Below are 70051 nucleotides of genomic sequence, written 5' to 3' on the forward strand. Positions count from 1 at the left end.
AATTATTCATGAAGATGAGTAGTGCACCATCTAGCGGCCAGTTGCAGAACCGCTCCCCTTTTGCCAAAGCAAGCTAGCTATTTCGAAGACAGCGTTTGGCCAGGCAAGAAGGAACATTCCATTAGCTAGACATAAATATTTGATTGTCACCGTTGACCTATGTTATGGACTCCAGTCTTAGAAGGCGATTTGTATTGAGTTACACCGACAACTCACCAATTCAAGTGATTAGGCAAATATCTCGGCCTCCACAGTCTCCCTGTCCTCAAGTACCCGACATTACAGAGGCCACTGGACTTGAATGGTTTGAAATAGCGACCTCGACCGGTGAGGGGAAGAAGAAAAAGTATACCCGTTACCCTGGCAAATTATACATTTCAGTCGTAAAGGTTTCTTAATGTTCAAATGCAACAGGACCCTCGAGCTCGGACCAAGGAGTGCCATGCTCCCCGTGCGTGTCAGGATCAATGTCCGGCAGCGTCCAGTGCTCCCCGATCTGCAGTGAGTGGAGTGGGTTTATTCATCGGAATGTTATCCCGTATCGTTAGTGATATTACAAATCGTTGTTATATTACGATATAGTTTTATAATCAAAACTATGGTCTGCGACTGCTGCTCTGACTCTTAGATCACCTTGGCAATGAACCGACTGTTCACGTGTGTTTATATAGCCATTATTTCACCATGTCATGTCAAACATTCGTAGACTTTGCAGTTCCATGTACTCCAGTTCAGAGGTCAGGGAGTATCCTTCTCAGCCAAGAGGAGGATCTCTGGAGGGGGAGTCCTGCTTGCACCATATCCCCTCTGGGTAAAACATGTATCCCACCACCTCAAAACCACACTTAGGCCTACTTTAACATCCTGTGATGGTATTGACCACTTAGTTCAAATAGATTGCATGCAATGTGTAAACTTGTAACTTACACTATAATAAACATGTCCCCAGCTCAAACTGTTCCAGTTCTAGGAAAGAGAAGAGTTTTTGATGAAGCCCATTTGTCAACAAAGAAAGGATCTTCAGACAGCCATCCCAGAGAGGAGGTGATGGTTGACAGAAGAATCAAAGAAAAAAAAGAAGGAAATGAGAGCATGGTAGATCCATCATCCTTTTAACAGACATTGATTGTTCGATATTGTCTTCAATTATCATCTTCTACTCAGTTTTCTCTTTGTATTCCCTTATTGTTCATGATACCTTCTAAAATATTCTAACTTCACATACCTTATCTATGAAGTTATTTTATTCATGTTATAGTAGACTTGTGGAGAAGAATAATTAAACCACCAGATGACACTGTTGTATATTATGTCCAGTGCAGTGCTTCATTACAGCCTTATCATGTCCATTAATGGGTAGAGTGTGTGTGTCTGTGTGCTAGTGTTAGTGATTGAGTTAATGTATTATGTGAGTCATACATCTTCTTAAATTACCCCCCTCACACACACACACATTCTGGGGGTTGTAAGGTTTGAAGCTTGTTGGTGTATGTTGAGAGGGGGTTGGGTATCTGCTGTGGAATGCCTGGACAGAGCAGCAGGCAGAGTTGAGCAGTACTGGTGACTGGAGACAATGGTGCTGGACATCTGTCACACACCACCGCACACCCCTCACCCCATACAATAGGCCTGAAGAAAGGGGGGTAGGGGGAACGGACGAGTTGTCGCTTTCTCTCCTCACTCTACTCCCCTTTCTTTACCCCCTGTTCAGCCTTCCTTGGGGTCCGACCACAACACAAATGACTCTTTGTTCCCATGCCAATGTTTGGCCCTCCACCCCTAACTACTCTCTTAAAACATTTCAGTTTTTTTCTTTGAGAAATAAGAGTTTAATAAGTGGTGCCTGCTGCTTTTCCCTTTTGTGTAATACACCATCACTGGTTGAGTGAGCTAGCAGAATCAGCCCTGTGTGTCCACCACTAAAAAACAGAAGTGGGAAAAGTGACAGGGAATTCCGAGCACGAATGACCCAGCAATTGTGATAGTAGATGTATTTAAAACCACAGAGGTTGTGAAGGTTATGTGTTTTAACCCTGTTGAATGATCGTGGGCTCACACGAGTTAGTACATAGCGATGATTAGCGTTTGAATCAACTTTGGACTGTCTCGTCTATGACCCAGTCATGCTCGGGGTCTCCTGTTTCATAGGTTCGTGCACGGAGATTGCACGTCTTGGTTTGCCAGTGAGTCAGTGACTCCATGACTCAGTGAATCACTACACCAAACCAACTACGGTATTGCAGGAAGCAATATTTAAATACTTCCTGCAATACTTTGATGTTATACTGAGAATTACCAGTATAACATCAAGGTTTATAACAACCTTAAAGTTTGTTTTCCCTTACTCCTTTGTTCCCAGACAACACTAGTATTTCCTTATAACATCAAGAGTTTGCTCACCCTTATCCCCCCGTTATTAGAACACTACCACACCTATGAAGGAGTCTGAACAGGGAATCTTAAACCTTCACGCGTAAACACCAGTTAGACAGGCAATTTCTGCATCTCATCGCTGGTCGCGATTCCCGGAGACTTAGCTACCTTTGTCTCGGCGTGGCGCTGGTGTATCCCTCGGATCCAAAGGAGGGCCACAAGTGAGGACGGACAATGACTGTCTTATATAAAAAGTAAAAATAAAACAATACAAATTAATGAGGTAAGCTTCTAAGTTTCTATATCTAAGTAAAAAATAGAGTACAAGCGACGACCGTTACAAAATACAAGAGTACAAGAGCGTTTCTTCTCTGAGCCATGCCGCCCCAGATGGGGCAGCACTCGAAGTCCTCCTAACTTTGACACACACATCATATTTATATGCTTTCCTTATCTAGGTCATTCAGGGCACCTGTTCCTGTGCACAGGAAACCTAAAGACTACTTCTCAAAATCTGGACAATGGACATTATGCATGTAGCCAACTGTCACGTACAGTGACATATGCAATAAAATGCTTATTAATTACTTAAAAATCATACAATGTGACTTTCTGGATTTTTGTTTTAGATTCCGTCACTCACAGTTGAAGAGTACCTATGATTAAAAAAATTACAGACGTCTACATGCTTTGTAAGTGGGAAAACCAGAGGCGTTGTTAGACATAAAACTCTACTGGGGCACAGGCCCCTATTCATATCCCTTTTTTTATTTTTTATGCATTGTGCTTGCTGCGCACTAGGCTATAGAAACTCCCCTTTCTTAACCCACTATAGTACAACAGTTCAGGGATGCAAGTTTGATATCAGCTTTGGCAGTGACATCAATAGTTAATTGTTTTTATGTTTCAGTCAAAATACGATGATCGGTAGGCCTATCATTTAGAAACTTTCTTTCATTTTGTAATATTTTCTGCGGGCATCGGTTTGTGTTTTCAGTTAAACTGCTTTGATTTTACAATCGTGATTGGGATACTGCATTTATTTTTTCCGGGATTATCAATCTAAATTAATGCACTGACTGATAAAGTAAATTGTTGAAACTCAAACTTTAGATTTTACTGGGGCACAGCAGATATATACTGGGGCACGTGCCCCAGTAAAAAGGGTCTAACGACGCCCCTGGGGAAAACCTGCAAAATCGGCAGTGTATCAAATACTTGTTATCCCCACTGTATACTTCTATGTGGTCAGTCTCTAACATATCCTGTGTTCTAAAAAACCTAGGGCCCCCCGTGTTCTCTCTATGCAAGCCGTTTTCTAACCACATCCTATGTTAGGCCGTATCTTGCGCAAACGGTTTCTAACTGTCATTCAGAGGCCTCGTCTGCAACTTTACGCAAGACGTTGTAACACATCTTATCAAAACAGCACATCAAAAAGCAGTTGCTAATCCAAAACAGAATGGAAAAGAGTTCTAAAAACATATTGCAAGCTATTGCTAATCCATCTTGTCTAAATCAGAGCTGCCAACTCTCACGGTTTCGCCGTGTAACACACGCATTTCAACCATTTCTCATGCTCTCACGCCACACCTTGTATATCTCACGGTGAAAAGGAAACGCCAAAGAAGAAGCCAAGCTAACGTTGTAAACAGTAACGGACGAGGCGCAGGTTAAAGGAGTGAAGTAACATTATCGCTCATACAGCCATGTAAACTTGTGAAGCTCGCGAAAGCTCGCGGAGGGGGGGGGGGGGGGGGGGGGGGGCTACCAAATCTCACGCCAAGGTTTTTGGAAAAGTTGGCAGCCCTGTCTAAATACACATATGGAAGCCATTTTTAACACATCCGATGCAAACACACATTTTATCTAGTAAGCATTCATTATTTCTCCAAGGTGCATTCAAACGAAGGATCCTTTGACAACCCTCCAAGTAACACATACTCCATGCTTAATTGAGGACATGAAGACTGTTGACAGGGGCCACTCTGGGTAGCCCAACCACTGCTACAGCTTACATTTACATTACATTTAGTCATTTAGCAGACGCTCTTATCCAGAGCGACTTACAGTAAGTACAGGGACATTCCCCCCAAGGCAAGTGAAGTGCCTTGCAGCTGGGTAAAGATTGTGTACAAACTATAAAAAAAATTAAAAAAATTAAAAAAAATAAAGTCTAATCAGTCTGGTCCACCACGACACACTGTCAAGACAGATATTGCGCATATCGAGATGTGAGAGTTATAAGTTATGAATCGTGGTTACTTTAGATACGTCTACATCATCATACGTGGTGAGTTCCATGGCAATCTCATGTCCCTCTGTGGAATCTGCTGAATCACCTTGAAGAGAGAATCACCAGGTGCCAATTAAAATAGACAAGCTGGAAAACATTTCATTAAAAGTCCCCAAAGGAAATGTCACTGGTGAAAGATGCATTCAAAACAGACTCAGACTATACCTCTCTGCTTCGTTCTCACAGAGTAGTAGGTGTGAAACCCTACCGCAAGAGGAAATGTGAAAAACAGAAGCACTGCAATATGGGAGTATGCAGGTGGAACCGAATCCTGTTGACCTGCAAAAGACAATTGAAAACATCCATTTGCAACTCACTCCTAATGTGCTAGCTGCCAAATGTATTGCTTTGGTCAATCGTTATTAACATAATGGCTCACCAGACAGGAAGGTGAGCATTTGTTCTGTCTTATTGTGAGTTATGATCTTGCACACATAGACCCCCTCATCACTCTTGGTGAAGTTGGAGAGGAGGACAGACAGGTCTCCAGAAGTGCTGTTGCTGAAGACAGCCCTGTGTCGGTAGACATGACTCCATTCAGATGACAGGGTAGACCACATCTCTATCACACCTAGTCGACTGCCCACAGTCCAGGTCAGCCTGCTGGGTGTCGCCAGAGGATCAGAACAAGAGCAGGGCAAGAGGACAGCCTGGCCAGACGCAGCCCTCAGCTCCAACTGACCTGGACCTGACAGTGAACACCCTACAGAAACACAGTACCCTTGTTAATTATCATCTCATCATACTTCCTGTGACCTTTGTTGAGCTGCCTCCCAGCTGCTTAAAGGTTTCTTGATGTGACCATTTTATCCAAACCAAACCCAGTATTTTCAGTACCGTAACGGAAACACATGAGGCCCCCCCCCTCGACGATAGTTCCCGACTGGACGAACAGGACACCGACGCGATCAACTGGACTTTTTGGAACATTCTGAAGAGCCGTATAATAAATGCAAGATATTGAAACTCAAGCTTTTCTTTCTAGGGAAATGTATTCAATCAGAAAAAACAGAACAAAAAAAAACATAGGCTAGGGCCCATAAAACAGCTCAAACAGAACATATCTTACAACAACATAACAAATATGCCTACATACACCGGTAGGCTACTTTCTACAGGTTTGCAGGTGAATACACATGTGCGCGTCTTTCAGCAAATCTGTGTGCAGTCTTTAACCACGCTCTTTACATCTAAACTGCGCGCACGTTTATTCTCTATGCTAAGGATGGCCAGACCTGACAGCCTTTCTTGTGACATGGAGCTTCTGAGATATGTTTTGATCAGTTTTAGCTTGGAAAATGACCTTAACGGCCCAACAATAACACCAGTCCGTGTAGCAGGATCCGAGCTACCTATTCGCTGCGGGCTTGCCGGTCTGTGTGTTCATCTGACCTATTTCGTCACGTCACTTACCTTGCTAACAAAGAAAGAACAATTAAATATACTTTTCTTTATTTTTATATCAACTCTGGAAACACAGACAAGACAATAAGACCATAGTGTACATCCCATGTAATTAAAATGGGATAAAAAATAAATAAAAAACGCGAGGCCCCCCGTCCCTGCGGGGCACACCCGCGGTGCGGGGTCTGCGGGGGTAATATCTACGGGCCTGGTTATTTTGAATCCTATTTGAAGTGCGTATGTTAAAGAAAGGTTCATCGTTAATCAAAGCCAAAGCAGACAAGAGTACAGTACACTGGAGCCAAACCTTTCACATGAACTCTGATGTGTCGGTAGAGCGAGCCGTTGATCTTGCAGATATAGAGAGCGCTGTCTTCTTCAGTGAGCTGTGAAAGAAGGAGGGATAGGTTCCCTGGAGTGTCAGCACTGTTAAACGTAACCATTCTGTCCTTGTACTCATCGTTCACACTAGACCTCCTAATCCCTAGGATTTCTTTCATGGGAGTTGATTCCACAGTCCATCTGACGTAGCCAGGCTTGTCCTGGAGGTCAGAACAGGAGCAGGGTAGGAGGACAGACTGGCCAGAGTGGACAGTGATCTCTGTTAGCTCAGGCCCAGACAGAGTACAGCCTAAAGAGACAAATAGATGGGCCATCTTCAGTAACTTTGACCTGAAGTTCTACATGGTTAACTGTTGGTAAACATGTAGATTTGCCAACATGCGCACTTACACAAGGCCGTAATCATAATACATATTGGGGGACACACATCCCCCCCAATATTCAAATCTAGTCAAAATGTCCCCCCCAATATATTGATATAAAAATATAAATGTGCTACGCTACAACAGGCAACCACGCACACTGTCCGAAATTATCATTAAAAAATGAATTATCCCCCCCCCCCAATGTTGACTCCATGGCTACGGCCTTGCACTCACATCAGTTTTTGTGATCCTAAGATAACTGTAGATCGACCCCCCCAAAACATTTATATGGAATGCATGGTTCTGCATGGTGATTTTTTGTGCAATATTGTAATGCCTTGAGGCAATAGTCATTGTATTGTTGTGGAGTTCCATCCCTATTTCTATAAAAAATTTGAATTCAAGTGTCAGGAGAGTAGTTAGGACTTACCTGTTGTTTTCTGTTGTATTATGTAGACAAGACACAATACTGACATCCACATGACTGTCCTCTTGCACATTATCAATAAGTGATTTAATGTTGATGAATTAAAAAAAACTGAGAACCTTGACCTAACTAATGTTGAGCTTCCTGTACTGTAGCATTATGAGCTGTCACTGAAGAGAAGTGAAACTTTCATAAGTCTAGTTAGCAGCTTCCCAGCCTCACTCTCATTTGACATAAGGTATATAGTCTTGAGACAAAATCTAGGTAATTGATTTGCAATGTTATTACATTTAATTTAAGATTACTAGCATCATTCCAGGATAATTGTCTCAGTTTTGAGACAGATTTTTTAAAACAAATAAATAAAATCTAGAAATTGGACTTGGTAAGTCTTCAGGTATTATAACCTTGTTTTAAAATAGTAAGACTTCCTGTTTGATGTAGGTAGGCCAGAGTGTTTTGGCTAGACTGAAATGTAAAAGACTACAGAGGCAAAATAAGGATACAATGAGACAAGAAAAACAACTTTGGCATATCTTCATTTCCATGAAACAATCTTCTGTCAAAATAGTCTTTCTGAGGTAGACTAACAGTTCAAGAATAAACATAATTTCTTCTTGACAGACATGTGAAAGGACACGTACAACGTCTTCAAAATGAGGTAGAAAGGGTTACAGAGAATGTTAAAAAAAACTACAACAAAGGAACTACTGTATCAAAGAGAGGTTTAACACTCCACTTTTGTTGGACAAACTTGTCTGCCGCAGAAACCCAAACAATCACAGTTGTTAATCTTGTCCAATAGAGAATACATTCAATGTGATGGAGTAGAAGAGCATATAGTGGTAGCAGGCTAAGCGCTTATGACACACCAGTCCATGTTCTTGGACTAAACTTGCATTGTTTTTGTTCCTTTGACTACCATACTTTTCCAGTTTGACCTGTGCCTTATCATACACCCCTCTGTCAGTAAGGTTAAAGTTCTGCAAGTTAAGCAACATGTCTAACCCTGGAGGTACGGTCCCATTTACCAGCAGCCTTCAATACTATTTATATTCTGTATCATTCAGTGCTGATGAACAAATGAACTAGATCAGGTTTTAGATAGGAACACTGTTCTTATAGTCTTAGTATCTGATTCTCCAAATGACTGTAGCTGCAAAATCTACAGGTTTTCAAACTTAGAGAATATCCTATGGCAGAAGACTCACAATAATGTAATACATGTATCTCCACAGTAAAATACACAGCAATGACTTGTTTTCTTTCATATATTGTATATATGCACAGATGTTTCTAGGGTTAATTAAATTTGAATCAACTTACTCACAATTAGTGGCATTTATGGTATTATGGCGTTCAGAAAATATATGGCACGCCTCACACACAAGTATTAAGTGATAGGGTGAAGTCACATGATGGCTTTGAAGTAAAATAATAATGTTTCTATTTACTGAGTGAATACTTATTTGTATCAGAGAAATATAGAACTCTGCTAGTGATTTAGTATTTTCCATAACTCCATAGGGAAAATCTACAGGTCCAAGATGACCGTGAAAGACTGTAAAGTCTCTGGGTATAATGGGTCTATGTAATCTTAAAATATGTGCTGACAACAGGACATTGATCAGAGAAACACTATGTATATGACAATGAATACTAGGGGAGGGTGGAAAAGTTAGCAACTGGGTCTAGCAAATTAAAAATGGGTCTACTAATTAAGATAATTTTTACTATCAGATAATAACTACTTTCAATGATATGAACTTACATTGATAAGGATATTTACATGCATATTTTGACAAGTAAAGCTTTATAGTTTGTAAGTTTGTCCATCAAAAGTGATTTTTTCTTTTGCTAACTACATAACACTTACTGAAAGTAATTACTCCACCAAAACCAATGAGAGAAATAAAATCTATACACAAAGAACATATGTTTCATATATCTAAAAACAACATTGATGTACATTATGGCATGTATTATCCTTTTGAAAAATATCTGATTTACATTCATCATTTCAGGCCTTGTTAACAATCAAACTTCCTGAATCAGAGCTTGAAGGAAGTGTTTTTTTAAACATTTATAACGCTGTATATGTGCCTGTGTATATGTTTGTGTGTGTGCATGTGTGTGTGCATGTGTGTGTCTAGACACACACATGCACAGAACTGAGAGGATATTTTTGTCAGTGCCTGGTATTTTTTAAAGCTGCTAACTATATATATTTTCGTGTGTGTATGATAGAGAGTGCGAGGGACAGAAACTATGCCTACGTGTAAATAGTCATTGTCTCATAGATGTAGGTGCTGATGTCTTTCTGATTGCATGCATGTCCTGTACTGCACATGTACATATACTGTATTTATCAATGCATATGTGTGTGAGAGCACACATTAATGTTGACAGCCCTTCTGTTTTCCCTGACGAGTGCAGCAAGTTTTCAAATTCTTCAAAGCCTTGACTCCATCTCATTCTCAATAAAGCTCCCTAACCACCCTAAGGTAATACATACATTCTTTTTTTAAATTCTGAGGTAACAATATTTTTCCTGAGTATTCAATAACGACTACATATAATTCTTCTGAGAAGCAAAAAAGACCAAAGAAATATATAAAATGAAAAATACTGGCAGTTTGATTTGAAGATTTAAGAGTAGTTAAGTAAGTGTTCTGCTATTCAACAGTACATCCGAACTAAACTGCATGTTAACTAATGAACTGCAGGAAGTACAGTGTACTGTCATGTAAAATTAACAACCACTCACACATTTTTTACCTCCAAATCTTTGTTCTCAACCTCCAATTCTCTTAGATGTGAATATTGTGAAAAGGTCGCTATGTAGATTGCTGCCTTGGAAAACTGAATGAGGTAGGTATGGAGAAAATAAAGGGGAGCGCATCTAACAGACCTGAGAAAAAATAAAGAGAGTTTACAGATGATCATCAAGAGGTAAAGTAAGGGGAAGGGGGACATTCATGTTGAAGCGTCTCAATTTGTAAAAGAGCTGTCAGTGATTGTGCTGAAGTAACATGATAAAGCACACCAAATAAATTGTCTTCTTTGCATTTTGGTATGGGTAAATATAATGATCATAGTGTGTGATATTCAATATTGCAGTTAAGAGCCCATATCATAGCCACTCACACCAAGAGAGAGCATCTAACATTTGTAAAGCAACAACATTGCAATGCCACTGTCCATAATAGCGGATGTGGAATAAATAGGATCCTGAGAGAGCCAGTCAGCGCATTCTGACTGACAGGTTTAGGACAGTGTTCTTAACTAAACCCTTATACCCTCACACAAACATGACAGGACCAACTTCCTGTAGACTTTTTAAAGAAATATGAATGCTGAAGACTGATGAAGATGAAGAGATAATAAACTTAGTTCTCCTTATGCTTTGTTGTGTCAAATGAATCCTCATTGTAAAGATTCTGCTCTTTTCTTGTTCTGCCTGGTTGTACTGATGCTCCATCACAGTAGCCTCCCAGGACAGCAGCGGGACTCCCTCTGCTGCTTGTCTCAGGTGTTACCGTTAGCGACCTCCAGTAGCATCTTCCGACCGCGCACGTAAAGCAGGCATCTTCATGGACAGCCTCTGCTGCTGAGGGAACCCCCGGTCCCCTGCTGCAGCCTCCCCCACCGGCCCTGGGGGGGGGCTGTACTCCCCTGCCCCGCCATATGGAGGCGACACCAGCGGCTTGCCTGGCTTGTAGGCCTGGCTGTCTGACACACTCAGGTCATAGCCATTGCTATGGCCATTGCCGTGGCTCTTTGGGGGCCCGTTTCCTTGGTCATTGCCATACTTCCTGTAGCGCGCGACCTCCCCCTCTCTCCCCTCTTCCTCCTCCTCCTCTGCCATATCAAAAGCCTTGCGTTTCAGAGCCCCCCCGGAATCTGAGCCGGTGGAGCCCAGGCTATGAGAGGCGTAGCCGTAGCTGCCCCCCACCACTGTGGGCCTGGGGGCCAGGGGTGTCGGAGCACTCAGCCCAGATGGCAGATACGAGGCACTGGGGTGGCTGTAGCCTGAGGCTAGGCTGGTCTGGGGGTGAGGGTAGCATCCTGGAGGGTAGTTGTAGACAGGGCTGGTAGGGTTGTAGCTGGACTGCAGGGAGTGAAGGGGTGCCGGGGGAAGTGCTGGACTGGGCTGAGGGCAGTATCCTGAGGACAGATAGGTGCTGTTGTAGGCAGGGGGGTAGTCCTGAGAGGGAGGGGCGCTGCAGGAGCCCACTCCGCTGTAGCCAGGGTCAGAGGTCACCACTGTGACACCACCTGCGCCTGTGCCCACTTTGGCCCCCGCTGCCAGTGCCTCCAGTCCAGGGTAACACTCCATGCCTTGGCTCAAGGCCCAAGGTTCAGACTCGCTTTTTAGGAAAGTTCCAGGCTCTGAGTAGGCCCCGGTGGCAGGCCGCTCATAGGGTAGCTCCAGTCCTGAATATTTCTCGGCATAGCGTTTGAGCAGGGAGGAAGCAGTGAGGGCCGAGATGTCGTCACTGGCCCAGGGGTAGCCTGAGGGTGAGTAGCCGCGGCGGCCAGGGCCATAGGGGTCGTGTTTGAGGGCAGAGGGTGGCGATGTAGTGGAAGAAACGTCAAGGTGCTGCTCAGGCCATTGGGACAGGGCAGCAGCGTGCTCCGGAGACCAGTGCATCTTCAACAGACCTGGAGAGGGGATGGAAAGAGAGAGGAAGAAAAGTGTTACCTTGTAAATCTAGTGCTACCTAGCAAGATCTAGCTGGTCTAGCAGCCCCCCCCCCATGTCACCCTAACCACCTTACATTTATTCATAATCACAGCTCTGCCTGTCAGACAATGGGGCCTCACACGCTTCTCTATATGGACCTGTTATCCGTGCAGAGAGACCTGTGACTCTGGGCCTTCATGTGGTGCCATGAAAACAGCCTCCAGCTGCGGTCCCCACAGGTTTAAGCCCCTGTCAGACCTCCCTCCCCTCTGCTACTCCACTTCTCTCTCTCACTCACTGGGGCCATTGTTGTCCCCTCTGTGCAGGGCCCTGTTTGAGACCACCCCCTCAACTCCACTCACCACCAAAACCTCCTCCCCACCCCCACAGAGCGTGTGATCTAATTCAGACAAACCTCAGGGGTCTGCTAGACACAGGGGGGAGGAGAGAGATGGAGAGGAGGCAGGGGAAAAGAGAGGGGGTGGGTAGTTTGGGGTAAAAATGAACAGAGTGGCTTTTCATTACACCACTGAGAGAGAAAGAGACTGACCAGAGCAGTCACTGACCACGACCACCACGTTTATTGACTAAACAACAAATATGACTATGAAAATGGGTTACTGTCACATGATCAAGGTCTACTGTGGAAGTGGTAGCCTACATTTACTCAAACACATATTGTAATCCCTGGGCGCAGTGGCTGTTGGGTTTCAATACGCTTTGATTGGCTGCTGCAGTCTTTGACTGGGCATTAGCTTGACATTCCAAACATTGCAGAGTATTATTAAACTGTCCTGACCTCCTTAACAAGGACTAAATAGAGAGAGGAAGACACACACATGCATTTGTCTCACCTACTGTATCTGAGTAGAACCCCCGCCCCCCCATCCTTGTGCTCTAGGGAATTCTTGTCAGTCATGGGACTTTCCTCTTCCCCAGCCCAAAAACAAATACTACACTTCTGGCACAGAGTTGATAAAGCCTTGCTCAAACATTGCATTCCCATCACACAAACACCCAGGAGTGCACGTGCATGCACACACACATAAAGCCACACACCCACACATGCTTATCTCCATGTCTATTCTCCATCAGACCCCCCTTCTGCCAGCTGGCCTGGACGTGAGTCAAACAAAGGGTGAATGGGCATTTCTAGGCTTTGACCTTGTATTTTTCATTTTGACCACAGAAACAAACTGCTTTTGACCATAGAAACTGCCACCAGTGCACACTAACAATACACAGCATAACTTCCCTTCAAATGACACACACAAACACGCATGCACACACAGCTAGCCCTGACTGATACTCACTAATGATGCTCGCCTAGAGTGCAGGCCGGTCTATCAGCTTATCTTCCTTACCTTCCTTCCTTTCTCACCTCAGAAGAAGAAAGCACTTGGTCATCTACTCCAGACATACTGAATTGTACAGTACACTGTAAATCTACTGTCCGCATTGTAACATAATCCATACTAGCAAACTAAGCACAGGAGTCTGCAGGACGAGAGGGATCAGCCAACGATTGGAGGAGGCTGCGAGCACACTGAAGACCAGACCACCCAAACCAGACTAATGATGGATTAAAAGACAGAAAGATTACTTGTGTGTGTGTGGGGGAGGGATATACTAGTGATAATAAAAAGGCAGAGGAATGAGCACCACTCTGTGCAGTCCACCATGGGCGCTTTGCTTACATTCTCATTCTGAAACTCTAGCTAACTAAGATTGGATTTCTGAGATGAATCTAACATGCGGTTAGGTATGAGAGACTTTTCTCTCCCAGGGTCCTAGTGTCTGTCAGGTCTCACTACATGCACTTCCTGGGTCAAACAATGCTCGGAGCATTAAATGGCAAATTAGTGCTGTTGAAAGAAAATGCCAGTGTGGATGAATGTTTATGGTACAAGAATAAGGATGATCCCAAAACACCCCTAACCCTAATCTAGTCTGCTCGCCCTGTGGAAGGGCTCAGACAGAGCTTACTCCCAGACTCAGAATATGATGTCCTAAACATCATGTCTATAAGCAAAGCTAAGATGAGTTTTGCTAAATGGAACCGAAACACAAGGCACCCAGACAGAGTAAGATATCATTTCATGGATCAAAATATAACATTCAACTATCCATGTTCTATTGAGGAAATAATTGAAGAGCTCATAGTGTAATTACAAACAACCCATGGATGTACAAGACATGATTAGAAATAATTGACGTCTCATTTACAACATGAATGTTGTTGTTCTCGGTGGAGCAGGACTGTTGGACAGACAGAATGCTGGTGCAGGATTCTCTCTTTGTAGTTCTCTTTCTTTCTAGAACAGGGGCTTATCTTCCTGCCCCCTAGCATTGACATTGACAAAACTCTGTATCTGAGTCCACATTCAACATAACTGTGTAGATATCCTCTTTGCATAAAACCCCCACAGGTTACTGATGACTTGCGCTACACATTTGAAATGTTCAGCTCATGTAATGAGAGGTGCCAACAGGGGCCAGCAGAGGCCCCTGAAATGTGAGACTAGCAGGAAGTGAGCTGAAGTTACAGCCCCAAAGGGCCCACAACTGCACCCTCTCTCCTCATCTCGGTTCCCCTCGGACCTGGGGCCCTGCGCCAAGCACTGCACTAACTCTACACCCCAGCTTTGTTTTCAATCTTCAGGGACAAAGGCTCTCACATGGAGCCAACATGCCTCCTGGGAACACTGGTGCGTGCGTGCGTGCGTGCGTGTGTGTGTGTGTGTGTGCGTGCGTGCATGTTTGAATGTCTGATTTAGAAACATAGAGCTGGTCACCAAGTGCTTGAATAATTAAATCATGAGATGGCCTGTGTGTGGGTGTGTGTGTGTGTGTGGGTGTGTGTGTGTGTGTGTGCACCAGCTTTCATCACCTTCCACTATGTCGAGCTCCACAGTCCAAACCCCCAGTCTGGAGAGCCTGTGAGAGAGCATTGTTCTCCTGGACCTTCATTCCAAGGCTCAGCAGTGGGATGCAGGAGCAGGATATCTTGCCCTCCTTCTCTCTGTCTCTTTATCTTCCTGCATCCTTATCCAGTCAGGAGATTCATCTAACGTTCAGTGAACAGCACCAGCATCAATCATGAAATAATGTGCTCATGATATGATTGAGCTAGGGATGTGTGGCTGGAAACTGTTAAGCTGGGAGCCAGTGAGCCTTGCGGTGCTGCATGGTCAGCGTGAGTCATTTAGGGTTAATTAGATGTGGACTTCAGGTGGGGGAAGGGTTGGAGATCAGAGGTAGCTGGATAGATTGAAATAAACACACCCTTAGGGTGAACTGATTCACTTGAATTACTCAAGTCACACACTACTTGTGTGTTATCTCTGTAGTGGACACAAACAATGAACACAATAAAGTCATTATAATTTGAGTGTGTAGCACAGTTATTTATTTGATCTTTGTGTGCAGGGAGCACAGACCAGGCAGAGACAGAATCTTGCTCATCGTGAGGATGAGTCAGACCTCTGGAATGTGAAGAATCCAACCTGAAATCTATGTACACAGCGACTAACCTCCCCATACGCTTAGACACAAACCAAGATAGGCACTCAGAGGCTTCTGGCTCCTGATTAAGCACACTATCAGGAGCTCACACATTATTGGGTGATTTGTATTAGTTAGCGTTCATTTATGCCATTGGCCAGATCAATATGGAACACATCAGCTGGTCGATGGGACATTAATATACAGGGACATCCGCAAGGACAGACCGCCGCTTCACTGTCACATGACTCACAGGATTACACCAGAGCTTTATGGGTAAAGAAAAAACACATATAGGCACTTTTATTCCTCATCAACTTGTACCACAATTAGATTTTAGATCATGCACATCAGTTTTTACACTCAACTAGCCTGACAAGCTTATTGGAAAGAGGAGTGGCATGTCACTGGGAAAACCAGATATCCTCGCTTGCCTTCCTTCTTTCAGCCCTCCAGCCATGGCCTCAGGGAGCTCTACTAATACATCAACTAGCATACTGGCTGATTTTAGGACATACACCTTACATGGAATTTCAGCATTGTGTACCAAGAAACAGGCAAACCAGTCAAACGGCCTATCTCAGCTTCTCAGAGCTTTCCTATCAAACCCTTTACATGCAAATCCCTTAGAGAAATGTAGCTGATTCAGAACTCAACAATGCATTAATGCAAGTATGCCTCTACTCTGTTGTTTTGTTAGTTCTCTCTTTTCCTTACATTTTTTTCTTTTTCTGAAAAAAATGTCTGTTCCCCTCTTGTGCCCCTCCCTCTCTCTGGCTGGTAGTTAAGACTGCAGTGTGTGTCCATGCTTGTGTGTGGTCAGACCTCCCCTCCCCCACAACTACTCTCCCTGCCTCTGTTTCTCTGTGTGTGTACGTGTGTGTGTGTGTCTCTCTCTCTCTCACACACACACACACGCGCGCACACACACTATGGCAGAGTTGGAGCGGGGCTCTCTGCTTATTGTGTCCACTCATATATCAGACTGCAGCTGACCGGTCCCTCCTCCTGTTCCAGTCCATCTGCCTCCACTCCCCGCCCTCTCTGCCTCCATGTCTACACAGTGCTGTGGGTTACCTGGGGAAGCCCTCCTCCTCACACCACAACACAGCTCTAAGCCTCTACCACCTAATGAGGACCGCCACTGAACTGGACTACAATTTACTTAACGAGCTGTCATGAACGTGATGGTTTGCTGCTGTGTGTGTATGTTTGTGTTCTGGGGAAGAGGGAGCGAGTGTGAGTCCCACCTCCCCATCCTCATTAGTGCTCGTTGACACCCTGTTACTAACGATTGGCCTCTCATTCACATCAACGCTTCCCCACGGTCAGCAATTGGTGGTCCACAAAAGCTATTTACTATGGCGTTTATATCACACACTCCTAATTATGACTGCCCTGGTGTGTGTGTGTGTTTCACTGTTTGCTAGTAAGTGTGTGTGTATGTGTGTGCGTGTGTGGATGCAAGAACAGATTTCTCTATAGTCAAAAAATCTAACGTGGACATGTAAGTTTTCTCTAGGTAGGAATGTGACAAACGCTCGCAAAGCAAATTCACCTCAGACAAGAAACAGAGCTCATGTGTGCACTCAGACCTCTCTCCTCCTTTTCAAAAGAGACCATTAGAACATTCTAAACCTTAACTTACTAGTACTCTGAATGATCCATTCTACACGGACATAAGAGCCCAGAGCTCAATTCTTGATGCTCCATTCCATTTCTTCTTATCATGGTAAGGCTTCCCGAAATCAATAGCCTTATTAGTATCAACAAATATAGCAGTATCAGTCGACTCCCTTGCAAATATACACTGAACGTGCTTTAGAAAACAGCTTTAGAATTTATTGACTACAGCCATCAAAAGTGGAACACTGGACATTTTTGGAGAAAAGGGTCTTGTTGTTCATGTGAAATTCCTCAATGGGAAGACTCAGCTGTTAAAGACATTATCCCCTCCCCTATATCTCCTGTTCCACCCTCAACCCATGACTCCCCTCTCTCCCTACCACCCCCTCTCTCCCTACCACCCTCCTCTCTCCCTACCACCCCCTCTCTCCCTACCACCCTCCTCTCTCCCTACCACCCCCTCTCTCCCTACCACCCCCTCTCTCTCCCAGCCTCCCCCCCTCTATACCTTACCTCTTTCTACCTCCCTCCCTCTCTCTTTTTTTTAACTCCCCACTTTCACCCTACGTCCCTCCCTATCTCTGTTCCACCACCTCACCCTGCCTGCTCATCTCTGCAGCTTCAGGGAAGATGTCAAGTATGTCAGGACAGAGCTAGATGGCAGAGTTCATGGAAAACCTTGATAGCTGAAGACCCAGACAGACACAGACACACTGATACATACTGTAGGGGGTGACAGGACTGAGCATTCTGCTTCCCTGGCCCCAAGTGAAGAGAACGAGGGGACGGCGTGTCCACTCAGAGGAGCTGAAGACTCAGCATTCTGCTGATCCTGCCTGGACTACTGCGGATGGTTTTCTGGATGCATCTACTACTGTCTGTCCTTCTGCTCCTGTCCATGGCTCATGTCGGTCCTTACCCCGGCTCTCAAACACCAACACCTAGACCGAAGGGGGAGAGTTAGACACAAGGAAATGGAGAGTATATGCACTCATACATTCACTCGATAAATCGGTCACTCACACTTAATCACTCACTCCCTCACCACTCAATCCCTCAGTCAATAAATTATTCACTCACTCATAAAATATATGTATTTTTTGGCCTTATTTATGTTGACAGAGATAATTGGAGAGAGACAGGAAAGCAGGGAGATATGCAGGGAGGGGGGTGATATGCAGGAAATGACCCAGGCCGGAATCGAACTCTGCATTATGGCCTTAGTCTTAAGGGTAAGCACTCTACCCGGTGAGCAATTGTGGTGCCCCTCAAAAAAAAATCTTGTACTTATTGTTATTTCTTCCATCAACGTATCTTACAAGTGCATTTTTATTTAATATATAAACTATATGGTTCAAATTTCAAACTCTCATAAAATATAAATAAATCTATCAGCAATCCAAGATCTTCAGAGCTGAAAAGAGTCAGCTTCAGGTTATGCCAACTGTAAGCTGTGATATGTTGTGTGTGTGTCTAACAGCACATTAAATTCACTGACAGAAAGGGAACCGCTCTGCCCTCTGACCACTGAATGCAAAAAACATGACCATCAGCACAGAAAAGAGTTCTATTCTCTCCACCAACCCACGCGTCCATCTAAGCAAACACCCACACACACACACTTAAAAGGCGATCAGAACTTTGTACATTGTGAAATGTATGTTTCAGAAAGTACAGCACAGAAAAATGAATTTGCGTACATGTAGAGATTATTTACTACTGAAAAAACACAAAAAGAGAGATTAAAGCCTAGGCAACAAAAACCATACAGAGGAAAGGATATCACAACACCAGGGACACAAGAAGAGAGAGAAATGCGAAAAGAAGAGAGGAATAGGAAAAGAAGAGAGACAGATTGGGAAAAGAGAAAGGGAGAGAGAGGAAGAAAGGGGAACAGATAAAACGAGTAGGAATGTGGGGAGAAGAGATAGAGGGCAAAACAGAGGAGCTGAGAATCTATTGGAATTGCTGAACAAAACTGATCTATGTGATTTGAAATATGATGTGAAAACAAGAGTGAGGACCTTAAAACCAGTCTTACCTGCTCATGCCAATACTTCCTTAGTGCTTTATATGTAAAAGGTTTAACAATAATCCACAGAACAGAGCAAGGCGAGCTGGTGCATATGTGTACATACAGCTATCTCTTCTCTCCACTTCTGGGACTCGATCCTTCCCTCACACTCCCTCTTTCACCTAGTGACAACAGTGCAGCACACATGCATCCCCTCCCCCAACCTCTCCACCCCTCCCCCAGTCCCTCTCTCTCTCTCTTTTGTTAAAACTATTTCAGCAGGAAAGGAGAGAGGGAAAAAGTGACCAATCATGCAGTGTCAGAGAGGAGCTTGTGTCCCTGATGTGTGTGTATGTGTACTCATCCTTTTCAGTGCATGTGTCTAAGTGAATAGACATATGTGCAAGCACATACGCACTAACAAACACACACCCCACGCATAGCTTAAAGATGCAGACTGTTCTCCTTCAGTGATCACATGGGAAGTTCAGTGATTGTCAATGACTCTTATTGATTGAGAACATTGATCTAAGTATTGTTGGGTAGGTAGGGTTGAAACAACCATCTCAATGTGACCCTTGATACCCTAAACACAAACAGACACACATGCATTGGCTTTCCTGCATACAAGTTTAACATTTCTACATTTTAAGTTGAACCAAACCATCAGGTTTTTTTTTTCAAAAAAAAATACGTTAAGTGCATTCTCTCTCATGATAGCTGTTGTTCTGTATTTAGCGTTGTGGTATAGGCGGGGCACACATACACTTCTCATGTTACACGGCCGTAAACACGCCACACTCCTGAACGTTCTCTCTGCTCATCTCACATCCCCTAAACGCCCACGTCCTTCTTTACCTGCTAGACTTTAGAGCTATGTCTCTGTTGTGCTGTACAGTATGACCTCTGTCATATGACCAACATGGCTGATGGCTCCTGCTCAGCTCAGCTCTTTCTGTCAGACCTGCTGCGCTGACAGCCCCAAAACCCCTGTGGACGGCTTGTTCTCCCACACAATGGATCTAAACAATCACTAATGTGCCGTAAAAGCAGTTTGGTTCCCGGCCCAGGTAATCCACACAGTTTGATTCCTACTGACTAGGACCTAAAAGCCCCCTAGATCTCATCTGACACACACAAGCAACCAGGTCTGTGGCCTGGTCACTGACACACGGGCCACTCTGTGGTTATGTTATAGGTCATGTGACAGACATAATGGCTGGAGGGATTCACCTCAACATTTCTCTTAAGGTGTAATATAAAACCACATGTACCAAATTCAAATATATGTGTGCACACATTGTTGAAACACACACGCGTCATCCACACATTTCAGATCTGGCTGATATTAGATTGTGTAACCCTAACCCGGGTCTCTCTCCCCCCCTGGGTGGGATTGGTCACATGATGGAACCCCCGAGAGGCTCAGCTGTTTGTCACTCTAATTCTGTCCCCAGCAGCTGAACACTGGCCTGCTGCACATGGCCGCCCCCAAGCCTGCTGGGGGCGGAAAGGAAGAGGAGAGGGAGAGAGAGGAGGGGGAGGAGAGAGGAGAGAGAGAGAGAGGGAGAGAGGAGAGGGAGAGAGAGGAGGGGGAGGAGAGAGGAGGAGAGAGAGAGGGAGAGAGGAGAGGGAGAGAGGGGGAGAGAGAGAGGGGGAGAGAGAGAGGGGGAGAGATGGAGAGAGAGAGGGGGAGGAGAGAGGGGGAGGTTGAAGCACATGTCTCTTGGTGGGGTTATTTGAGGTAATCTGAAACAGCAAGCCAGGGATCGGTCTTAGAATTGATTTGGTCAGCAGGATTGTTTGTGTCCTTGTATGTGTGGATATACAAATATACTAACAAAGAGAATGTGGTCTGTATAGTATGTGCTTTATAGTGTTAATTTGCTCCAGGCATATAACACAATCTTAATAGTTACGTAGATAAACAGCCTTTTTTTTATGCTGAAAAACAGAGACAGGAAATGTATGCAACCAGAACAGGAAAAGTGTGTTGAACAGGGTATTGTCTGGCAAATAACGTCAGCACTCTCATGCTTAAATCACACATACCCACACAAGCACACACAAACATATTTCACTTCTCATATTGTGCTTCTGTTCTCAAGTACAGATGGTCAATAAGCTGGCCTGCAGGCCAGGCTATAGGATTCAAGGTTACAGAGCAGCACCATCTCAGTGGTCTTCAATGACACCATTAGAGAAGGGCAGTGAGAGGCTGGTCATGTCTGGAAAAGCAACGATGGTGTAAGCAAATCTTGATTCTCAAATGTTCTTTCTTCTGGCCATAACAAAGAGTTAATCAAACCTCTTAAAGTGAACACACGCACACACACATCAAACACACGCACACACACATCAAACACACGCACACACACATGAAACACACGCACACAGCCAGCAGCCTGGGGCTCCACGTCTGAGTGGCTTATTGTTCTCTGGTAGAGAACATAATATCCAGGGTCTGGTAATGGAGGTTAGATTAATTGCTGACAAATCTGTATTCAGCAGTTTCCTTTCTCCGGCTCTGACGGAGTTATGACAGAGATTGATGGAGGGGAGGGCCGGATCCAAGAGCTGCCTCTGTTTAGTGGATAAAGGCAGACAACAGTCTAGTGGATGAAAGAAAGAGGGAGAGAGACAGAGAGAAGGATGTACACAGTTGTTTTGGCCTTTCAGCAATGCTGAGGAGAGTGTAGAGTATGTGTTTTGATTCCTTGATTAGAAGTAAGGACAAAAGTGACGCGCTGTCACTGTCATTTCCTTGGCTGCAGTCATTGGCCAGCAGCACTGCCAGCAGCATGTGTTGCCTGGGTGGATCTCCAACACAGGATGAATAGGATGGATAACCTGCCGGCTTTTCTTTACATCAAATTGTACTATACTGCTGATATAGACTTAGACAGAAATAAGGATGTATTACATACAGGTCTATTGAAAACATGGTCCTGATGTTCAGTGGCAGTGTCAATCTACCTCCTCTTCTGACTGAAGCCTTCCCCTTTCCCTCTCTGTCCATGGCCACACCCAGGCCAGCCCTGCCCAGGCTGATGTCAGCGCTCCCTGATGGGCTGGGGTGGAGGCCCACCAGCTGTTTGTAATCAAGAGCGTTCAGGAGTCCGGGCCACATGATGCCCTGAGGTCAACACTGGACATTCTCCCCTGCCCCCAACACACTCACCCACTCAGTGTGCTTTACCAACCCTCACCCACAAGCTTCTGCTATGTTCACAAGTTCAAAGACCACACCGACTACTGGATGTTTTCTGGTCTTGCTTTAAGAACAAATGAATGAATGAATGGATGGAGTTAGTGAGTGTGATCTAAAACTCTGGAAGTGGCGGATGAGCCAGAGGGTCTTGAGGGCTGCTTGCTCAGCCGATCCCCTTCAAGATGCCTGGATAGCAAAAGTGGAACTGGAGAGAAGAGGAGGAGATGGGGGAGGGGGATGCCAAAGTAGAGACGTGAGTGGCTGATATTTCACGGATGTGATTTATAAAAGGCTACTGCTCAGTCAGTCATACGTTGGAATAAGTTGATGAGTATGTGGTGTGTAAATTGTTAAGGTAATCAGGTGCGTAGACGAGGTGGGAGGTGTGGTCTTCGAACCTCAGTCAAGTCAACCTCGATCAACCCCAGATGTGGCTCACCCTCCTCTATGGAGAGAAAGTTCAGGGTGGAGACTGGCTGTCTTAATATAGTCCTGGCCATTGAGTTTGATGGGGTTGAGTTGGGAATCCAGCTGAAGTTTTTTGAGGGGCCGTAGCCAGATGGTGATTAAGAACACTTACCTTAGAGAGATACGCAGCAATAGAGAGAGTCGCAAGTTTCACAAGTCCATTGAAATGATGCGGTCCCGCTCCTCTTGACAGTTTCCTAGTCGCCTATCTATATTCAATCTTAATCTTACCTGGTTGTTGTGGTCGCAATTTAATGTCTTAATAGCAGTTAAGAGTAAATGGTGTTTAAAAAAGAAAAAAGTTGTGAATGGGATCCACTTCTCAGCTATGGTTGAATGCTAACAGTCTCTCTGTCGCCCTCTGGTGCATTTCAATATCCCTCTCAAGCTTTTAACTGACTAAGTTACTGCCACCTAGTGGTAGGATCTTTTCTTACTCATTAATTATACTATTCTGTTGTTTTTACTTTTTACAGTTTTTATACTGTTATTACACATGTATTATGTTGTTATTACAATGTTGTTACACTTATTACGCTATCGTTACACTGTTGTTACACTGTTGTTACACTGTTGCAGAGATGGGAAGTAACAAAGTAACAAATACTTTCTCACTGTACTTAAGTAGATTTTTTTGGTATCAGTGGTATCACTATTTTACCTTTTAATCACTATTTTACCTCAAATTAACCTTTTACTAAAAAGGGTAGTAGTAATGACTACTTTTTACTTAACTATATATGAGACCCCATACTTTACTTTAACGTGAGTGAAAAAGTGTAGTATGTACTTCAACTTTTACCAGTCTTTTATTAAAACATGAGTATCTGTACTTCTACTTGAGTGAAGGATGTGAGTTGGCTACTTTTGCCATCTCTGGATCTGCACAATATATAATATAGTGTCTAATTCTTACAAAAGTACACAACAGCACATAAACCAAGTATACTTTTAAATATGTGTGGTTTATTTCCATATTCAATAATCCAAAATTACATTACATACACATATAAAACATTCATAGTAATTGAGCTATATAGATGGAACATTCAATGGTTAAAGTGGTTATCTTTCTCCATATGGCTCCTTAAGTAGGAGTGTATTAGTAGTATTTCTCTCTCTAATCCCCTTCCTTCCTTCCATCCCTTTCTCTTTCACTCTATCTCTTTCTCTAAGAAGCACAACATCCGTCTTGCAGAAATTATATAGACAGTCTTACACACTGTACACTTTACTGTCAACCAGTCACTACAGGGAGGGCTGAGGAAAGGGAAGGTTAACACTACTGGATGCTTCGGTTTGTGGGCATGGATGTGAACAGTCCTCATGGGAAACAGTCATGGGCATCACTCTGTCAGGAAACCTAGATACCATTGAGAACCTGTAGCACAGATCCTGTAGCTGTTACATTTAACAAATGGAGCGCTGTATAGCATGGTCAACCCAATGCCTTTTTTACATGAACAGTCAATGTGGGAGCCTCTGGGATATGGTCCTCTATGGCCTACCTTGGGCCTCAGTAGTGACCTTGGGCCTCAGTAGTGTTTACCGGTGAACGAGAGTCTGGGGTTGAAGAGGTTACAGCAACACTGACAGAACCACTGTGTACTGGACAAGGTCACAAATTCTTAAACACACACATTCAACAATACACCCTCACACCCTCACACGTACAGTATGCTGCCAGTTCTTATGGAAATCTTACATTGAGCAATGTGTCAATCAACGTCAACAATTACATTGGTCATTACAAAGATTGCTTTGCTAAATTATTCAAATCTTTTCTGAGAGCACATTAACTAGCAGTATTGGGAGTTATTCTGCAGGTTTATCGACTTGGTCCTGTACAGTTAACTTATTTGTTATTTACAGTTCTTATTTGGTTGCAGTATTTTAATATTGTCAAAGCTGCTGTTGTATTTGTTTTGTCTATTGTCTTGTTCTTCAGCTTTTTACCAGGTATCTCAGGCAATACCTTATCAACATTATTCAGTTATAGTAGGGGTCCAAAGACAACAGAACACTTGTATAGAGGTACATCCAAATGCATCACAGGAACAGGGTACCAGACGTTACTGCTCTCAGTCAGAACAAAGTCACTGGTGCCAGTGACTCCTTTAACAGCCATCCTTCTACAGCAGCACTGCTCACCAAGTGTCAAACCACTAGGCTGTTTGTGCGGGGTTCCTTGTAACCAGCCTACCCGGCCCCACATCACACACAGGACAGATGGGGACATGAGGACCATGACAGACATGGAAACATAAGGCAGTCGATCCTGGACTCAGGAAACATTGGAGGGATTCATGTGATGGTTTCATTCACATTTGGGTAACTATTGTGTACCAAGTGTTCTGCTAGCACTACTTTGTTACAATATATACAGTCCAGAAAGGAAAGTGACAGTGATATTCATATCTAAAATAAATCATCAGAACTTATTGTAAAACAGCAATATATTCTCTTACTACATTTTGTATAAAAAAACACTGATCTTATATGTATATATACTTCTATGTGTATATATATATATATATATATATATATGTACTGTATCTACACAAAGTGCAACTACAACGTAAAGGCTTGTTATTCTAGAAGATTGTGCCGGAAGGACTCCTGTCTGGGCACTATCTGGGCTGACACCAGCTGAGACACCTCGCAGCTCACAGGTAAGAGGAATCTCCTTGCAGACGTAGGAGGTTAACCTATGACGGTAGCACGTGTCTAACGAAATGATCTGTCACAACGCAAAAGATGAACCTCAACATCCAAAAAATCTTTTTTGTTCTGTGATCTGGGGTCAGTTATTGCTAATGTTAAGCCTGTTTGCTTTTAGGATATATCACTCTCACACACACACAAACACACACGCACACAAACACACACACTCAAAGACACACACACACAAAGACAAGGTTGTAGGTTTTACGAGTGTAGTGATCCTCTGGGCTTCCCTGACCTTGTACAACAGCTACAGTAGTATCAATACATTCACATACATCCCATACATTCTGAAGATGAGCAACTCATTACATGACCACAGATCATAAAGTATAATTCTTATAGAAATATTGTGATGGCACTCATTCAAGGTAGGTCATTATAGGTCTCTTTCATATTGCACAGAATGAACACAGACATTGTGCACAAAGATAGATCTCTATATTAGTGATCCAGTAATATTCATTCAAATCTAAAAATAATTTTACAAGACCACCACTGAGACCACAGTTATGGCACAGAAAAAAAGGTTATAATATATTAAAATAAGTGACTAACAGTGCTACTGGAAAATCCTGGATTGGAATACAAGGAGTATTCATTATACAGAACTAACTAATGGGTTGGTGTGAGAAATTATTTTGCTCTAGAAGAGGGAGGATTTGTGTGTGAGGTTGTGCTGGGCAGGATGTGCAAGAGCAGCAACAGTGAGGTGTGCTGTGTTCGGAACTCGTAAAGTAGTAAGTGGGTTCAGGAGGGAGTGTGCAGTACCACCGCTGGAACAGAAGGGGGCAGTGGTTTGAGTGTGTGGGTCACAGCCTCAGGAAGTGGGTGGGTCACAGCAGCCTTAGAGAACAGCTTCCACACTCACTGGTCTATGAACTCCAGATCGTCAATCCTGAAACACACACACAGGACGAGAGAGAGAGAGAGATGGACACAAACACACCAAATCAACATTGAGTTGAGAAGAGCACGACAGCCCAGGAGAGGGGACAGAGGGTTCGAAGCGGCAGGGGGGAGCTGTGAGGAGGGCCACACGTCACAACATGGAAGGAGGAGGGCCTTGCCTTTTTAGCGGCCCCTGTGCGTGCGTCCTTTTGGTTGGAGCTGAGGGATTTCCACACGGTGGTTTTAGACATCTCATCAGAAATGTTTATATCAGAGGGGTCACACCTGGGGAGGGGAGGGGCAGAAGGAGAAGGTATGGAAAAGGAGGGGGGGGGGGGGGGTCTGGGATGTTAGTACTCAACAAGCAGTGCTCTTTAGAACCCACCAGGAAGAAACAACACAGACAGACTGACAGACTGACTGACAGACTGACAGACAGACAGACAGACAGACAGACTGACAGACTGACAGACTGACAGACAGACAGACAGACAGACTGACAGACAGACAGACAGACAGACAGACAGACTGACAGACTGACAGACAGACAGACAGACAGACAGACTGACAGACAGACTGACAGACAGACAGACAGACAGACTGACTGACAGACAGACAGACAGACTGACAGACAGACAGACAGACAGACAGACAGACAGACTGACAGACAGACTGACAGGATGACGCTACTTTGCTCTCAGTCTTACCTGCCATCATATTACCAATGAATTAATGTCAGTATATCGTGTGTGCATGCTGTGTGTGTGTGTATTTACCTGGGGTCATGTGTCTTGGGAGATTGCAGGAGCTTGCTTTCCTCCATGGGGATCTGAATTACGGTCTTATCTTCTCCTGCCGGACCCAAGATCTCCTCTGACTCCTATATGAGACACACACATACACACACACACACTCTCAAATTACATGTGTTGCTGGGTACCCCTTGCATGGTGAACACATTTCTAATTGCCGTAAGTGAAGCACCTCCACAACGCTCTTGCAGGCATCATCCAGCCTCTTCTTCTTGCTCTCTGGCATGATATCATCCAGGTAGCTTAGCTCCCTCTTGGAGAAACACAGATCCAGCAGCTTGCGGATAAACACTAAAGCCAGCACCTACATGGACAAGGACAAGGATTATTCAACAAAGCATGGCTTCCCATTGGAAGAATGGCATTTCCTGCCATGTCTTTCAGCCAGACCACTCCCTAGGTACAATGTTGACACTATGTTGCCTAGCTGCAGTGGAGCGTGACACTGCTGCTCAGTGTTGGTGATATCATGACCACACGGGGAAGTGAGTGCGCGTCAGAGGGCCGTACCATCATGGGGAAGACGATGGCGGCGGGGGAGGTCTTGATGACCCACAGCAGCACCAGGCATGTGAGCTGGGTCACAGTGAAGAGGTGCACCTTCCTCAGAGGGACGTGGCGCAGGTAGATGAAGTCTGGCTGGTGCTTGGGCGGCATGCCGAACAACAGGAGGCGGTCATATAGCTAAGGGAAACAAAAGAGGGAAGGAGAGAGACAGATGAAGACACGACGGCTCATCCCATGGGAGATTTTGCACGTTTGAAAAACGAGTGTAATGACATTGAGAAAGACACGGGCAAGAGAGAACATTTCTATTTCTTTTTTATGTAATAAGGAGAAAGTGAGAGGTGATCCAAATGTAATAAAGAGAAGGTGAGAGTGAGAGTAAGGAGACAGCAGATAGCAGGGGACTTGGCCCACTTGAGCTTCTCCCCATAGAGGTTATAACCAGCTTGTAAGTAGGCCAGGAGACCCGAGACCTTAACCCTCACACTGACAGACTAACTACACACCAGAGATCAACTGAAGTTTCCTTTTGACTGTAAACCAGAGAGTCCTAGGACACTAAAAAGTTGTGTGTTGGTGTGTAGTACATGGTACAGTATCCTCATGTGGGTGTGTGTTGGTGTGTAGTACATGGTACAGTATCTGCATGTGGGTGTGTGTTGGTGTGTAGTACCTGGATGCCCTTCAGTGAAGACGCTCCCATGTAAAGGAATACTCCATACAGGACTGGCATTGGGATGAACTGCAACACATGAAAGACACGCCCAGACTCAAACACACACCAAGACTGGCACAGAGTGCGTGTTTGTAGAAATGCTGCACACCTGGGAACACCCGTGAGCAGTACATATGTCTGTGTATGAATCCGGATGGCGTGACAGAGTTTGTGAGTACGTCCCACGAGCAGTGGGGATTGTTCTCAGTGAGGTTAGCGTAGATGTCTGAGCTGAGCCCAGCTTTCAGACGCACCTGCAGAGCCCCGGTCATGAACACGGAGCAGCCCATGAGCAGGAAGATCATGAGGCCGGTGAAGCGCTGCTCTCGGATCCCCAGGAAGCGGGGCTGCTCGCCGGGGGCGGAGCTCTCCGACTCCAGCTTCAGGCTGTTGACGTGGGAGATGGAGAGGACGGTGGCCGCCACGAACCAGGGCAGGCCCATGATGGAGCACACAGCCAGCATCACAGCCACCATCAACAGGTCCAGGTGGTAGCCACAGCCCTTCTGCAGGGGTGGGGACACACACACACTCACATCTGAGACACACAGGCTCCAAAGAGGAGGAGTACAGTATCTGTCTCTCACTCAGAGAGAGGGGGCTGGTCAGGGTTCGACAAGCAAATGAGACTGAATAATCAAATAGCCGAGCTCCTGTAACCAACCACATACAATATTTGAAATTGTACAGTATGAACGTTCTAGGTGAACATGACAGGCTGTGGTCCAGATGTCAGCAGCTAGCAGCTCACCAGCAGTTTGTGCTCCTTGCGGTTGATGATGACAGCAGTGATCTGCTGGTCCATGAAGATGAGGATGGTGCAGAGCAGGGCAGGGATGGCAGCAGCCAGGACCGTCCACCAGGGGTTGTCTCCGATGGGGCTGATCAGCCAGCCACGGTCGTTTCGCGTTGGCTGGTAGAACACACAAACACACACACATGCAGCACACATGGGGGAGAAGTTGAACGGACTATAATATGTCGATAATCATATTGTGGTGCACATATGATTCACAAAGTTCCCATTTTAGTTTTCCATCTTCTCAAAATGAAATATTACAGTAACGTAGGTGTTATACTGTATGTGCACTATTGGAGTCCCAGTAATGCTTCATCAGAGGATATATTACAGTTGCATTGAATGTAAATAAAGATATCCTACCTGAAACTTGCTGGGCACCTGGAGCTTCTGAGTGGGCACTCCAATGCAGTAGTCCAGCAGGACCATGATCACAATGGTCAGGAAGACTGCAAAGTCACTGATCATCGACCTCACCTGAACAAAACAAAACAAATCTATGATATCAATAAATGATATTGCAGGGAAATATTGACTTTCTGACTAGTTGATATTGACAGTCATACTTTGGTTGGGAAGTAGCGGCTGGTCTTGAACTGCTTGAGGAAGCCGGACATCAAGAAGGTGGCAAAAAACAAAATGGCCGACCAGAAGAGCACGTCAGGGGTGTAGGGGCCGTGGTGGCCACACGCTGTGCCCACAAACTGGCCCTGCATGCTCATACACTCCTACATCAAACAAAGAAAGGACATTGATACGTCAAATCCTTAGAAAAAAAAACGAAAAAAGTGTACATACTGTGTGTTCATAACGCTACATAAGATGATGTAATACTGTACTAATATTTCGATGTAATAATGTAACGTGAGACTCTTGTTTCTGTGTTAGTGTGAGTGTGTGTGGTTACCTTGACAGTGAGGTTAGCCCAGGGCACAGTGGAGGCTGTTATGTTCCTCTTACTCCAAAGCTCCAGAGTGGCATTACTGGGCTCTCCAGGCTCTGCACACCGACAGCTACACACACACATGAACGTACGCACACACACACACGCACACACACACACACACACAAAGAAAGAAAGCCCAGGTACATCACAGAGTATTCAATGTGACAGAATCCCACACTGGCATAACCACAGGTATCAGGGCAGTAAGAGCAGCAAGTTCGGTACAGCTGTGGAATTGATGTCAGGATGAAGAGGACACAGAGACATAATCCCAGAGGGAAGCCTCATCTTTGAAGCACAGGCCAGTAAAAAGAGAGCTCTCAGGAGGATGGGGCATTGTAGTGGGAAGTTGTGAAGGATGGAGGGAGGCACGCAGTTGTGTCTGGGCAAGCCTGAGCTTTATTTTTGCACACTTAATGATCTCCGCCCCTCATATAATTGGGGACAATCAACTTCAAGGGGCCGAGGTGGTGCTCACTAGGCCAGTGTGAGCTGGTCCAGGTTGCTGTGTGAGTTGATGGGGTAGAGCTCTCCCAGGTGGATCAGCTTCTCCAGCGCCTCGTAGATGAAGATGAGGCAGATGAGCGAGGCGAAGGCCTCCTCCGTGAAGCGCGTGATGTAGCACACCAGCGAGCTGGCGTCCGTGGCGACCAGGACCAGGCACAGGAAGGCCGTCCACAGGCCGATACACGTCCTCAGAGACAGGTAGGACAGGCCGTAGTCCCTGACACGGAGAAAGGGGGGAGAGAGACAGGCGAGACAGGGGGGAGAGAGACAGGCGAGACAGGGGGGAGAGAGACAGGCGAGACAGGGGGGAGAAGAGCAGTCTTTCATATGTTTCAGGAACAAAGGAATTTGATCCTACAAATCCAAGGCGTGAAGAACTACTATTGCAAAGTTCTGGATATCATGTGGAGTATGGGAATGCAGGAAGCACTGACTTGCAGAACTTGTAGAGGATCTTCTCAAAGACCAGCACAGGGCCTGTGCTCCCCAGGATGGTGAGGGGCTGACCAGCGAACAGGGAGTAGGCTACCCCTGTCATAGAAGCACCCAGCAGAGACTCGATGGCACTCTACAAACACACAGCAGGACAGATCCAGTATTATGTGTTGTACACATTCACAGTATCATAGTGTGTGTGTGTGTATGAGTGTGTGTGTGTGCTCACAATGCACCCATCGGTGGCCTCTCCGAGCAGTCCTCCGAAGGTGATGACCGGGGACATGCAGGCGCAGTAGAGGAACAGGAAGGAGGCGACACACTGCAGGTTAATGCCGTCTCTATAGTCACTCAGGTAGAACGGAGCCTTCCTCTTGATGTCCAGAATCAGACCTCCAAACAACCTAACCAGGAGGAGCGGCAGGGGTCATGACAGCCACAGGGTGTGTGTGGAGGAGAGAGCAGCAGAGGGTGTGTAGAGGAGAGAGCATCAGGGTGTGTAGAGGAGAGAGCAGCAGAGTGTGTGTAGAGGAGAGAGCAGCAGAGTGTGTGTAGAGGAGAGAGCATCAGGGTGTGTAGAGGAGAGAGCAGCAGAGTGTGTAGAGGAGAGAGCAGCAGAGTGTGTGTAGAGGAGAGAGGAGCAGGGTGTGTAGAGAGAGCAGCAGAGTGTGTGTAGAGGAGAGAGCAGCAGAGTGTGTGTAGAGGAGAGAGGAGCAGGGTGTGTAGAGGAGAGAGCAGCAGAGTGTGTGTAGAGGAGAGAGCAGCAGAGTGTGTAGAGGAGAGAGCAGCAGAGTGTGTGTAGAGGAGAGAGCAGCAGGGTGTGTAGAGGAGAGAGCATCAGAGTGTGTAGAGGAGAGAGCAGCAGAGTGTGTGTAGAGGAGAGAGCAGCAGGGTGTGTAGAGGAGAGAGCAGCAGAGTGTGTGTAGAGGAGAGAGCAGCAGGGTGTGTAGAGGAGAGAGCAGCAGAGTGTGTGTAGAGGAGAGAGCAGCAGTAAGCACCAGTTGAAAGTGAGCCTGTAAGGTCTGTGGTGATGCAGAGCGGCCGTCTTACCTTCCTGTTCTCTGCAGCTCAGGACCGTGATCCTCAGCATGGAGCTCCTCCTCCACCAGGCAGGTGGTGCCGTTGGGAACACCCGGCATTTTCCTCTTCTCCTACACATGCACACACAAACACGCAGACAAATCATTACATTACTACCTCTTTCAAATGCAACTGAAAGCAATGTATGAAGTCTGTATAACCTTTTTACACACTGTATTGTCAAGTCACATTTCAATCGGTGAGAGCAGTGAGTGTTCAGGACTCTGACATGTCATACAATGCCCAAGCTGTCAACGTCACCTGGGAGGGGACGTTCTTGGGGGGCTCGATGCGTATGGAGGGGTCCCACTCCCCAGGGGGCAGCACGGTCACCTGGTCCAGGAACTCGTCTATCCCAGCCAGCAGGTCCTCTCGGTCCTTGGCCTTGTAGGCCACGTCATGGAAGATCTACCATGGAAGCACAGCACTGCTTAGGAGAAGATCTGGTGGGACGGGGGAAATATGGACGGTGGGACTGAAGTCATGAGGGAGGGGCCCTTGCCTCGTCTGTCATGATGGTTGCCATGGAGCGGCCAATCTCGTGGTATTGCTGAGCTTTTCCATCCTGGCCCAGGAGGATGAACAGGAACCTTTCAGTATGGTCAGAATGACTAGAATCATACTCTGTAACTCCTCGTAATAACTATAATCAGCATTATGATGCATCAGGTAAAAGAACAGATTACATAAATCCATAAGCATGTACTATAGCGACTCACACGCCCCTTTGTTTCAGATTCCCCTCCCCCCGAGACACACACACAATCCGGTCTCTCTTCCTCCCTCCTGTACCTGGTAGGTATGGGGACCTCAGTGAGGCCAGTGAGCAGCACAGCGGGAGACAGGCGGACGAAGGCCACAATGGGTCTCTCCAGGAAGTCCAGCTCTCCCACCAGCACATTAGAGGCCTCCGCTCCTGTGGGGATCTTCTTCATGAAGTGCATGTCCACCTGGCGAGAGAGGAAGGCTGACTTCCACTCACTGGGAACTCTTTCTAACACCACAGGATCCATGCGTGTTTTGCCAGATGTTTATTTCACACTCTGTCTGTTTCTGGTGGTGTGTGTGCATTGGTCTGTGTGTGTGTCAGTTATTTTGACTTTTATTTCCCTCAAAATCATAATGTTTCTATACTGTCTCAGGTCTGGGACCAGATGCACCCTCTGGAGCTGCAGACTCAGCTATCTGATCTGGATGCAACCACAACCACCCACAAAAAAGTATTCATTCATAATTATTTCAACTTCCATGTTCATTTCCCCTGCTGGACCCTAGGCGGTGATGAGTGACCCAGATGGTCTTTGGGTGGCGCTGCAGATGTGTTAGCCCTTCAGGCCCTTCAGGCCCTCACCCCCTTCCCCCTCACACTGACACACACACAGTAGCCTGTCATGCTGTTGAAACGGACACACCAAGACCAGCACTAGTCTAGTGGATCATATGAAGGCTGCTCCATGCAGGGTACACATGGAGAGAAGTGTGTGTGAGGCCTGAGTAGGTTACCTTGCTAAGGTCTACCTGGGCACTGTCTGGGTTGGCCCCATTCTTCACCTCTACGCTGGTGGGAGGAGGCTGGGGAGAGACAGCAGGACCTGTGGATGAGGGGAGGGTGTGTATGTGTGTGGGTGTAGGGGAGGGTGTGTACATGTATGAGTGTGTGTGTGTGTGTGTGTGTGTGTGTAGGGGAGGGTGTGTATGTGTGTGAGTGTGTTGGGGAGGGTGTGTATGTGTATGAGTGTGTGTGTTTGTGTAGGGGAGGGTGGGTATGTGTGTGTGTAGGGGAGGGGTTGGGAGGGTGGTTGGGGTGAGTACAGCAGACTCAGTACATTTCCTCTGCACAGTTGGTCCACTGCCAAGAGACTGAAACAATCCATAAAATGCTGCAATCTTTATTCTGTCAATACAGTCCATCTGGTGGGAACAATTAAATAGATTTGAGGTTGACGGGCAAGCTACAGTGCCCATGTGACATTTCTGTTAGGTGTTCTCTGATCCTCTGTCTGTCACCCTTTAGGGTCTACCTGTCTCTATCTCTGTCACACCTATTCCCGATCCTGTCAGCTGGGTTAAGGTTAAGGTTAGGTTCACCCCCCCTCCCCCACATCTCTCTACCTACCAGCCTTGTCCATGTTGTGGGGCTCTGACTGCTTGCGGCCGGCATCGGCGAAGGAGCGCACCATGGGGATCAGGTTGTTCCTCTTCTTCTCGTTCTGGTGGTGGTGCCTCTTCAGGAGCGCCTCGCGCACCTTCACACGCACGCTGTCGTCCAGCTCGTGGGACGCCTCCTGGTGGTCCAACACCATGTCTGCAGCACCAGGACATGCCACTCATCAAGTCTCATGCTCCACCATTCAGTAGAAACTGTCCCCGGGCGGGCACGTCACCCTCCTGTTCAAACTGGCAAATCTCTAACAAGGGCTACTACTCTACTCAGTAACTCAATCGTATGTCATGTGGTAAGACAGCGGAATGTGTCAATACACCTTGGGAAGCGTGCCGAAGGAAATGCCTCCACAGATGTTGTGTGTCCTTGGTGAACTGCAGGATGCTTGTGTGTGTGTGTGAATATGTGCATGTGTTTGAGTGTGTGTGATTTAACCAAAGACATTTTCTGTGATAAAAATCCCTCCATATTTCTTCTGCATCCACTCCCCGCCTTTCCGTCCTCCTGTCTTCCCAAGGCTGAACCTGCTGAGTCAGGAGTGAATCACTGCTCCTCGCTCCCTTTCTCATGCCCCATCTCTCCATCATTCCTCCTTAATCAATAACACTCCCTTTCACCTTGGCCGTAATATACACACACACACACACATACTATGGGGCTGGCTGTAATTCTGAGCACACCTGAAGGCCATTGAGTACATTTCCAATTCCAGTCTCAACTGCTCTGCTAACATAAGCAAGGACACAGACAGGAAGATGAAGTGAAGCAGTCCTCCGCAGTGTCTCATCCCCTTCGAATGGAAAAGTCATACCTACTTCAACTTTACATCTGCTCGTCATTGCCTCGTTTGTCTCTTATTTGATTCGATCTCAACTTTTGCTTCTCTCTCTCTCTACCTCCTTGTCTATCCCCTTGTCTAGGCCTCGGCCTCTCTCTAATCCCTCGTGAAGAGAGTGGACGTGACAGGTGCGGGTGGCAGGTGTCACATGGAGAGGAGGAAGAGAGGAGAGGGATGAGGGAGGAGAGTCTGCCCTTCAGTCTGTGCACCTGTCTGTCACCTTTAGTCCACCTGTTTAACCATCAGGAAGGTCAGACTGACTGACAGGCGGAACTGTGTGTGTGTGTGTGTTAGAGACAGCAACAGTTTACTTCTCCAGTCCACCAGGGAGTTTGTGTATTGTCTTCTGAAGATGCTTTGAAAAGCTACAGTAGCAGTGAGTCACCATAGAGTAACACACCTGATGCAGGTAGTGGGGTACTGATTTTCTGAAAGCTTGTGGGTTTAGATTAGGTATTGTACTAGTTGGTATGTCTTATCTTGTAATAAGATGTGCTGGATGAATCTTGTTAGCGGCGGTAGTTTTAGTTGCTGTGGTCATTTGAATTTCCCTCCATTTTCTAAACCGAAGTTTTTAATAATTTAAAGGGCTTTTGGGCTGTGGCAGAGTATTACAATTTTCACATGGGCATATAACATAGCTCCACATTTTCCAATAATGTATAACACTATGATTATTGATGATATATGATTATGATTTGAACATTTCCAGTGTATGTTAAGTGTGCACTCAGTGTGTGTGCGACTGACCTGCGATCTCCTCGATGCTGTTGGCGTGCATGTCCAGCAACACACTCCCGTTGATGAGACAGCTCCTCAGCTCAAACAGGCTGTGAAGGGAGAGGGTGGCCACATAGGGCTTACTCCAGCGCTCCCCCCCGTCCTCCACATCCTCCTCAAACTTCAGCCACCTGGAGGGGGGCAGGGGACGGGGCAGGGGACGAGGCAGGGGACAGGGGACGGGGCAGGGGATGGAGCAGGGGACGGGGCAGGGGATGGGGCGGGGCAGGGGACGAGGCAGGGGACAGGGGACGGGGCAGGGGATGGAGCAGGGGACGGGGCAGGGGATGGGGCGGGGCAGGGGACGAGGCAGGGGGCAGGGGACGGGGCAGGGGATGGAGCAGGGGACGGGGCAGGGGATGGGGCGGGGCAGGGGACGAGGCAGGGGACAGGGGACGGGGCAGGGGATGGAGCAGGGGACGGGGCAGGGGATGGGGCGGGGCAGGGGACGAGGCAGGCGGATGGGGCAGGGGATGGGGCAGGGGATGGGGCGGGGCAGGGGACGGGGCATGGGGACGGTAGTGAGAGATGAGCACCAAGATTCACAAATAACCAAGAATGAATGTCCTACAGTTTCAGAAGCAAAAAGAAGAACGGGGATGCATGACACGGTATTTCAGAGATGCAGATGTTAAACCCTCACTCCAGGGTGCTGGATGCATGAGCGCCCAGCTGGGAGAGCCAGCAGTGTCTGACCTGGCTGTCTCCTTCCACTCGGCATCTTTGCCCTCCTTCACACAGATCTCATCCAGCTCTGTGAACAGCTCGTGGGTCACATGCTCTGCGTCCTCCTCTGTCCCCAGGATGAACTGCACCCTCTGAGAGGGCGTGTCTGGGGAGAGATGGAGGAGAAGGAGAGGCCGGTGGGAGGGAAGGAAAGAGGAGAATGGCAGGGAGGTTATGTTGTGGGAGAACGAGAATCATTGTATAAATATCAATAAAGTCTTACAGGTTTTTACTGACTTGTTTGATGGAAAAAGTATTGATCGTTAGCTTCACTGTTGTTGATTGGCTGGTGACAGACGGTGTACTTACAATTTTTTTCCCATTGACAAATCTCGGTCATACACACACACACACACACAAACAGTCATTCATACTGTGTGTTTGAGTGACTTCCTGCTCTGGGAGGCTAATTAGCGGGGTTGTCAATTGAAGCCTGCAGGGCTGGCTGCATGTGTGTGTGAGTGTGAAATGGATGGATGGATTCGAGCCACTGCCCTGGCCTGAGGCTGCATCGACACAGTGCACAACCACTGCCCTCTATCATAACTGAAACATGGACTTACAGTTTAGGCTAGCCTGCACATACGCATGACCAAACACAGTTTTCTAGAAATGTTCAAGACATAAAATGCAGTCCTTCAATAGTCCCTTTCACAGAGTGATTCATTGTGCTATTGTATTTCTGAGTTCTATGTTCTACCATGAGAAGACGAGAGTGCTTCTCCCTCCGCCTCCTGCGGCTGGCTGGGAGTGCTGCTGGTCCGCCTCTCTTTCTTGCGGTGGCGCGAGCTGTGGGGCCGGTGGTGGCGGTGACTCTGCCTGCCCATGGGCATATGCACCCCCACAAACAGAGTCCTGTGGCCTGGGCCAGAATAAAGTAGAAAGGGAAGAGAGGAGAACTTCTACTGATGAAGTATTCTAAAAAACATGTTTACCTTGAGCACATATCCGTTTCTTTTTTTATTCATGGAGAGTGAGAGAGAGAGAGAGAGAGAGAGAGAGAGAGAGAGAGAGAGAGAGAGAGAGAGAGAGAGAGAGAGAGAGGTGAGAGAGGGGGGGAAGGATGGAGGGAGAAATAAAGCATGGGATTAAGGCATAGGAATAGGAGGAAGGAGCAGAGCAGTGTGGAACGTGAGGGGTTTATGGGTCTAGTCCTTACATCAGCACATCACAGTGAGGGAGCAGTAGAGAGGGAGGACAGAGCAATGGCCAAGAAAAAGCATTTAGGATCCTGTATGTCTGATACATTTAGATATAGCACCGAGAGAAAACAGCACGTGTACAAATAACATTTACAGTTCAAAAATACAACCACCAGTAAAGCAGCCGACCCTGTTACAGTAATCTAGCCAATATCTGTTAGGCAAACATTTATGAATTAAACATATTGCACCAGGGCTTCGGCAGACACGTGTTGCAAAGTTGTGTGTGTGTGTGTGTGTGTGTGGTATGTGTCTGTGTGAGAAAGTGTTTGTGTGTGAATGAAAGTGGTGTGCCTGTGTGTGAATTAGGAAGTGTTCACTGAATTACAGTGACCAGACAGCTGCTGACAATAACAAAAGCAGACCAAATCTTCTGACAGTATATTTGGGCTGGGGAGAAACCAGAACTACTGTGCTGGATGCACACCAGCCAGACCATTCATCTATGGGTAGTGGGAATATGTGCTACTAGTGTGTGTGTGTGTGTGTGCTCTCCCTCAGCGATGACAGATTAGGCCCCCACTGGTATTCTCAAGTGTACCTGGAAGATGCATTATTAATCAAATACTCCATGAATGACATGGGCACTTTCTAGATCACAAAGGTGGTCTTGAATGCTGTATAGCCTCATGAAAGATGCAACAACACAAACATGAGCTCGCCTGTCTGGCTGGACACACACTCACAGAGAGAGAAAGAGAGAGAGACAGAGGGAGAGAGATTTATTAACTTATTAAGGAGACAAAGCTGGTCTGTGAGGTCAGGTTTCTGGTACTCACCCTCCAGCTCTTCCTTCTCATAGTGGATGTTGAGGACTGAGCTGGTCCCCCCCTGGTCTACCACCACCTCCTCATCAGGTCTCTGAAGAAGCCACACACACAGACAGGAAAGAAATGACTCAAACCCAACCGTGAAAATACGGATATTATATGGATATATATATATATATGCGTGTATTACATGTTGTTTTACAGTCCTCCTCACAAACACGCACACACATACGGCAGGAACAGCCAGCCATGATGAAGAGCTATGTTCTGTAGAAGGTCATTATGACCAGAGAAAACCACTCTAGGAAGTTATTAAGAGCCTGGAACCAGAAACCCATAATTGAGATCCTATTATGGAAAGGCATCAAAGCCTTCATACTGGGCAGCTCTGAGAAAGAGAGACACACACAGAAAGTGCAAATCAGAGATAATGCAAATCTAGGCTAGTCTATGGCTACAATTCCTACCAGTGAGAGATGGACTTATTACAGACAGACTAGTCTCAGACACCAAGGGAATCATAAGAAAAAAACACACTCTAGAGTGGCAATCAAGTTGATGTTTTCCGTACTTCTCTTTAAGAGTGTAACTAATAGAATGAGTGAGAGAGACAGAGCGAGAATAAGACAGAGACAGAGTATAGTTCAGCTCTAGAGGAGTCATGGGTATTCTGACGTTTCCCCCCATGATGACGTACACAGTACAGTAGGCTGTGGGTGTGGGCGGTCTGCGCGGCACACAGGAGACTAACAAACACATCTGTCTCCCAGGAGTTGCACTGATCTCTATCTAGTCATTACGATTCCTGTTCTATCCATTTTATAGCACCCTTTATTTTTCCAATAATGTATTCAATCCAGTCTACAGTAGCAAATTGCACTAGATATTATTGATATTTTAATCACCATGATTCAGTGCTCTGCCATCAAGTGTTCAACCTCATGTAGAGGGGTTTATGTAATAATCTGGTTTGCTACGATGCACTATTAGCTCAGTTGCAATAGCTGGGTGGTGAATTGTGTAGGTGCGGGTCTGTCATGACTATGCTTTCATACTACCCGCTCCTCTCCCATAGTAATGCAACCTTTGACAGACCTGTGGCAGTACACACACACACTGAGGTGTAAATAAAGCTCTCATGAATATGGATGCTTCCTCCTACTCTACATGGAGACAAGTGTGTGAACATGCGCTCAGGGCTAGCATTCAGAGGACCAAGGGGGGCAGTATGTATACCATGTGTCTGTGTGTGTGATAAGAGACACAAACAAGACATAAGTGTGTTAGTAAGGAGAAGTGTGTGTAAAGTGAGTACTATGTTGGAACTATGGGTTTGGGTCAGGAATCAAGGTTACGTAGTCTATTTAAGTTATATTTGCAGAAAATATTTAGGTTGAGCCAACTCTTTTTGACTGGCCAGCCAGTGAAATGACCCCATCCGGTTATTATTGGACAATCCCATGTCAATACTATTGACCGAGACCAAAGCACTATGAACAACACACACAAGCACAAAAGGCCACAATAAGCTACAATCAGATAAGAGTCATGCAGTGGCGGCTGGTGAAAATTATTCTAGGTGGGGCTGTGAAATATTCCGTCAATTCAGTAACCATCCTAATACAAATGAACACAAACTGCAGGATACAAGTGCTCTGAGAAATAGTAATTATTTAAATAATGCACACAGCTATAGGCAAATGTCCACATTTGTGGACAATAAATATCATTACACTCAGTTCAGAAATATTGAAAACCAGACTTCTGGACACTTGAGCCACTCTCCCTGGTATTATTAGGAAACACAACACAACTATTACTGTAAGACTAAATATTAAGGATGTATAGATTCATTTAACACAATCAATTATCTTTGATAGAACGTGCCTGTTCTTATCCATTCTTCGTTGTGTTTCCTCACCCCAATCCGGTGACCTTCGTCCAGTTGTGTAGCGATATTGTCTCTGCCTAGCATGGCTAGCTTGATTGTATTCTCCATGTGTGCCTTTGTACATTTGTGTCTTTTTATTTCATCAGATAAATGTTTCATGTCCTTAACTCCTGTAACAGTCCATGCTGTATCTGTTCCAAACATTTTAAAAAGCAAGCACGGGAAGCAAAATAAGGCATTGACATGACTGCATCCAGCTAGCCAGGCCTTTCTGTTGTACCATTTGCCGAAGAAACCTCTCGTGTATGATTTAGCTCTACCCTTTTCGCTCGCCTGTTGAGTAATTTTGATGTCAGTTTGATCTGGGCCAAGCTCTTTTATTATTATTTTCTCCACTAAAGTTCTCCTCTCAAAAGGACTTTGGAGAATATATCTGACAGAATTTGAGAACGGCTGAAGTTTGGTGTATTGAGTGATTCATTTTCAATAATGTAAAGTAGGCCTACAGTTGCATAATCATGTGTGTGTGCGAGTGTGTGTGTGTGATCTCCGGAGGCACCTTAGATCCTAAATCATGGACATAACCTAATCAGGATCTCTCTGACAGCCTTGATGGATCACAGTAACTCTGCAGCCAGGCCAGCCTTTCAGCATCTGGCATGGCATACAGTATGTTTGTGCTTCCTCTTTAAATGTGTCTGCGTGTGTGGACCCAATTCAACAACTCCCTACACCAGTGCTTGCGCAAACACTGGCTTTTTACTGTAATTGGCAATCTAAATATCAAGTCAGCACACAGTATTTTGAACTACTACTCTGAGTTGAGAGATGAAGCTTAAGATGGAGATCCTCTTTCTTAACCCACGTTATTTGTTATTGTAGCTCTTGTAGCTTCACAGGTGTGTATTTCAGCGTGCGTATCTGTGTGTGCATATCCACAATGTGTATTGTATCGGAATACAGGATTCTCATAGATTTTGCTAGTTTCACGGGCTGGCCCGATAAACATCAGTAATGTACAGTCATTTGACTCGCTAGGAAAAGGACTTCAGAATAAATCCTGTACCACACATCTTTTTTGAGTTATGAACTGGGATGAAAGGGAACTTTGTATGACGAAGAGCAAATGAATGCAGAAAAAATCTTTTTTGGGTGACCCGATATTGCATTCAAATTCAGACCTCAGTAAATCCTCATGCGGGGGTGCTGCATTTTCCTCACACTTTGAACGGTCTGTCACAAAACTCTCTCTCTGCCCTTGTACTTCCACCTCAGGCAGCCTGCATGCAGCAGTGGTTTGGTGAATTATGGCTGCTGTTCAATCTGTGGCCTGGGTTGTATGCTGGATAATCAGCTGCACTAGGACTGGATCCTGTGCTGGACAGCAACACACAGACGCACACACCCAGAGAACAAGCTACTAAAAGCTTTTAGTCACAGAAAAAAAGGCCATTAGATCTCATCAATTTCTTCGATTCTGTTGAGTGCAAATGAAGGGGAAGAGTATGAGAATGGATCAGTGTCCTTTTAGGGTGGCAGGGGACCAGGGAGGGAACCAGGAAGCTGGGTACAGGATACATATTAGAGACTAGGACGACACAATATTGACATTACAGAACCTCAATGGTGCACTCATAAATGAACACAGATATCAGACCTAGTTTGACAAGTGTGGGTTTGGCCACAGCTCATTAACGTTACTGGCTAAACAGCATGCTCACTGTATTTGCTGTCATTCAGTTATTTGCTAAGAGGGTAATGGGTTAACCTCTAGTGTCCTTTTATGAGGCCAAACTAATTAAAGAAAAGCCCAAAGGGAATCTGAGGTGCAACTTGCTTACTTGCATCACCTAGGTGCTGAATGCATGTGATTGAAATGTTTTTCAAATGCACAGAAATCTTTCATGGCTTCCTGTAGTAAACAGATTACAATCCAGTATTCAGATTTTCTTCAGGAATGTCCTAAATGACAAAAAACAAAAGTATTTTTCCGAACATGTTATGTACATCAGAAGCAAACATTACCATCTGACCAGACAGTCTAGTCTAGGTTATCTCAAAGACAAATCTCCTTAAATCTACTGTCATTTACAGAGCCATTACTGAATGGAATTCTTTTCCAGATCACATTATTAAAACAAATGCCAGTGCCATTTTCAAGAAAACAATCCCAAAAATAAGTTATGGAATTAAATGACTGACAAAACAGTGGATGATTCATCTTGTTTCCTGATGTATTTATTTTTATAAATTTTTCTTTTGGGTTTTATTTTTGGATCTTTGTCAAGCATATGTCGACTGAATGAATAATTGTATATATTTGGAAGTTAAAGGTATGTTTTTTGTATTGGACCCCAGGAAGACAGTCAGCAAATGGGGATCCTAATAAATAACAAAATACAACACACCCTAACCTCCACCTCACCCCCCAAGGCCCATCACAGCTGCAGCACCTAAGGGAGCATGACTACATAGACAATTTCCACGCATCTTATGACACCACGTCCCGCTGCTCCAAGCAATTAAATGGTTTGCTGTCCTTGAGTTTCTAACGCGCTAACTGCTGCTGGTAGTCACATGCCGCAAACACACGCCAACACACACAAACACACACACACTCCCTCATTATTTAATAATGCATATCAAGGCTAGGACAACAGCATTTTCTATAACCTATTGTAGCTGTGGTCTTGAGGCACTGGCTAACAGGACAGCTATGTCTCAAGGATCTTGAATCTTTGATCACTATTGTAAGCTTATGATGCAGAACGTAATGTCTAAGGATTAAAGAAATGAATTTCAGATTACTTGAATAAATCTGTTATATGACTAAATATGATGAGTGGGTTCCTTTTGTGAGGATGTCTGTCATTTCCATATTATATGTTGACATTTGATATGTAAATTACGGCTGGATGCATAATGAAATGCAAATATTAAGATTATGCAATATGAAACAATTCTGCTCAATACATATGGGCTGGACTCCAAGGCATGGCAATCATCAAGTTGATCGATGCCAAATTCAACCCAAACCAAGGGAGGGGATATTAATTTGTGGAGGACAGAAAGTGATTCCTCTGGGAAAGGATGAGGCAGCATGATGTATCTAACGAGGCCTGAGATAAAGAGAGGATGACTGCCAGCACCCATTAGAGCCTCCCAGCCTCATCTGCTCTACTGACTCTACTGCCATCCCCTTCAGTATCAGGGCAGACATATACACACACACACACACCAAAGTAAGTGAAACTAAATACAAAGATTACAATACCCTAATGAGTAGAGACAAATCTGCTACAACCCTGTTGAGCATCATCACACATCAGGAACAACCAGGTCTCAGGAATGTTTAAAATTGCAATTACCTATCTTACAGTACACCTATTATACTCATCTACGTATACTCTTCAATGTTTGTATTATACTACTATACTTCCGTGCCCACTTCTCTCATCTCATTTCCCTATTCCTTTCCTTCTTCTGCTATTCTTCCTCTTTACATTCCCGCCCTCCCTTTCCTCTGCTCCCTCTTCTCTCCCTACAGCAGCACACTGAGCTGACAGCAGTGTTACAGATCCTGACTCAGACAACTGGGCCTGTCACTTCCAGGCTGGCTTGTGTGTGTGAGGGGCCGCAGGGGCACCCAGCTGGCTGCTGCTACTGCTATTATTACTGCTACTGCTGCTGCTACTACTGCTGCTACTGCTATTGTTACTGCTACTGTTGCTGCTGCTACTGCTGCTGCTATTGTTACTGCTACTGTTGCTGCTGCTACTGCTGCTGCTATTGTTACTGCTACTGTTGCTGCTGCTACTACTGCTGCTATTGCTATTGCTATTGTTACTGTTGCTGCTGCTGCTACTGTTACTGTTACTGCTGCTGTTACTGTTGCTGCTGCTGTTACTGTTGCTGCTGCGGTTACTGTTGCTGCTGCTGTTAATGTTGCTGTTACTGTTGCTGCTGCTGTTACTGTTCCTGCTGCTGTTCCTGTTGCTGCTGCTACAGTTAATGTTGCTGCTGCTGTTCCTGTTGCTGTTACTGCTGCTGTTACTGTTGCTGCTCCTGCTGTTCCTGTTGCTGCTGCTGTTACTGTTGCTGCTCCTGCTGTTCCTGTTGCTGCTGTTACTGTTGCTGCTGCTGCTACTGTTCCTGCTGCTGTTCCTGTTGATGCTGCTGTTACTGTTGCTGCTACTGAGACTACTACTGCTTCTGCTGCTGATATTACTGCTACTGCTGCTTCTGCTTAACAAGGTTTTGGCAATGGTGGAGTGGGTACATATTAGAGAAACATTTTGGTCTCTATATTGTTCTCTCTTTCGCTCTCACTTTGCCCCCAACTAACCTATTTTTGTTGATTCGTTGGCTGTTTTCATGATAGAATTGTACTGCAGTTTTGCTTGTTTACCACGCTTCTCCACAGACACAGGCACTTTCTGAACATTGCTTGCCATGTGTTTATTATCAATTAGATGCCCATTTACAAAACACAAGGTTTTACCTTGGTCAATATTGGGTCACCTCTGTAACATTCAGGCTAAACCTAATAGTAGACAAAAAGCTCTGGGACAATACAGGGACTAGGTGTCAGAGAGCAAGAGGGGTGATACAGTACATCCATGCCTTTAATATTGTCCCTCTGTCTAAATTCATTGCCGCTCTCCCAGGACACCACATACTGTCCTTTCTGGTCAGTCTGACTTTAATCGAGTCTCCACGTCAATTTAAACAAACATTATCATAACAAGAATATCATACAAGCAGGTTAACCTCACAAAGAAAATAAGATCACATGGATGGTAAGACATCCTGTTTAGGAAGGACGCTCCTTGATCTATCAGCAAACATATTTTACATTGACCACTTAAATTGGATCTGTTCTCAATTTCGCGTCAGCAACAAGCACGTAAACATAACCTACTGTATGTTAGTGCCATCCATGTTATATGTGCAGTACTTAATTACTGGTAACAAGTTACTGATCCTGTGTTTTCATCACCTTCTCCTGACTTCAAGCTTAAGTGTGTTCTTCCACAGCATTTCTTGCTCCGAACTGCGTATCTTGTCAGGTGACCACGCTCAGATTGATCCCGTATTGAAACATGAGGCTATATTTTTCATGTTAATGCATAAGCGACATTTAGTGAATGTCGCCATCTCCATACTTAAAAATATCACAACGAAAAAGGGTCTTTATTTGACCATTGTAACTGCGAAATCGCGGTGTTTAATGGAATCAGGATGGCGCCAAGGTCATTTGAGGGTAATTGAGAACATTTTGTAAACAAGTGTTATCAGACCAAATTAATTTATACATGAACTTGATAATGCTACAACATATTGCTGCACTGTTAAATATCACATTGAAAACAAGCACGTTGACATTAAATTCTGCCTTTTCTGTTTATATTTATTAATACAGACCTCAGTCAATTATAGCTTGTAGACTCCGCTGAATAAACGAAAACAACGATGTTGTCTATTAGTGATACTCAAAATATTTCCCAGGTAACGTGGCTATTCACTTATTCCTTGTGTCCTGTAACATGCATGACATCCCTAAACATGCATGACAGCATTGAACTCCTAATTTCTACACTTGTTTACAGCTGTATAGTACAGTTCTCCACTGAGGATTCCACACGTGCTTACCTTTTAGAATAACACTACACCGGGCAAACTGTATCCCGTGGATCAATATGAGGTGGTATTTGTTGACAAATCTTATTCATACCAAAAAATCTGTCTGTTGAACCATCATGACAAATTAACATGGCAGGAATATCATATTCATGATTTCGTAGTAGGCTATGCTACAATTGGTACATGGACATTGGAAACTTTATTAACCGCGTGTGGGAAATGAAGATAATAATTGTGACCATTTTAGAATAAACCTTCAGGATTTAAAATAGCTAAATATTAGGTTAAGGCTGGCAGGTAGGCTACTTTTAATTACATCACCAAGCATTCATGTGTTTAGCTCTTAAGCTCTCTTACGCTCTAATAGCCGTGGCTAAGTTCTGATGAGTAAACAGTACCCTACCTGGTAGCTTAGCATGCTTTCGGGGTCTTTGATTCCGGCAGGCATGACAGGTGCCGTTTGACCTGTTCACAGAGTCAAAAGGTAAGGCTTGTAGCCAAGACGGCTGCAAGGTGCTCACTCTAGCTTGGTTGTCAGAAAGCTGTTTATGAAGCTGTCATGCATTGGAAACAGTTCTTGTAGATTCTCTCAGCCACATATCAAAAAACCTTTCCAAACGAATTCAAGAATCCTCGTGTTCCGTAATGGTAGCTTCAAGTCCCGATCCGCGCGCTCTTCATGCTCTCCTCTCTTTTTTGGTCCTAGTTGAGGAGAGCTGGTCTGGATGCTGCAAGCATCACGCCTCTCTCAACCAATAGGAATACAAGACAGACTGGATTGCGACGCATTGCTGTTGCTGAACTGATAATATAGAATTATCAACAGTATAGACTAGTATAATGGAATTCTAACAGAAGCATGATATCAGCTAATTTACCTGTTAACACTAGGGGATAGTGTTACAATGCTAGTGAATAGTGGCCCTTTGTGGCGTTGGTGTATTGGGCACATTTTATTTCGCCACAAGGAAGGTTTGCTTGAACAGACTCACTTGTCTTGGTGAAAACCTTTGCAAGGATGCCATCTAGTGGAAAATGTCTATCAAACTGGTTTTATGATTAAGCATGCAATTAGAAAACATATCAAGCCTTCGTATTTTACAAAGCTCGTCAGACAGTGGGTAATGATAACGCATATGCTCGACGGGTGTATCGTATCAAGTCCTGTCGAGAGAAACAGATGACTCAGAGTGCTGCGTCTGCGCAGGTTTGCATTCACTCATGTATTACAAGAGCTTATCACCTACAGGTTCAACTAAAATGCGATCCGGTTTCTTTTTACGCATGGCTGGTTGGTAGGCTACATTTTAGTCTGCATGGCGCAACAAGTCTCCTAGGGACAGTTGTTATGGTGACAATAAACTGTCCATGGGAACATGAGAGAGGCGGGACTGCGCAAGACTGGAGAGTGGACTGGTCACTGGCAGAGTGAAAGGCAGACAGTAAGGACTCACCGGACCGGACCGTGTGTGGCCAGGTGAGCGGTTTTAACCAACGCGAACCCACCGGGTGCTAAGATTTATTTTGGTCGGTTTATTAGTTCCCCTTTTGCATGCTCATTAGAAAAAACATTCATCATTGATCAACAATTATAGTATAATATGCTTGTTTATTGTCTGTAATAACCTATATGACAGCCTACTACATGCTTTGAATTCCTGTGTAGGCTGAAAGACTGTTTCCAGGGAATAGAATCAGCCATTCCCAACCTTGTCCACTTTGCGGCCCACTTGCATAGCTCAAATATTTTGGCGTCCCCCCAACAACACATCCGTTCACTTAATTCGCGCATATCACACGTTTAACACCACGGACGCCAAACTATTTATTTGGGTGATCAAAGAAGAAAAAGTGTCCATCAGCACCACAGTAATTGTAGAGAAAACTAACCTGCCAACTACAAACATTCATATAGTTATGCGCAGGACAGTGATAATTATTTCCGTGAAAAAATAGACCAGGTCTAGAATTTCCGGGGAAGTTATACACATGACTTTTAATAGCCAGAACAGGTTATGTTAACTCTACTATAAACAGCTCTCTTAACCCCTACACTCATATTGTGCAGCTTCTCGCTTTCATCCTCGACCATATATGTCCCCTCAAAGAGATCTCTTTCCAGATTGTTAAAAACTGAGAGAAAGACATGTTACATTACATTATCCATAGGGAACAAATATGACAGACCGATTATTTATGTGTTGACATTAAAGATTAGCAAGCGCTTACAATCAGATAACTAATTGAGTGCATGTTGCAAATTGTTAGCTATGCTAGCTGCTCATATCCCTTTGTAGTGATAGCTAGCTAATTTTACTGTGTGAGTTACATGAACCTCACAGTCATAAAGGTACAATTGGAACCCCTTTTCCCTCTTGCTTGAAGGGCAGCAACATAGAATACCATTTACATAGTTCTTTGTCATTTTGGAAAGACAACCAGAACAAAACAAAAAAAAAAGAATTTTGTGAGCAGAACTAATGTTACTGCTAGCTACCGGAAGTTGTTCACCTGGCTTATGCAATTTGCGGAAGTAATGTGTGTGTATGTTCCAAGCGTAACTAATGGTGGTCATAATGAATTAAAGGCTAAATATCATTTAAAAATTATTACAAATGTTTATAATCATTTACCAACAGTATACATAAATATTTAGATATGTTCTTTCATATTTAATTTTTCATTGGTTTGGCGGTTCACCTGCATTACCCTAACGGACCATTAGTGGGCCGCGGCCCACAGGTTGGGAATCTCTGGAATAGAGAATGGCTCTACCCTGGAGGGGTGGGGGGGATTTGTTTAAGTCAGCTCACCTCAATATACACCTGACCTAGATCTTTTACCTGTCCACACAAAAGGTTTTGCTACTGTAGTAATTAAGATGTGGCTCAACAACTTGTTTGTGATAGATGAGAGGAACCCATGGGTGACGGTATAGGGTGAACTTCTACAGATGGTCCCATCTTGAGCAAGATGCAGCACATGCCATGTAAGAACACACACACACTTGACTTCTCTGTTTCGACTCTGGGCTAAAGCAATGTATGTGTGTGCTTGTCTGTGTATATTTATGTGTTCATTTCTACATACATTTTACCCAGCGCCCCCTGTGGAGGGGAGGGGGCGTCGCCGTCTGCTCAGCCTTCCAGTAATCAACCCAGACAGACTGAGAACAGCCAAGGCCCTGGTGGAGAAAGCTGTTAAGGTGAGACGGCCTAGGGACTTCCCACAACAGATACCTATTACTATTTCTGAAAGATTCAAAGACCCTTTCCCCATTTCTTTTAAAAGTGACCCTTCTCACTCCTTCTCTTCCATTAGTCGCGAAGGGTGTTCTCTGTGCAGGGGCCTTACCCAGTGATCCGCGCTGCGCTGCGGGCGAGAGGCTGGGTGGAGCGCCGTCTACCACGGCTCTCCCAACCAGCAGTTCATTGCCATGGTGACGAGGACGAGGACGGAGATGATTGTGATGACAGCAATGATGACAATGGTGGGTGGATGGGTTCAGAACGGAGGGAGGCTTTTGCAACTAGTTGGATGCTTAATTGTTGTCAAACTGTTTGTGGCGACTGGTAAATGTATGTAGGTGCCCTGTCTAACAGGAAGGGAAAGCAGTCTCCCTGCTTGTGGTATGACTGAGGCACTTTGCATAATAGCTGTAATGGTCGTAACTGAATGGGGGTGGTGCTGTAATGGGAGCACCGGTCAGATGCCTCTGTGCCTGGTAAATGATACTTGGTAAAGTACTCCATGTCAACCAATATGTCACAACAGACGGATCATTGACATTTCAGGCTTATCAAGATAGAATCTGTCACCACACACACACCAGCAACTCTTCTTCTTTCAGACCGAGGAGTGGAGGGGGAGAAGGAGGAGGACCCTGACGACATGTGTAGCCTCCTGGTGAGCTTCTAGTTCATTCTGTAGAACAAAATTAAATCCATAACTGTGTTACATATTCACCAAATAGAAAACATGTGATCTGCCGTTCATCTGATTTCATTTCAGTCACGTTTGGTTCGAAATGAAACATCTTACTTTTATTGGACGACACGGAGAGATTCTATAGACTGTCACTCATTAAGGAAGGACCAAATGACCAATCACTTCGCAAAGGCTGGCACTTTCACTACCAAGGTCTATATCAGGTTATACACATAAACTGAACAGACAATATCAGAAATATTTTGAATAACCTCTTTCTTTATTCCTCACCTCTTTCGTCTTTCACTCTCTGTCTCTTGATCTCAGGTGGGGCTGTGCCTGAACTTGAGGAACCTCCAGTGGTTCGATGCTGCAGACCCAGACACTTTCTTCCCTCGATGCTATAGGCTTGGGGCGGAGGATGAGAAACATGCCTTTATTGGTCAGCCATGGCAGCCTCCTGTCCCCCCCCCCCAAAAAAAAAAACTAAAACAAATTACCCTGTAATATTCTTACACAGAACTGCTTTAAATCGCCTTGTTCTCTTTCTCTTTCTCCCTCTCCTTCTCTTATTCTATTTTGACACTCTGAAGAGGACTTCAGGAGGACTGCATGCACCAGCTTGCTCCAGTATATAGTGGAGAGGAGTGGTGGGGTGCTAGGGGACAGGGAGGACATAATGGAGGAAGATCATGCATCAGGGGAATCTCAGGGTATTACCCAGTGGAACACTACAGCCTACTCTTAATGACTGTGCACAATGTCTTTGTGATCCTCTGTATGCCTTCCAAAACAATATTCTCTTCTTTCCCACAGGTCTTAGGAAACAATACAAGCACAGGGAAACTCGGACTGTCGGTCCTGGAATCATTGACAGAGCCTTAAATGTATGCCAGGAGTTTCTCTACAGCTTAGATCACAGTGATATTGATGTCATCATGGAAACACCCCCCTGCTTAAGCGAGCAACAGTGGGCAGAGTTTATGCGTGACTACTACTTGCTTGTCCAGTGAGTGTGTTGTCTGAATGTATTGGCCAGGGGGCCAGAAAGCAGGTTATGTGACATACCCGGGTAAATTAACTCCCCAGCTGACACCCAGCGTTGTAGCAACATTGCCAGTAGGTTGCTGCAACATTGTGAATCAGCTGGTGGGTTAACTTATCCGGGTATGTTGCATAACCTCTGGAATACCCCCCCAGGTCAGGTCACTTTTGATATTTCTTTTGTAGTCTATTTTGTAGTAGTATTAGGTTGGGTGACACCAAAGTGAGCTTCAGCAATTTAGTAAAACATCCTAGTGCATGTTTTAGTGGATGAGTGGTTCCATCATGTCCTTTCCTCTGCTGTGAGTAGTGATGGTGGGTTGATAGAGGGAGCAGGTGAGTATGTGGAGCGCTGCCAGGCTATGCTGACCACACTGCACCAGTTCTGTCCACAGCTGGACACTGACGGGCTCCACAACATCTGGATTATCAAGCCTGGGGCCAAGTCACGGGGAAGGGGTGAGTTGCACTCTGGCTCTCTGCGTGGTGTGTGTGCTGTTATAATCCCAAAAGACGATGATTTGGCGCTTTATTCCATTTATATTGAAGCCTGCTCCCCCAGGTATCATGTGTATGAACCGTCTGGATGACATCCTGAGGCTTGTTGACAGTGACCCCTCCCTGATAAAGGACAGTAAGTGGGTGGTGCAGAAGTACCTGGAGCGCCCATTGTTGGTCCATGGCACAAAGTTTGACTTGCGCCAGTGGTTCCTAGTCACTGACTGGAACCCTCTGACCATCTGGTTCTACCAAGAGTGCTACCTGCGGTTCTCCACCCAGCCATACTCCACCCACACCTTGGACAGGTCAGCTGGAGGGAGGGTCAGGGACAGAGACACTAGTTTTCTGCTGGTTGCATGTACATCAATCAAATGATCCTGCTTTATAACCATTGCTCTCTTACTTTTGTCTATCATGGAATCTGGAATCATGGAATGATTCTTTCCCTCCATCCCTCTCTGCACATTAGCTCGGTCCATCTGTGCAACAACTCCATCCAGAAGCACTTCCAGCCATCCCAGCAGCGCCACCCAGGGGTGCCAGGAGACAACATGTGGTCCTGCTCTGAGTTCCAGGCCTTCCTGCGAGGGCAGGGCCGGGGGGCAGCCTGGGGGACGGTCGTGGTCCCAGGTATGCAGCAGGCTGTGGTCCACGCTCTGCAGACAGCCCAGGACCTGGTGGAGGCGCGCAAGGGCAGCTTTGAGCTCTATGGGGCAGACTTCATGCTGGGCAGAGACCTTAGGCCCTGGCTCTTGGAGATCAACGCCAGTCCCACCATGGCATCCTCCACGGCTGTTACTGCCCGTCTCTGTCCGGCGGTGCAGCTGGACACACTGAGGGTAGTCCTTGACCGGCGGGCTGACCCAGGGGCCTACACGGGCGGCTTTCAGCTCATCTATAAACAGGTGAGGGGAAGGAAAGGAGAGAGTTACAGCACATACATGCTCAGAATAATGTAGACACAAACACACACGCCAATCCCGTAGCAAATCTATATCAGGTGGGTGTGTATATGAGTCATATCTCTACTCCCTTTCCCTCCCAGGCAGCAGTGGAAGTCCCTCATTATGTGGGGGTGAATTTGTTCGTCGAAGGTGCTCCCTTAAGACGACCGCGGCCACCACTCCCAAGACACCAAGTCAACCCTGACCCCCCTCCAACCACTCAGCCCGTCTCCAACCAATCAGCCTCAGAGTTAACACATCGGACAGGAATGCCCTCCAATGACAAACCTACTGCAGCCTCTGGACGCCGCCCATCAGGTAAAGAGAACCATTTACAGGGCACAAAAAAGAAGCAACCACCAATAGAATCCCCCAAAAAGGAATGTGAGGGCAGAACCCTAAAGCGCCTCAATGCCACTCCGACCCTGAAGTTGTCTCGCAGGTTGGCTCCAGAGCGCCCCCTGGTCCTGCACACTGAACCCCAGAAAAGAGCTTGTCATGTAGGCTTAAGTCAGAGCAGTGTTGGGCCCCTCCGTCTGGTACCCAGAACTCTGTATTACTCCCTTAACTCACCCTGCAGCACATCAGACCCCCAACTCCCTTCCACCCTAGAACCTCGCACCTCCAGGCCCCTCATACCAGGACCCACACTGGGACCCTCGTGCAGGGCACCTCCCTGGGGCCTGCCCACCCTCTACAGCCCCACCCCAGCCTTGGAGGTCTTCAGTTTGCGCCCCTCTGGACGTTTGCTAGGACGTCTCTGCCGCCCCTGTCCGAAACTCGCTTCCCACCCTGTTCTCAGTGTCCGCATGCACCAGTTCCTCCCCCCCTTTCACAGGCAGGGCATGGCCTCCTATAAAGGGGGCAGTGCCACTGGAGGACCAGAGTCCTCCTGACCAGGCAGCTTGATATGGGGAAGGAGAATGTCAGGAGGGGTGAAGAATTTAGTTTTATTTACTCTGAAGGTCTGAAGGATAATAATGTTACATTTCTTCTTTTTTTCTTAAATTGAAAAAACTTGTAATATGTCATTTAATAAAGACGCTTAAGATAAAACTTTTTTCACTGCCTTCTTATTGTAGAGTGGAGTCCTGATATTAACCTTCTGTGATGCATGTACTTTGTTTCCCCAGCAGATGGCATTGAAAGGCTATTGACTATTAAATACAACAAACTATGTTTTTTGTGATGAGTTAAGGTTTGTGAAAAGCCCCAAAAGAAAGAACATTCAACCCATCACCATAACTTGAATCTACACATGCACTATTAAGGTTTTTCCAAGACACAACTTGCACACACATTGCAGCACTGTTGCTATGCTGGTTTGTTGTACTTCAAAAGACTGCTCATTTACGCTCACTGTACTCACCACTGGACACGCTTAGAAATCAAACCTCACCAAACTCTATTTAGACCAGATCCACTCATTACTGATGCATACACAATATTGTTCCTACATCTTAGGGATATATTTTGGTGAAATATGTGTTGTCGCATATAATTGTGCATTTGGAGGGTATAGACTAAAACCCAGGCTTTTCCCATCCATGTGAAGGTGTGAGCGTGTGTGAGTTTCCAGGCTCATAAGCTGACTGGTGAGGAGCCTTCTCATCTGTGGCCTACCAACCCACCAATCACAGGCAAGCACTAAGATTGCAGTGTGGCCCTGCATGTGACTCCTGTGTATGTGTTTGTCTGTCATCGTGATAATACCCTATCACGCTTCGAATAAGACTTGTCTGTAGGCTATTCATTGTGGCGTGGTCTATTAATGTACCATACTTCCAAATCTCTGTTGGTCTCATGCCTGTTGACTAGTTCTCCCATCTGTCTCCCTAGATCAGTCTGAGAGGGTTCATCAGGGTGAAAGAATGGGATGAGCAGGGTCAGGATATGAGCTGGATGCACACAGACATTCACATTGACACACTCATTGACTCACACATTACAGTAAAGAGTCCATCAGATGTACAGTACCAGTCAGAGGTTTGGCTTTTGAAGTTTCCCATATTGGGAAAATGTGTCCAAACCTTTGACTGGCACTGTAGATGCATTAAACAAGCTTCTAGTTTCAACTATTTTCTGCAAATCACCTTCTTTGTGTTATAATGTTGCTTTGATATGAATTATGTTTCAATGTTTTAAACATAACACGTAAAGGTGCAGCATGTCTACAGGGTAACCGATCATGGCTAACACAAACTCATTTTCTGTCAAATTCTAAATGTAAACATCAACACACTGTCAATACAGTTTGTAAGAGTTTCTGATTGTACAACAAACTTCACAGTAGGTAGGTTGCTGCATCACCAAGTGTTCCTCATTTCAACCAGCAGTGGATTGTCTCATGGTGAATGTGAAGGACTAAAAGTTATAGGTCTCTATATGAACAAATCTGTCTCTAGGTTATGACTGTATACAGAATACGTGTGCTGTTACAATTACCCACATATTCTTTAGGGACATTGTATATTTGCATGTGTGTGTGTGTATGTTTTGTGTAGCAGGCAGGGGACATGACACACCCCCAGCCGCAGGGGCAGCAGCACTGAGCCTGGTTTCCTCCCCAGCTCAGAGCTCTTGCCATTACATAAGTGTTCCCCCCAACAGGGCTGTTGTGGTACAGTGACACAACTTGATCTGGGGGGATTAGATGTCCCACTTACATGCACTCTGTCAGCTCTACAGTAAATTCATCTGTCTCTCAAACACGCACACACACATACTGTGTTTCTCACTCACTCTCTCTCAAGACCAATAATTGAACAGGTAGGCTTTCCACAAGAAAAAAAATACTTTATTAATACGCTTATATAATGTATATCAACATTTATAGACAAAATATTTACATCAAACATCTTTCTTGTAGGTCCCAAAATACAAAATCTCAAGTACCTCTTTCTATAGAAAACTAATCTTCTGTTTAAAACGTTACATTCACTTTCCTGCCACTCCTTCCGACTCCAGTATTCATACCAAGTACAAGTAATAAAACATCTGAGAAAAGAAGGTCATCAGCTTTTTCACGAGTAAAGGCAACAGCATGAACAAACACCAGGTTTGGAGCAGAAACAGATGCTGAGAACGCAAACCCGGGTCCAGCACAGTGCTACAATATGTACACGCTTTCTGAGTTACACAACAAAACAACCGTCCACGCACTCAACTCCGGTGCTCTCCCTCAGGTCAGAGTACTAGGACACGTATCAAAAATAGAGATGTACAAGAAGTGTATAAACAATAATTACAGAGAATCCATCTTAACCGTCTGCAAATGTTAGAGTATTTTGAGCATCAACACTGGGCGATGGATGACAGCATGGGTACCTTGGCACCTGACTGTACACAGTGGGGGTGCTAGTCATAGTGAGGGGTGGGGGGGGGGGGGGGGGGGGGGCTGGTCAAAGGGCTTTTTCAGTGATGGTAATAGGGTACGTAATTTTGGGATTAAAGGTTACTGTTGACACTTGCTGTGAGTTACAAAGACAATGTATCTCTATGGCAATGCCTTATCTGATTCAGGTGCTCAGTGTACAGCTGCAGGATTTCCTCTCTGTTACATTCAACAATTGTTTGTGTGTGTGTCTGAAAAGGGTAGGTTCAGATCAATTTTACCCAGCATTCAGGGTCATGAAGCCGCAACGTTCTGAGGTTAAAGTTGAGTATCCATCATTGGCTGAAGGTTTGTGTGTGGGACACATCCCTCCTTGCTCTCTAAGCACCCCTGCTCCCAGGTCTTCTGGCCTTCTGGGGTGAGAAGCAGGGGGAGGGCTGAGGTGGTTGATCGGACTGTCCAGTAATGGTCTTCTCCTCGGTATCTGTCTCCCTTCCACAGAACAGTTCATGTTCAACAACACTGTTGATCAGATTATACTCTATTGTCAGTCTTTGGTTTCCAGGTTAAGGAGGGGTACCTGCTTTAGTGCCTGGAGTAGGGCAGGGGAGTCCACAGGGGTCTGGGATCGCAGAGGGGCAGGAGGGGCAGGAGAGCCCCCCCTTGGGGACATCATGAGCTGGGTAGGCCTCTCGCTGGCCATGCCCGTTGCAGAGGCCCCTAGGCCGGGGTAGAGCATGGGCATGGCCCCTGGGTACCAACACTTCTCCAGCATGGGCAGGTAGGCGGCGGCTGAAGGGGGGATGAGGTAGAATGGCATGCAGAGGGGGTGGGGTGCAGCGGCCTGGTGGGGGGACATGCTCATGTAGCTGCTGTGGCCGCTGGAGGAAGAGGAGGATGAAGACTCCCCGCCCGACAGAGACTCGTCTTCAGACGACTCCACGCGCTGCCGTTTGTGGCATGGCTCGTTGTCTTCCTGCTTTACGGCCCCCCGCCTCTCGCTCAGTGCCCTCTTTAACTCATTCTCCTGGCCGTAGTAAGAGGGTCTTGCTGCCCCGGCATCGCCTTTCTCCAGCTCACCACCATAGCCGCTGTCTGTGTCTGTGTCATTCCCGCTCTGCTCACTCCCTGCCTGCGCGTAGGCGCGCTGAATGACAGGCACACAATTTCTGCCATGGCCCTCACTGGGCTTGGGTGCCATTGCCCCTGCCGGCTTCTCCTTGTGGGCAGGGTGGTGGTGGAGGGCAAGCTCCTCAGCTCTGGGGGTGAGTGGGGTCCTGGGGCGGACTGGACCCTGGAGGACCTCAGCAGCAACTTTGTGCAGGTGGTTGATCATACGGCTGGGTGTCAGATCACTGTCAGCCTCTTGATTGGCCAGGTACTGGAGCACCTCCTTGGCACACAAGTGGAAGCCAGAGCGGAACATCTCCTCGTTCTTGTCCTGGCTGGGGGGTGGCTGGTCTGCACACAGGAAAACAACCACACACTTCAAAACGCCTTCCAGAAGCATCGGGAGAAGTTCAGTGTTGGGTTATTTTTAATTGTGGATAATTTACTGAATGTTATTGTTCTGTGTGACTCCTAACCAACATGCAGTCACAATAATTTTTCTGTTAGCAATTCCAGAAAGAAGCCTTCCTCAAGTTGTCCTCTTAAATGGTAGCTATGGTTTGTCACCTCAATTTAAAATAGCTGGGGCTAAAGATAATCTATATGTACACATATACATTTACATACAGTTCTGCAGAATCACCTTGTATGTGTGCTATGCATAATGATTTGCATCTTGTCTTCCCGATCTAACCCACACTGTGTGTGTGTGTGTTCTCTCCCTCACCAATTTGCATGCCACTCTGCAGAGCGAGGATCTTCTGCTGCTGCTGCTCCAGCAGCGAGGTGAGGGCTTTCACATGCTTCAGCGTGAGCTCTAAAACCACAGCCTTCTCCAGATGGCCAAGAGTCTATGGGAGAGACACTCACTGTCAGCATTTCTTCATGTCTAATTCTGCACATGTTCACACACACACCCACGTACACACACCCACGTACACACCGCAGCTTAGCGGCGGTGTGGCTCTACACACTAACGACAACAAAGTCAACAACAACAGTGGAACTACTCTGAAGAGTCTCTATGGGACATGTATTACAATTTAGATATTGTTATTTATTATAGAATATTTTCAGTTACATTAGTTTTTTGAAATATACAAAACATGACAAGCTCATCTAAAAAATGTAATGTACAGTGAAACCCAAACGGAAACCAAAATAAATCTAATTTCAAATACTTAATGTTCAACCAGAGAAATTAGACTGTGTTGTAATTTCACCAGCTAGCCACATGATGTCGATGTTGTCAGTTCTAGGCAGTGCTATTCTAGAGTTGTATCACTCCCTGATTTGAACTTACCGTGAGTTTCAGGTGTTCTGGCAATAAGTCTTTCAGCTGAGCAATGCACTCGTTTATCCTGTCACGCCTTTTCTTCTCAATGAGTCTGTGAGGCAGTTTGTATGTCTCCTGCTGATATCAAAAGGTATAGAATGAGCTTAGTTCATATTAAACCATTTAAGTCTGTAATGTTAAGCAGCAGTTACAGTATGCTACAGTAGGGAGGGCTCCAGAAGTTACATCATAATGGAAAATAGGTCAACTATTTTTTAACAACCAGTACATTTTGTCGGCTTACATTTTGAAGCAAAACTCTGATATCAAAATGATACCAAATAGAACCTGAAACCTAAATATGTATTAAATAAAAAATATTAGCAAACCTTGCTTTCCTCTCCTCTTTTCATTCCTCTTCTGGGTTTATATACATACATTGGGAAATCCATCCTAAAGACCCACAAAAAAGAACAAGAATGGGTTAAAGGCTTGGTGAAGTTACTACTAAAAACAGTTGAGGCATAGCAGCCGCAAAACAGGGATCCCTTAGATTTTGCGTCAACTCACCCTTGCATCTCGGACAGCTCTGCCGACTGGTGTTTGGACAAGCAAGGAGGAGGTTGCGCACTAGGAATCCGTTCCATTCTCTTTACCCCAATTACGCAAAATTCAAATCCAATCAATAAGAATGCATACGCACTTATTGATTTGTAGTCAGAAGTTCTCAAGCAGTTGTCCTTAAAAAATGATCAAATATTTCCACATAGATTATAAATGTATCCTTATTTCTATTTGCATTCTTGTCATTTCTTATGATAAGGTGGATGAAAGAGTTCCGGCTATCCCCACGTCGACAGCCAGCAGTTGTCCCGCGCTTGCAGTAAGATACTCTTTGGTGGCGCGTTGGGAAAGTGGGGTAGGACAGAGCGACGTGTTAAATAAACCCTCTGACTCTCGTTCAGACTGACCTACCTCTGTCACATGAGGCTCACGTGTTGAACTGCACTGTCTGCTCGAAGGAAGGACAGCCTATTTTCTACTGAAAAAGAGGATCTATGGGCGGACGCCTGTGTACGTCATACCGGAGGGCGGTGTTTAGCGGGTCCCGTGTACCACCATGCTCAACTGTATGGATACAAGCCTCTAGGCACCACGGCCTTGGAACGTGCAGCACAGATCCAAAATTACTAACACACTCTTGTTGTCACTGATAAGACTAGCATCACATTCTCCCAACGCGCTGGTTTGTTTAACTGATGGGACATTATAAATATGTTGCATCAAATGAAATAGGATAGGCCCATTATATTGAAATGCAATTATTTTATTATAGTGTTAGTCTACCTTACAATTAAAATATATTAGTAAACTATAGTTCTTGTTTTGTAGGCTGTTAATCTAGGACGTACCATGATTCATTTATTGATACTTTTAAACAAGCCAATTGTGTAAAACTTGAGGAAAGGCGAGTTGTTGTTTTTTGCCTGTGTACGGTAATTAAGCTATTGGAAAACAGGCTATTGCACTTGGTCTTTTGGTCTTGTTTTTTTTTTTACACCAGCAAAACTAAGAACAATAGGATACCCCAAAAAACGTGTGATCGGTTGGATCTGAATCTAAATATTACACGTTGAATCAATCGTGATTCATCATTCATATTGTCCACCTTCTATAGGCTATAATTCAGAAATAATACTGAATGTCAGCAACGCACATAAAACATTGAATGACGTCGTGTTATGCGGCACAATATGCTTTGTTTTAAGTTTCACAATTGTCTACAGGCTATTGCTTGCAAATAGGACACCAGAATAGTTATTTTGCATCCCATGGGATATATACAAGTAGGCCTACCACGGGTTTATTTTTGCGCGAGAACCTGCTTGTACTGGCACCTGTCAGGCAATGTGTCTGAAGGCAGACTGCTTTGTTGTCGCGAGCCACACCGGTTGTCACGTTGATCTGCTCATGGCCTCCCTAGCTGGCTGAGGGCACATCCAGCACACGGCTTACAATAACGTGCGCGCCCTCTCCGGCCGCTACTCCCTCCCTCGAGGACTGGCTCTTCCACACACCTGCTCATCTAGAAAACCTGGCTATCAATACATTGTTATTATCGTTCAATAACGCCTCTAACGATTCAGAATTTTCGGAATTTTGCAAACTTCTTCTTAATACAAGAAAATAGATAAAGGATTTAACTAATTCAATATTACTAAGGGGCAAACGTCACACAGTGGCGCGACAGATCTTGAACTATTGAATTACTGCTTGGAATGCGGTCAATATTACGGAAATCCCCATGGACATTATTTTACCAATTAAACACATTAAAACCTTATTTCATTAGATTTTTTTCCTAAACTAGTTTTTGCAACATTCTTAGAAAACAAGTTACAGATCATCAAAGGTAGACCAAAAAAAAACAAGCCAACTTGCCATCTACTACCAGCTTTCTTACATTAGGCCCTTGCATTGAATGGACATTAGGGTCATTGCATTGAATGATGAGCTTTGGGATTAGTTTTAATAAATAGGTCTGGCACCGTTTTACATTATGTTACATTAACTACATAGCAATACCATTAGTAATGACATTGGAGTTACATAGGAACTGCTATAGTTACACTTCATTATGGTAGCCTACCAGTTACTACTCGAGTGCCACTTGGTATGGGGGAGGTTGGGCTTATATATGTTTATATTTATCTTTTTTTGGGAACACAACATTCAACTGCGCCTCTGCAAGATCCACCTCCACCCTCCCCATGCTGTGCCTTCACACAATTTTCTATTTACCTGTACCACTAATACTTATACTTGATATATACAATTGTATTACACAGCAATTCCTATGCACACTATTTTTACGATGCTGCTTGTTAGTTACATGGAAGGTAATGTAACCATAATGTAGTGTTGCTCAGGTCTTCATCAGTTGGATGCCATCAAGTGTTTTCTCAGGTCAGGGTCTTCGAAACACTGAAACTTGTCTTCCCCTTTGCTTGACTCTGCCTCCCATCAAGACAAGATATGGGACTTTGTTCTTGTCCAGGGGTGCGTTTCCCGAAAGCGTCGTAAGCCTAAATTGATCGTAGAATCCATCGTGGGACGAATCTTAGTTTTACGGGCCGTTCCTAAAGACATCATAGCTAAAGTGTCTCTTGAAAATTCGTAACTATTGAAAGTGCCTAGATTAGCCTACTCCTTACGAGCATGTTTGGGAAACGCACGTAAGAAATATCAATGGTTTCGTTTTTTGCTCGATCGTTGCTACGATCCATCGTTATCGGGAAACGCAGGCCAGTCTGATGGGCAGATGGGTTTTGGGGGTGCAAATGCTTGTTACATACATTTACCTGAATACTTGTTGTTTCTAATCAGACAAGTATTTTTTTCAGATAGTTTCCCAGAATGGCAGTGCCTAGTGCTTAGTGTTTACTAAGTAAAGAAATCAAGATAGTTCCACAGTATCACTCCTCCTTCAGTTTAATACAACTTACAATACTTGATTGGCCCTATGTAATCATAAAATATGAACTGTTGCTTTTTTAACGTTAAAAGAAGACCGACCTGACAGCAGGTGATGTGGTAACAGATCTAACGCTCTAAGGCTTGTCACCATAGGGATGGAGGTCAGAATTTAGACTAAAGGTAACAAATCATCAGGGTACCTGCTGCCTAATCCGAAGTGACCCGCCATTCCTGTTGTGTCTATGGACAGGACAGTCTTCTCTGTTAAATCCACTTTTCTGCTTATTTAATTATACCAACTACCTTATGCTCCATAGTAAAGGCGAGTGTACTTCCTCATTAGGGGGATGCCACAACCCTACAGATTTCACACATGTCTGGTGGCATTCCCCCTTCACTTCCTGCTCAGTGCGAGCCTTCTCATTCATTATGGGCCACAATTGGAGTGGCCAGCATAGGAATGAATGCCACTACTCTTTTAGATAAGTGGATAACCACTTCTGTGCATCACATGATAAACATTTAATAACACACATAAATCTGGATCATGGCCACTGGTGACACCTCATCCACTTCTTATTAGCCATGTGAAGCCCTCACCAGTTTACTACCATCCTTCCTCTGACAGACACTAATGACTGACAGTACAAGATGAGATGCAAAATATATGACAAACGTAGCAAGCGTTTCCGGGATGGCTTTCTCACACATATTTATTAAAACAGACTTTAAAGAATGGAATGTACATTTAAGAAAAAATATAGATCATATTAGTATCAAAGGCTAACATGAGTATCCTATTAGTACTCTAGAGATTTTCTTTACATAAACACGGCAATCAAACTACAAACCGGCCTCTCATTCGTAGACTGAATAAGAAAACATTCATTCTTGTGCTACAGGCAATATAATATTTATATATATATAACATAAATGATCAGTGCTGAGGGTTTAGATATAAATGAATGTATATAAAATATTAGATTTTCATGACATATTCAGTGCCAACATATCCAAAAACAGGAAGATTCCATGGTCTTACTTCCGTGTGTGGTGTGCTCCCAATATGTGACTGGACATTTACCACATGCCTTCCTTTAGAGTGACTCCTTAACACTGGTCAAAACACTACAGGCCTACCTAAGACCTTAACCTAGAATCCGTTCTTCATACAGTGCTTGCTTATATGTGAGCCACGCCCCTCACACCATCCTCTGAAGGTTAAGTGACGAAAAGACACTATGACACACCATGGCTTCTTTCTGAACTGGAGTGTGACACCACATCTGAACATAAGGTGGAAGGTAAAACTATAAGGGTATTATCATAATGGATAGATGGAGATTTGAGGGTTTAAGGACTCTAACTTTGCTGGCAGCTTCATCACAAAACTCACAGGAGAGGGATGGTACAGTGTTTCATTTATGGATCATTGTTAGCGTAGAAAATATTGAAGATACATTTTCTTCAGATATATGAACTCTTGATATGAACGCAAATACCCATTTCTTCATTTTTAGACATTAACTTCGGGTTAACTGTGGTTTAATCTCTCTTCATACATAAGACATGATGACCTGCTATTTTCCTGACAGATTTTACATTCAAAGCCACCATAAACGTTTCAAGTAACATGACTAAAATCAGATTTCAGCACTGGTGCAACATTGAGGCTTCAAGCTCCCCCAGTTCAAGGCCACTGAATAGGAGCAATCCCTCCTTCACAATGACAGGACTTTGGCACACGTCAAAGCGGTGAATAAGATGAAGAAGAAGGCATTGAGGCTAAAAGACATCTTACAGTAAGGCATTTGAAAGTCAGGAAGCCAGTACGTGAACTTACAGAACAGGCCACTTCCTCTCATGTCTATGAACAACCACACATCCACACGTTAACGCACACAGTGAGTAACACACTCAGACGCAATGACAATAATTCAATCAAACATACTACTGTGACTGCATTCACACACTTTGGCATTCTTTTGTGTACCACATGGACTGTCAGAAGTGTCCAGGCAGTGCAAGGCAGGTCCCTGGTTCATGCAGGTGACTCTGGACCTCACGCAGGCTGCTGGGGATTGACGTTCATGTGGGGGGGGTGGGGGGGGTGGCCCAGAAGACCTATCCTCTGTTTCTGTTTCCTCTGCTCGGTCATCTTGGGAGGGGGGGGGGGGGGGGGGGGGGGGCAGATAGAGAGGGTGTATGTGAGTATATCACTATGTTGTGTAGCTCTCAGAAAAGAACAGACCCTGTTCTGGCCCTCTTACCCACATCCCCGGTGTCAGAAGGCTAAGCTGTGTGTGGTAAGCCGCATGGCGTCCACTCCACTACATTCTACATTCTTCTTTCCTATACACTCACCCACACTCCCCTGACACAACACCCACCACAAATAAAATGACCAAAAACATACCTGCTCTTTGAGCTCAGTGAGCTGTCCAGACAGGTTTCCCACCAGCCTCATGGCTGACTCCAGCTTCTCCTGCAGGTTCCTGATCTCGTTCTGCTCACCCTCCGCATCACTGCTCACAAGAGACATTGCACGCATCCGAGGGAACCAGTCCAGGTTGTGTTCCTGCATGGCAAGGATGGTTGGAGACACTGAGGTGAGACTTGGGCTAGGTATAGATATTATTTAGAGGGTGTGTGGGGTGCTTGTAACTGGTCCAAGATCTGTGGTTTGGAGATGTTTGTCTGATCGTTAGTTTGGAAAATTCACTGCATTTACTCTACTTACTTATATAAAAAAATATACAAATAGTTTTCTCTGCCTACTCATATTTCTAAGGTTCCAGGCAGTAAGAGTAGCGTCTCGGGTGTTGGAATCTTTCCTTTTACAGTATTTGTGTTTCTAGGAGACAAGCACTTGAGGCGTTGCAGACTGAACAGACTGCTATGACATCATTGCAACTAAAATAACAACTGAGACAATATGGGAAACTACACACACACACACGCACACACACACATAACCTCCCCCAACCCACACACACACTTAGATACATTCATTTATAACTGTAGTCAAAGTCTAATCTGTCTGGGCAGTTTGGCAGCGACTAATGCTAATTTCTGCTTCTCTGTCTTCCTGTATGGTTAAATCTGTTGTATCATCAAATGTGTGTGCGTGTTAGTAGTAGGGCATATTGTATGTGTGAATGTGGTTATTTACATCTGTTCAAGGTGTGGGGGTGACTGACTGAATGAGTGTGCTGCTGTGTGTGTGTGTGTGTGTGTGTACATTCATATAAGTTCAGTGAGACTAAGCACGTCCGCAAGTCTGAATGTGTCCTGACCCCGCTGAACTCTGACCTTGAGGCAACGTGAAGTTAGACACACACCCTTTATTGGCCAACCTCACACCAGAAAGGCGTTAACGAACAGGCTGGCTGTGCGCAGCCAAGGCACACCCACAGCTTCCACAGGGCATTTCCAGCAGGTGCTGACAGTAGACACAGGCTCAATGTTCCCTTTCAGTTTTAGTCAACATGTAGTCAAGGGACTTGACTGTATAACTAAACAACACAACTCTGTGGCCCCCCCTCCCGACCTGAAGCTACCCCAGACGACCTACTCTCCTACGTGCAGCCACTACTCTGCCTTTCCAGGTCACATTACCTGTTACATGGGGAGAAGGTTAACCCATTTCTCTGTTACACAAGTAAGCAAGTGTGTGTCTGTGTGTCTCACCTTGATCATCTCTGCTACATAGCTCTCAGGACCTGTGTACTCAGTGGAGTCTTTCACCTTCACCAGGACTATGAAGAACAGATAGTGCCACATGTTGTGTTCCTCTTTGATATGCTCCTCAAACGTCACTGTCTTGTTGTCAAACTTGTCTCTCTCCAAGCCTGTAAACACACACGCCCACACACACAGCTTAGGATCACAAGTAATTCAAGTTAAATGTTACTGTTATAACAGCCATTGCAAAATGTTGGTTAACTTGCAGTGCTGCTTTGAAACCTTCCAAGAAATGGGGAATGAGCAACTTCCAGGAAAACATGCACTTTTGACCCAGTGAAGTGTTGAGTTTAAGGTAACAATTCAACTCTTGAAGTCTCTGAAATTCCTCCCTTCTATCTCCCTCGGGCGGAAAGAGGTGGAGCACCAGACATGACTTATTGTCTACCCTCCAGTAAGTACTTCCCCCAAATAATGTTACCAGAAATGCCCTATTGTATTGCCAAGTCATGAGCTGGAAGGAGACTCCCTTGTACATTTAAAAGTATGTTTCATACATTTTATGACACAAACGTTTGTGGACAGTTTGACAATATGTAAAATAATCCTATTCGCTACTTGGTCAACGTCCTTCACCTGACGCCTGTGACCTATACACAGTGACTGCTGGGTATCTTCAATGATGACTGCAACAGTGTTCAGGTTATAGTTTCTGAGGCTTTTGGTATCAAGTTCTCTTGGATGTAAAACACATTCTTGTATTCAGATTGAATGACTGACTTAACCAGACAGGAATTTGCCACTTTCTGGCCAAGAAAGATTGCTTGGTTGCTCTGGCAGATTATTTGGGTTCATTGTCTTGCATGAGGATGTAGTGCCAACCAATGATTTTGGAGAAGACCACATTGGAATATGGAAGCCATCCTGCTAGATCATGGGAATTCATTTTTTCATTCAAGTGCTATTGGTGCTCACTGTACATAGCACTTCATGCATGTCAACAAGGACGCATCTCTCTAGGAGCCTTGATCCTTTAGACCTTAACCCAGTATCTCATCTCATCCTGCCGGAAACCATGGATACGGCCATTCCCCCTGTGGTCAGGCTTATTCAAGAGGCGAGTCAGAGATGGCCCTCTCTACTCAACCAAGCTTAACACCATCTGCCGCCTACTGGCCCTGACTGCTGGAGTGGCCTGGCACACACGCACACATGGCAACACAGGGTATGGGCAGTGGGAGAGAGACAAAACAACACATGCATACAGAAAGCGAAAGAGCGAGATGCACAGAGAGCGAGAGCCAATGGAAGAGAGTTTACGGTAGCCCTAGCTGGAAGGTCAAGCTTGTGGAGCAGAGAGGGGATCTCTGCACCTTAGGGGTGCAGAGATCTCTGCACCCCTTTAAGGTGTCAATCTGGGCTTACTCGTGGGGTTGTGTGCACATTTTAACCACTCTCACATCCATTCAGCAGAAGAGTGCAGGTCACAAACTAGCCATTTTGGACAAATAACCTGTGTGTCCCACCCACCGCAGATGAAGCAGGTCGTCTTCAAGACCTCCTCTTTCTTCTGCTTCTCACTCCTCAGGTCCGCAAAGGTGTCGATGATGACTCCAAAGATGAGGTTGAGGACGATGATGATGACCATGAAGAAGAACAGCAGGTCATAAATGACCCGAGCAGCAAACAGGGGTTCCTGGAGAGGAGAGATGCCATTAAAGCTGAGGACTTCTGTGTGCTCTTCCTGAGCTCACCAATAATGATCCCAAATCATGTGTTTCAATGCATTGTCAACCTTGGGTGGGACACATTACAATAGGTATCCTGTTATATCATAAAAATCAACACATTGTTTAGCCTAACCTAATGACATACTTAGAGAAGAGGTCCGCCTGTGGTATCATGGTGGGATAACATAAGAGGATTGGCCTGTTGACGCTGAAGGAGGCCTAAAAGGTCCTAACAGGGCTTAGGTTAATCCACCCTATCACTGGTGTTTATGGGAAATACAAGCACCCAGGTGCAGCACAACAGATGCTACAGTGATAAAGCAGTGCTTACACAACCGCACTCATAACCCAGAATCTCCTCACACACCTCTACAGTACCTGTTAGTCCTGAAGACTAAATACTTTACACATACATTGTAAATACATTGTAATACATTCTATTCAATCTGAGAGGGTTTACCCTGCTTCAGATCCTGTGGTGAGACATATTCAGACCATATCTAGGAAGTAGAGTTAGTCATTCGTTCTGTGTGGCGCTGTGTTGCATCTGATGTGTGTATGACAGAACGGGGGTAGACATTCAAATCCCCTCTGTCATCAGTCCCTGGCTAGGACTGTTTCAGAGGAAGGCTATTTTGGGCCTGATTCCTATTCAGGGAGGAGGTTGTGCAACTGGGGCTGTTTACAAGGAAACCCTCCAAACGTCTGTGGTGTGAGGAGAGGAATAGAGGAGAGGGCAAAGTGCTTCCTATCAACTCACTTGACCCAAACATCCCGCTGGCCCAGGCGTCCTCTTAAACCTCTGCACTGTCACACACACACACACACAATACCTCTTTGGAGGGCTTTCGTAGGACGTCTCCGACCCCCCCTCCACTCCTCAGGCCGTGGCTCAGCACGGTAACGATACACATGAGCAGAGAGTCACATGTCCTCTCCTTGTCGTCATCCTCCCCCTTGTCCACTGAGGAGTCTGAGGACAGGCAGAGGATGAGCCACACGCACACATCCAGTAACGCGAGAGCTCACATGGAAAGTCACCTAACCGGTTACATGCAAGCCCAGACCTTGGAAAGGAGATCACATCTGAACCATCTCTTTTACCCCGTTTATTTGCAGGTTAAAAGGTGACAACACAGTTGGACAGAAACGGTATATTTCCACCCTGGTTCTGTGGATGGAACCCCAGCTGAGAGGCAGAGAGGAAGGGAGGTGAAGCACTCACATTGAGCTGTGGGCCTCTGAGACACAACCCTCAAACCTCTGGGATCTCGCTGCAGGGGGATGTAGAAGAAGACTCTAGAGTGCAGCAGTATAGTACCTTGCTGTAGGACGGCGGTGGTGCAGTTCTCTCCAGTGTCAGGACGACACACACTGCTAGACAGCAGCTCACTGGCCATGCTCCCGCTGTTCTCTACACAGGACAGAGGCAGCGGACAGAGGCAGCGGACAGAGGCAGAGGACAGAGGCAGAGGACAGAGGCAGCGTTAGGACCTAGACAGACTCTAGCTGAGGGGGGGGTCAAGGCTTTCATCTTTGTTTTTAGTTCTGAATGTTTTCTTTCAGTTTCAATGTCTTACAAAAACAGGTAGCAGGATATGCCATGGAAATAGAAACACAAGTCACATGAAGTTTAAAGATATCAAATAACAGCCATTAAGTGCGTGTGTGAATAGGAGACTAAGATCTTGTTGTATGTAGGGCCTTCTGGTGAAGTCAAAGTCCTGTCAGTCTGTAGAGGGTTAACTGGGATGATGCGCTGCTGGGTGTGTCCTCACCCAGCGTGGGGGAGGTGGTATTGGGGATGCGGTCCACCTCCAGGATGAAGTCGTCCTTGAAGAAGATGTAGCCCACGATGGAGAAGAGGTAGACCAGGATGAGAGCCAGCACAGCCGTCAGCACGATGGAGCGCCCGTTACGGGTCACACTCTTGATGACGTTTAGCAGGGTCTCCTCCCGGTACACCAGGTCAAACAGCTGGGGGGGGGGGGGGGGGGGGGGGGGGGGGGGGGGGCTTCAGATGAACAACTGAGATCCATTCACATGGTGAGACAGCTGGACAAACATTGGTGATAGTTGGTCAAACAGGCCACAGATTGGTTATTTGAAGCGGCAACATACAAACTGTCTGACAAACCTTGAAGGTATGATTTGGTACTCATCACTCATCATAAACAAAAAAAACAAAAAACATTTCACCTTAATTTTTTGTTTGTTTCAAAAACAAATTTACAAACACAACCAGTTTAGTATTTTATTTACCTTTCAAAAGTTTTTTTCCAAAACAGATTCACAAACAAGACACTTTGTTATCTATTTATTTTTTAAACCTTTCAAAAAATGTTTTTCGAAACATTCCACCTTTCGAAACTTTTTGAGGAAAATATTTGTAGATATTTGTAACATACGTAGACTAGCTTACGTTTTTTGAGCGTGATAGCCATGAAATGAAAAAAGAATTTATATTGATCATGGCACCAAATACAGATCAAAACTAAAGTAATGATCCTGTGTAAATGTAAGAACTAAAAAAGTACATATATGTGTAAAAAAATTAAGGAGTGAAAGTAAAAGTTTGTCAGAAAAATAAATAGTGAAGTAAAGTACTGATACCAGAAAAGTACTTTGTTACTTCCCATCTGTGGGTATAGATCCCTTACTGCAGCCTGTATAGAGTCATCGATGACGCTAGTCATAATGGTAGGGAGGTGATGGGAGATGGGGAGGAGCGGTTGACTCCAATTTGTAATTTTGCTTGTATTTTTGCTCATTCAAAAATATTTGGGGGATAACCCACTTCCTGTAATGTGGACACTCTCAGAGCAACATTTGCGTACGTTCCACAGCTCTTGCTGTTCTATTCAGTTAAAGTGTTTT

At 45.2% G+C, this 70051-nt stretch overlaps 6 protein-coding genes across 8 annotated transcripts in view; 1 reads left to right on the top strand and 5 right to left on the bottom strand.

Moving 5' to 3' along the window:
* Positions 1-4481: 4481 nt before the first annotated feature.
* Positions 4482-6573, bottom strand: LOC136964162 (polymeric immunoglobulin receptor-like). Its single transcript, XM_067258548.1, has 4 exons — positions 6381-6573; positions 5049-5372; positions 4835-4948; positions 4482-4715 (listed from the first exon to the last, which is right to left on the bottom strand). Exons 1-4 carry the CDS (start codon positions 6571-6573, stop codon positions 4615-4617), a joined length of 732 nt encoding a protein of 243 aa, XP_067114649.1. The 3' UTR covers positions 4482-4614.
* A 3996-nt stretch (positions 6574-10569) lies between these two features.
* Positions 10570-19150, bottom strand: si:dkey-195m11.8 (fidgetin-like protein 2). 2 transcript variants are annotated; one of them, XM_067242764.1, is made up of 3 exons: positions 19066-19150; positions 17749-17965; positions 10570-11872 (listed from the first exon to the last, which is right to left on the bottom strand). In XM_067242764.1, exons 2-3 carry the CDS (start codon positions 17771-17773, stop codon positions 10749-10751), a joined length of 1149 nt encoding a protein of 382 aa, XP_067098865.1. In that variant the 5' UTR covers positions 17774-17965; positions 19066-19150; the 3' UTR covers positions 10570-10748. The 2 variants fall into 2 exon arrangements, with proteins under 2 accessions (XP_067098865.1, XP_067098874.1); XM_067242773.1 differs by lacking the exons at positions 17749-17965; positions 19066-19150 and adding an exon at positions 13208-13241.
* A 7158-nt stretch (positions 19151-26308) lies between these two features.
* slc4a8 (solute carrier family 4 member 8) lies at positions 26309-46595 on the bottom strand. The gene is made up of 25 exons (XM_067259525.1): positions 46551-46595; positions 38623-38704; positions 37342-37503; positions 36612-36747; positions 35886-36046; positions 34250-34438; positions 33637-33725; positions 32926-33083; positions 32636-32723; positions 32395-32541; positions 32104-32204; positions 31283-31457; positions 31053-31186; positions 30590-30835; positions 30073-30178; positions 29732-29893; positions 29529-29642; positions 29118-29279; positions 28621-28872; positions 28325-28393; positions 27655-27828; positions 27317-27448; positions 27109-27212; positions 26483-26617; positions 26309-26339 (listed from the first exon to the last, which is right to left on the bottom strand). The coding sequence occupies exons 1-25, from the start codon at positions 46593-46595 to the stop codon at positions 26309-26311; spliced, it is 3354 nt and encodes a 1117-aa protein (XP_067115626.1).
* A 2525-nt stretch (positions 46596-49120) lies between these two features.
* ttll3 (tubulin tyrosine ligase-like family, member 3) lies at positions 49121-53459 on the top strand. The gene is made up of 12 exons (XM_067241140.1): positions 49121-49136; positions 49249-49352; positions 49469-49637; positions 49998-50053; positions 50159-50287; positions 50402-50516; positions 50668-50787; positions 50891-51083; positions 51429-51577; positions 51681-51924; positions 52089-52524; positions 52665-53459. Exons 1-12 carry the CDS (start codon positions 49121-49123, stop codon positions 53457-53459), a joined length of 2526 nt encoding a protein of 841 aa, XP_067097241.1.
* Positions 53460-55338: 1879 nt separating this feature from the next.
* LOC136947815 (class E basic helix-loop-helix protein 40-like) lies at positions 55339-59275 on the bottom strand. 2 transcript variants are annotated; one of them, XM_067242029.1, is made up of 5 exons: positions 58854-59275; positions 58673-58736; positions 58311-58418; positions 57735-57858; positions 55339-57358 (listed from the first exon to the last, which is right to left on the bottom strand). In XM_067242029.1, the coding sequence occupies exons 1-5, from the start codon at positions 58928-58930 to the stop codon at positions 56445-56447; spliced, it is 1287 nt and encodes a 428-aa protein (XP_067098130.1). In that variant the 5' UTR covers positions 58931-59275; the 3' UTR covers positions 55339-56444. The 2 variants fall into 2 exon arrangements, with proteins under 2 accessions (XP_067098130.1, XP_067098120.1); XM_067242019.1 differs by having other exon boundaries at positions 58311-58421.
* Positions 59276-62455: 3180 nt separating this feature from the next.
* LOC136951764 (inositol 1,4,5-trisphosphate-gated calcium channel ITPR1) overlaps positions 62456-70051 on the bottom strand; it is a 52893-nt gene continuing 45297 nt past the window's right edge. The window contains exons 55-61 of the mRNA XM_067246365.1: positions 68953-69151; positions 68496-68588; positions 68008-68147; positions 66975-67140; positions 65451-65611; positions 64177-64338; positions 62456-63918 (exon numbers count right to left, since the gene is read on the bottom strand). Of these exons, the coding sequence (XP_067102466.1) occupies positions 63823-63918; positions 64177-64338; positions 65451-65611; positions 66975-67140; positions 68008-68147; positions 68496-68588; positions 68953-69151 (1017 nt within the window). The 3' untranslated portion in view covers positions 62456-63822. The remainder of the gene's footprint in view (positions 63919-64176; positions 64339-65450; positions 65612-66974; positions 67141-68007; positions 68148-68495; positions 68589-68952; positions 69152-70051) is intronic.

The sequence above is a fragment of the Osmerus mordax genome, chromosome 1 (assembly GCF_038355195.1).
Source record: "Osmerus mordax isolate fOsmMor3 chromosome 1, fOsmMor3.pri, whole genome shotgun sequence".
In the NCBI taxonomy this organism is placed as follows: Eukaryota; Metazoa; Chordata; class Actinopteri; order Osmeriformes; family Osmeridae; genus Osmerus; species Osmerus mordax.

Excerpts from the sequence above, each read along its gene's own strand:
- LOC136947815 (XM_067242019.1), bottom strand. The coding sequence starts at position 58,930 with ATGGAACGGATTCCTAGTGCGCAACCTCCTCCTTGCTTGTCCAAACAC. Across the intron at positions 58,422-58,672 it reads AAAGAGGAGAGGAAAGCAAG|CAGGAGACATACAAACTGCC; the intron begins GTTTGCTAATAT and ends TTTTGATATCAG. Across the intron at positions 57,359-57,734 it reads GCAGAGTGGCATGCAAATTG|ACCAGCCACCCCCCAGCCAG; the intron begins GTGAGGGAGAGA and ends TCCTGTGTGCAG.
- si:dkey-195m11.8 (XM_067242764.1), bottom strand. The coding sequence starts at position 17,773 with ATGCTCAGTCCTGTCACCCCCTACA. Across the intron at positions 11,873-17,748 it reads CAGTCCTGTCACCCCCTACA|GTCTGTTGAAGATGCACTGG; the intron begins GTATGTATCAGT and ends TCCCCTCTCCAG.
- ttll3 (XM_067241140.1), top strand. Across the intron at positions 49,353-49,468 it reads TGGTGGAGAAAGCTGTTAAG|TCGCGAAGGGTGTTCTCTGT; the intron begins GTGAGACGGCCT and ends CTCTTCCATTAG. Across the intron at positions 50,288-50,401 it reads CTGGCACTTTCACTACCAAG|GTGGGGCTGTGCCTGAACTT; the intron begins GTCTATATCAGG and ends TCTTGATCTCAG.
- slc4a8 (XM_067259525.1), bottom strand. The coding sequence starts at position 46,595 with ATGCCTGCCGGAATCAAAGACCCCGAAAGCATGCTAAGCTACCAG. Across the intron at positions 37,504-38,622 it reads TGAGAAGGAAGAGCTGGAGG|GCCACAGGACTCTGTTTGTG; the intron begins GTGAGTACCAGA and ends ATTCTGGCCCAG. Across the intron at positions 30,179-30,589 it reads GACCAGCTCACACTGGCCTA|CTGTCGGTGTGCAGAGCCTG; the intron begins GTGAGCACCACC and ends GTGTGTGTGTAG.
- LOC136964162 (XM_067258548.1), bottom strand. The coding sequence starts at position 6,573 with ATGAAAGAAATCCTAGGGATTAGGAGGTCTAGTGTGAACGATGAGTAC. Across the intron at positions 5,373-6,380 it reads CATCAGAGTTCATGTGAAAG|GGTGTTCACTGTCAGGTCCA; the intron begins GTTTGGCTCCAG and ends GTGTTTCTGTAG. Across the intron at positions 4,949-5,048 it reads AATGCTCACCTTCCTGTCTG|GTCAACAGGATTCGGTTCCA; the intron begins GTGAGCCATTAT and ends TGTCTTTTGCAG.